This window comes from Erigeron canadensis, chromosome 6 (assembly GCF_010389155.1).
Source record: "Erigeron canadensis isolate Cc75 chromosome 6, C_canadensis_v1, whole genome shotgun sequence".
Taxonomy (NCBI): domain Eukaryota; kingdom Viridiplantae; phylum Streptophyta; class Magnoliopsida; order Asterales; family Asteraceae; genus Erigeron; species Erigeron canadensis.
In genome coordinates, this window is record NC_057766.1 from 18,608,848 (window position 1) to 18,679,130 (window position 70,283).

Sequence of the window (70,283 nt, forward strand, 5' to 3'; positions counted from 1 at the left end):
GACCAACTAAAGGAAGCTTTCATAGGTAAGTTTTACTCACTTAGAACTCATAGAAGGTTGGAAAACTTGATTAGGTCTTTTGTGCAAGAAGAGAATGAGGATGTTGTGGATGCATAGATTCGATTCAAGGAGATGTTAAGGAACTGTCCAGGCCATGATTTGACTAGAGAAAAGTACGTTGAGCTGTTCTTTGATGGTTTGAATAAGCAGTCTAAGAGAGAGCTTGGTTATGCCTTCGGTGGAAGTTTCGTCAAGATTACACCAAATCAAGGATATGACATCTTGGAACAAATGGTGAAGGATTATGCAATCATGGATGATGAGAGGTTTTTGAAGAATGGGAAAAGGATGAACAAAGGCACTAAGGAAGGTAGAGTTGCAAGAGCCGAGGCTAGCAACAATTCCGGGGTAATTGAAGAGATTCAGGCTTTATCTGCACGTATGGATAAGGGATTTGTAGCTCAAGAGTCTAGGTTTGGATATTTTGAACGGGGTGTGAAGGTTCTTGCTGATGGTTGTGACCATTGTGGAGAGACATTACTTTGAGGATTGTCCCAACCGGGGGCCTGAAGATGTCAACTACGTTCAGAATCAGCAACAAGGAGGTTTCCAGCGCAACACCGGGTTTCAAAACCGGTCATCGGGTAATAATTCTTATAACTCTTCTTTTCCTGCTAATACTACTCGTTTTTTAGGTAACAGGTGGCAAAGGAACAACTATCAGAATCAAGCACAGCAGGAGACTCAGCAAGGTCAAGGATCAACTTCTTCTTCTTCTACTACCGATCCTAATGCCAAGTTGAGTGAAATGATGAAGCAGTTGATCAGCATACAAGTTGAGACAAACACTAGCATTCAGAATATCAGGAAGGACACTAAGGACTTGAGTGAGAGGTTGGACAGGATTAATGGTAAAGTGGAGATGAACGCTAAGAATCAGAGTATCAACTTCAAGGATCTTGAGAGTAGGATGGCTGCTATCAGTAGGCCCCAGGGTGCTTTGCCTAGTAACACTCAGTAGAATCCGAAGCAAAATCAAGGTCCTAATAATGGACAGAAGTACACTCCACCTCCAGTTCGTGAGGAGCAAGCAAAGGCCATTACCACCTGAACAAGTAGATCTTATGACCCTCCTCCTATGCCTAATGTTGTTGTTTCAGATGTGCAGGATACAGGTAATAATGATGAAGCTGATGTTGATGAGGAGATTGAGATGGAAGAAAGTCCGACCGTGAAGACTCTGGTTACTCCATCAAAACCGACTGTTGAACCCGAAGCTAAGCCATACAAGCCAAAGGTTCCATTTCCACAGCGGTTCAGGAAGGCAAAGTTGAAGGAACAATATGATAAGTTTGTTAATATGATTAAAAATTTTCACATTAATGTTCCTTTAGTTGATTTGATTTAGGGGATGCCCAATTATGCCAAATTCATTAAGGAACTCGTGACTGATAAAGGAAAGATGGATGAGGTCAAAGCTACTTATCTTAATGCCGAGTGTTCTGCTATCCTGTAGAATCAAATTCCACCTAAGCTTGAAGATCCAGAAAGTTTCCTTATCACTTGTTCTATTCATTCTCTTACTTGTAAGGCACTTGCTGATTTAGGTGCTATCATTAATTTGATGCCTTACTCGGTTTGGAGTAAGTTGGCTTTGGGAGTTTTGAGACCTACCCGCATGAGTATTCGTTTAGCTGACCATTCTTTTCAGTATCCCATTGGGATTGCTGAAAACATGACTGTCTAGGTAGGCCACATTGTGTTCTTAGTTGACTTCATTATCCTCGAAATGGAGGAAGATATGAGGGTACCCCTTATTTTAGGTAGACCATTCCTTAATACCGCGGATGCTATCAGCCGGGTGAAAGATAAGGAAATTTCATTGGGTGTGGGTACGGATAGAATAGTCTTCAATGTTGAAAGGTCTATTAAGCATTGATATTCTACTGATGAATCTTGTTTCAGGATAGATGTTATTGATGATACTTTGGACCAAGAATTTCAGGAATTCATGGAGACGGAGATTGAGAATGAGGAGATCACTTGTTTAGGTTAGGGTGATATTTCTGATGATGATTTGTTTGCAGAGGTTATGGCACTTAGCTTGGATGAGACACCTCTAGAGGATGAGAGTTTTGAGAAGGTTGTTGCTCATGTAAGCTCAAGGGTACCGAATTCTGTTAATGTACCACCAACTGATCTGGAGCTTAAGCCATTGCCTGCCCATTTGGAGTATGCTTACTTGGTAGGTAAATCATCTTTGCCCGTGGTTATCTCGTCCTTACTCTCAAGTGACGAGAAAAGTCTGCTTTTGGCTGTGCTTAAAGCCCATAAGCGGGCTTTTGCTTGGAAGACCACCGATATTCCAGGTATTAGTCCTGATTTTTGCCAACATAAAATTGATTTTGTTGATGATGTTAAGCCCATTGTCCAGAGACAAAAGAGGCTTAATCCTAATATGAAAGAGGTTGTGAAAAAAGAAGTAATTAAGTTGTTAGATGCGTGGATCATTTTCCCTATTGCTGATAGTTAATGGGTAAGTCCAGTCCACTATGTGCCCAAAAAGGGGGGCATGACAGTCATTGAAAATGAAAATAAGGAACTCTTGGCCACTAGGACTGTAACGGGTTGGCGGGTTTGTATTGATTACCATAAGCTTAATGATGCCACCCGTAATGATCATTTTCCCCTTCCATTTATTGATCAAATGTTAGAAAGATTTGCAGGTAATGAGTATTTCTGTTTTTTGGATGGGTTCTCCGGGTACTTTCAAATACCTATCGATCCCAAAGACCAAGAAAAGACTACTTTCACATGCCCATTTGGTACTTTTGCCTACCGGCGAATGCCTTTCGGTTTGTGTAATGCCCCGGCACCTTCCAAAGGTGCATGATTGCTATTTTCCAGGACATGCTTGAAACCTCCATGGAAGTCTTCATGGATGATTTCTCGGTTTTTAGGGACTTTTTTCATACTTGCTTGCATAACTTGGATAAGATGTTAACACGGTGTGAGGGGGCACACTTTGTTTTGAATTGGCAAAAGTGTCACTTCATGGTGACCGAGGGTATTGTGCTAGGTCATAAAGTGTCTAAGGCCGGGATAGAGGTTGATAGGGCTAAGATTGATGTTATAGCCAAACTACTCCTGCCTTCTAATGTGAAAGGGGTAAGAAGTTTTCTTGGACAAGCCGGTTTTTACCGTAGATTTATTAAAGATTTTTCTAAGATAACTCGTCCGATGACCCACTTGTTGGAGAAGGACATCCCTTTTGTGTTTGATGATGCTTGTTTAAGTGCATTTCAGTTTTTGAAGGAGAAGTTGACTAATTCTCCTATTATGGTTGGACCGGATTGGAATTTGCCGTTTGAGTTGATGTGCGATGCAAGTGACTACGTCGTGGGAGCCGTGCTTGGGCAAAGGGTTGATAAGCATTTCAAGCCCGTCTACTTTGCTAGTAAAACCTTGAACCCCGCCCAGCAAAACTACACTACTACAGAGAAGGAGTTGCTTGCGGTAATCTTTTCATTTGATAAGTTTAGGTCTTATTTAGTGTTGAGTAAGACTGTTGTTTTCACTGACCATTCTGCTTTAAAGTATTTGTTTTCTAAGCAAGATGCTAAGCCTAGACTTATCCGTTGGATTTTGTTGTTACAAGAGTTTGATATAGAGATCAAGGATAAGAAAGATGCAGAAAACTTAGCAGCCGACCATTTGAGCCGTTTGGAAGACCCGAACCGGGAGGAACTTCGAGATGGGGAGATCAAGGATCACTTCCCCGATGAATCTTTAAATTTTATTTCTAACTCTGATGAAGGTCCTTGGTTTGCAGATATTGCTAATTATTTGGTTGCAGGCGAGATACCAGATGATTTCTCGAAACAGCAAAAGAGGAAGCTCAAAACGGATGCTAAGCACTACTTTGGGGAAAGTCCATACTTATTCCGTGTCTGTGTAGATGGTATGGTGAGGAGATGTGTTGCTGGAGTTGAGACTCAGAAGATTCTTGATGCTTGTCACTACGGGCCAACTAGAGGTCCCTATAGTCCTTCAGTTACAGGTAAAAAAGTTTTTGATGCAAGTTTCTATTGGCCTAAAATCTTCAAGGAGGCTCAAACTTTGGTAGAGAGTTGTGATATATGCCAACGACAAGGGAGCATCACAAGACGGGATGAAATGCCTCAACAAGGAATTCAGGTTTGTGAAGTGTTTGACATTTGGGGTATAGACTTCATGGGACCATTCCCACCATCTAATAAGTTTCAGTATATTCTTGTTGCTGTTAACTACGTGTCTAAGTGGGCTGAAGCCAAGGCTTTGCCAACTAATGATGCGAGAGTAGTCATTGATTTTTTGAAACAGTTGTTTTGTCGTTTTGGTTGCCCAAAAACCTTAATTAGTGACCGTGGAACACATTTTGCAAACCATCAACTAGCTAAGGTTCTAAAAAGATACGGTGTTTGTCATTACTTTTCTACTTCTTATCACCCACAGACCAGTGGTCAAGTGGAAAACACCAACAGGGCTTTAAAAAGAATTTTGGAGAAAACAGTCGGGGATAACCCCAAGGTTTGGTCTAAGAAGCTAGATGATGCCTTGTGGGCATTTAGGACGGCCTTTAAGACTCCGATTGGCACCACGCCATACCGGTTGCTCTATGGTAAGACTTGTCATTTACCCATTGAATTAGAGCATAAGGTGTATTGGGCGTTGAGAAATTTGAACTTAGATATGATGGAAGCCAGTGAACTTAGAATGTTGCAACTTCATGAGCTCGATGAGCTTAGGTTGGGTGCTTATGAAAATTCAAGGCTTTATAAGGAGAAAACAAAGATTTATCATGACAAAAGGATCCGTAGAAAGGAGTTTAAGGTTGGAGCAAAAGTTTCGTTGTTCTTGTCAAAGTTTGAAATTAAACAACCTAAGTTAACTTCTAGGTGGATAGGACCTTTTGTAATCAAGCATGTTTATCCGTCCGGTTATGTTGAACTGTTTAAAAGAAATGGAGACAGTACTTTCGTTGTCAATGACCATAGATTAAAGTTGTACTTGGAAGAAGATCAAGAGGAGGGGATGGTTGAGGAGATCCCCATTTTTGAACCCGAAACTTAAAAGATGGTCGAGTCTAGCTAAAGATTCATAAATAAATTAAGCGCTTCTCGGGAGGCAACCCGTGTTTAATTTTGTTGAAATTTATTTTTCTTTTTATTAGTTACATTTGACTTTGTTTTGTCAAGAAAGTGCAGGTTTGATTTTGATGTGATGCAGTTCCGGGTAAGTTTGTAGCATTTTGTTGTATATTGATTGTAAAAAAAATTTTCTGGAAAATTCCCCGACTGCGCCGCAGTGGGGGTGGAGAAGTTGATTGCACTGCAGCTTGTTTCCACGTCCAGAATTGGCAATCACCCCACTACACTGCAGTGGGGGTGCGAAGGGCTCATTGCGCCGTAGCCAAATCTCTCGGAACCGAATGCATTAAGCCCCATTGCGGCCCCACTGTGCCACAGTGGGCATATTGACCAGTCAAGGGGAGAGGGGTAATAAGTGAGCCCTTAAAAATTGAAATGTTTTTATCCACAAAATTGAAATCTCCTTTTCTCTCAAACATACAAAACAAACGGTTCTTCTTAAAAAAAACCCAAGGCTCTGAAAAATCACTCTTAATTCACCTTCAATCCTGCAATTTTCTTCTTTTTCTTTCTCTTAAATTATCACTTATCTACAATTATCATGGTAAGAGGAGTAAGTATTCTTGACTTTTCTCTTTTTTTTTTTATTTTCTTTACTTTTTGTTTTTCGATTTTTAGGGTTTAATTTTTGAATTGATTAGTGGGTTTTGTTAGTTATGTGTTAAGTTGAGGATGCTTCACCGTATGATTGTGACATTGGTACAACGGTCCACTCACTGGGACAAGGCGTACCAACTAGACTTGTGGTTGATAAAGCTGTTCTCTGAGGGGGCGCCTAGGAAGTTCGCGTTGCCCCCCATGGTTGTTCTGGATAGGATGTGTAATCATTTCGACTCGGAGTTGGTTTTGGGGCACTTTATTACCCAGATTTATAGGCGGATGGGTATATTTGATACTGATGAGTTCCAGTCCGATCTTTCGCCCAAGATTTTTCAGGAGAGTTTTACTGAGAAGGAATTGATAAGGGGAAAGATTGTGAAGAAAGGTTCGGGGGGCCAGAATGCTAGGTTGATGGATGACACAGGTGTTATTGCTGCACCACCTCCGATTGTAGAGGCTGCTGAGGATGTACAGATGGAGGATGCTCCACAGGAGCAACCCAGGCCACGTGTTCGCACCATTCCTGTCCCGAGTTCATTTGATCTCACACTGTTGGGACAGACGGTGCAGAATATTTATGATGATTAGCAGGCTAGCAGGAGAGCATTTGATGAGTATCAACAACGGATGGACCAGGATATGAAGTGGATAGGGTCACAGCAGACTTATACTAACTATACTGTGGATTATTATCAGCCAATGTGGCATGCACAGTATGAGGGTCGGGAGTTTGTCAGACCCGATCACAGCAGGCTTATCCATGTTCCCACATATCGACAGGGCGGCGGTTCTTTCTTTCCTATGTCTGCCCCGGGGGACATGTCTCCACGGCCCCATGACTTGGGAGGATCTCCTAGAGGGCCGATGCAGTTTGGCACCTTTCAGGGTGGTGTGCAGGGTGTTGGTGCTTCATCTTCTTTGGCTGGTGGTTTTGTTGCAGGTACTAGCTCTGGATTTGCTGATTTTGCTAGTGGTTCTGGAGGATTTGCAGGTGATCAGACAGGTGGTGGCTATGGAGGGTCCGATTCAGGGCAAGAGGACGAGCGAAACTGGGTGACTGACCTCTTTGCTCCACCTAGTTTCCCACATGGATATCACGGTCAGCAGTAGTGATGATGATGATGATTTCCATCCGGTCCCGTGGGATGGAATCGTATGATGGTTGATTGTTATTCATGATTGGTATTCGGATGACTATACTATTACATTATTTCTTATTTTATGTTCTTTATTTTCTGGTATCCACCCTACGGGGTGATGAGACATGGTATTTTCATTTATTTTTCTTTTCTTTAGGTTTTTATTTTTCTGCATGAAACAGTAGGACCTATGATATATTTGAAGTTTTTGTGGTTTGTTATTGATGCAATTGAAGCAGGCTTTTCGTTATTGATGGCTATAGCGTAACACAAGTGTGGGGGGGAACCCATTGGATTCTTTTCTCATCTCTATTCTATGGCATTAATGTGTTGATTGTGTGATGGTGTGCGTATGCTGGCAGTAAGTTCAGCGCATTATTATTGTTGCTATGTTTGATGCACACACAACTCTCGCACCTTCCGTTTTGGTACAAGTTGTTTCTCCCGCCAACCAAAGTGTTCTTCCTTTATAGGAAGCGCAATTTGTGACACGGGGTCGACTAACTTGTTTCAAAACAGAATGTGTCCTTATTCCGGTATGTGCTCTTATTTTGCTATGTTGCTTACCCCTATTTACCTTTGTTTGACCGAATATGGACATTGAGGACATTGTCCATCTTAAGTGTGGGGGGGTGGCAAATAGGTTTAAGCTACCGGGTTTATCGCTTTTGTTGTTTTGCCATTGAGATTTCTACCGGTTTTGTTGATGTGTCCCTCTCGTAGGCCCTTGGATTCTATCTAAGGGTAGGAGTCTCCATTTCTAGCTCTTAACTGTGATGTGCATGTTTAAAACCGGTGCTTTCAATTTGGCGGGATGATAGAAGTTGATATTGTTTTTAAACTTGAGTTGAACTTGTCCTTGTGGTAAATTGCTTTTGTCACTTAAATTATGATAATTTAATAAGCAATTTTACTACAAAATTTTTCCTTGACAAAAAATTTTTAATTGGCGAAATGTGTTCTGAACGGTTATTTGGCTAGTCTTTCGGGATTGATAACATTACTTGCATACTCATATATATCCAAAACACCCAAATGTAAGATTTCATCATTTCATATATAGTTGTGTCAGGTGACGGTTTTGGTTTGATTGCCTCAAAAATACGTCCCTCCCTTAGGCTCTTGGATTTATTCGGGAGTAAGGGTTTCCTTTTCGATGCCCAACACAGGATGCGCGTGTTTGAGGTATATCTATTCCATTTCCAAGTTCTTCTCTCGATAAGAGTATACGGTGATGTGTTGATTCTAGAACTTGGCCAAGTGATCGTGACGAGTACATCGGATGACGAATTGGCATTTAGGTTTGACCATACTTTTTCTTTCTTTCTTTTCATTTTCCTTTTGTATATCCATACCTTTACTATACAAACCCTTATACATATACTTGTATATACATACGTTCTTCCTTTCTTTGTATACCTTAGTGAAATTATAGACTTATACATCTCTTTTAACTTAGCCTTTTCCTTTGTATAAATCCATTCATATTTGTAAACTTTACCTAATTATACCTCACTATACCGATAGTCTAATCTGGGGGGCCATTGATTGTCATTGGTTTGTTTGGATGGTTTGGGAGAGCTTCAGTGGATTATCTAGTGGAATATTCTTGTCTATGAGAATACGTCAATGGGTCAAGTTATTGAGGATTGTCTTGGATTGTTCAAACAAAGAAAGTGTAGTGAAATAGACATGTTTATCATTATAAGAGAGTATCTACTAGTAGAGTACAAAAGGTTTAAAAAGAATAAAAAGATGAAAAACATAAAAAAAGGAAAAAAAAAAAGAAAGAACTTGGGCTACTAGTGGGTATTTCTCATTTTTAAATGTCTAAGAGTTTGTTGTATCTTTACTAATGGAAGACTTGGATGATCATAAGTTGCTTGAAGTTAATACACTACTATGGTGTCGGGTTTTGCTTGGTACTTTGGAGGTGTGTTCGCGGGATAGCATCTTATGGGTTAGTGGTTTGTTGGCAATCAATGGTATGGGTTTGGTTAGACTATTTTGTACATTTTTCTTATATACCTTATACTTTGTATTATTACCTTTCATCTCTAACCCAAATTTCCCATCCTTCATTGTAAATATCCATATATACATAGCCTTAGCATAACTATACAACCACCTTTATGCCTATTTTGACGATGTACTTGATGCCTGCACCATGTTGGTGGAGCTACGATCCTGGTTCAAGCCTATGGTAAAACAGTATACATCACGACTGAGCTATGAGTGATTCTTCATATATTCAACCCTGTTAGACCTAAAAATGGTGTTAAAATGTAATATTTTAGAGATGGAAGGGGCATTAGTAAAATCTTAGATTTATGGTATAAATACCCCCTTCCACACCTAATTTGTAAGACTTTTACCATTTCTTAATTAAAAACACACACATTCCACACATTTTCTCTCTAATCTTCATCCCTAACCTCCATACACACTCAAACACCTTTTCACAAACAAACTCCATAAATTGCACAAATAGAGCTTAAATTTGTTTATAACATTTGGTATCAGAGCAAAATAACTACATGTTAACGATCCAGAGCTCAATTTGTTGCAATTTCTATCAATTTTTCATCAATATTCGAATTTTTATCCAAAACCGTTTTCTTCACTGTTCATCATTTGATCATCTCACAAATCACATGAAATCACAATTATTTGTTCACCAATAAGATTCCTGATAGTTAAAAACATAATCCTATCAAATTTCACGTTTTAATTCAATCCGAATTGCGAGTTTGAATTTTGAGATTTTTTGCTCAAAATTTAGGTTTTGAATCTGTTATGTTTTGAGGTGAATTGTGTTAATCGGATTGTTGCTAAGGTGAAAACAAACAGTTTGCAAGTGGTTTCATGTTCTAATTCCCAGAAAATCAAAAGTTATTGAAGTTTTAAGGTTCATCAATGGAGTTTTATGTTGAAACTGAACTGTTGGAGAAGATGAAGTGAAATTAAAACGATCTAATTTAGATCGTTTCAGTTTTACATACTTCATATTTACTTCAGTCATTGTAGCTTGTAAAACGATTCAATTTAGATCGTTTTGACAAGTGTGGTTGTGTTGTGAAAAATTGATTGTGGCTAACTGATCCTTTGGATTGGTTTTGGTCAATTCAATTTCTTGAAAATTCTGATAAGAAACCAAAACGATCTCTTTTAGATCGTTTCAATTTTGGTGAAACCAAAACGATCTCTTTTAGATCGTTTCAGCTCTTTGATTCCAAAACGATCTAAATTAGATCGTTTCACCTACAAGTTTCCAAAACGATCTCTTTTTAGATCGTTCTACCTTTCATTCCTTTCAAGATCGTTTCACTTCCTAATTCCTTTTAGAGCGTTTCATTTCCAATCCTAAAACGATCTTCATTTAGATCGTTTCAACCAAGATCATTCCAATTCAGAAAATCCAAAATAAAATATAAAAATAAAAATACAAATTTGTTAGCGTTCGAAATAATTTGTTTGGCGGGAAAAATAATTTTTGCCCATGATCTTAAAATGGCATTATTCATGGAGATTTGAAGTTTGTTAGCGTTCGAAAAATTTTCGGTCCATTTTTGTGCGTTTTCGACGCGGTTTCGGCGATATTTTTTTTGAAATTATCAAATTTTTCCTATGATCATGATATCCAAAATTTACATAAAATTCCAAGTTTCATAAGAACATATTTCGACAGCAAAATTTGGAGGGAAACCTGAAATTCAAAAATCTTCAATTCTTAATTCTTCATTTCAATTTAAAACACAATATCATTTCATTTCTTTCCACCTTTGCTCAACAAAATGACAAGTCCAAGTATCTCAAATTCGGTCAAAAATGATTACGTCCTCAATTTTTGGTTAACTTCCTCACCCAAGACACCTACTTCATCTGAAAAAAAAATTCATAAAGGTGGACTGTGCTCATGTTGTACGACTACTTTTTCGCAATCTGAAATAACTCCTTGTCAAGTAATGAAGTTAATGATTCATTCGATTGCAACTGAAAATGTAAAGTTTCAAGAGGAAGTAGTCACGTTACAAGCTGAGAATGTCAAACTGAAAGAACAGATTACCTACTTTCAAGCTGGGAATGTAAGGCTTAGAAGTGAGATAAAAGAACTTCGAGATAAAATTGGAAACATTAAAGTTTGGAATGAAATTGACAAGCAAACTTTGAAGAAGAATGATGAGTTGATGTCACAAGTTTCATCCTTGGAAGCTCGTCTCTTGAAGGAAACAACTATTGCTTCAAAGATAAAGGCTGAAGTGTCAACAATTTCTTTGTCTGATTTGAGTTCTTTGGTTGAAAAACAACTTGAGAAGATTGAAAGTCGAATTGAATCTTTCAAGTCGAAATCTCTTGATACAAAAGTTGAAGCTTTTCTGAAACAATCGAGTAGTTCTCCTGCTTACAAGATTGGTGATGTTCCAAAAACCCCCAACCGTAAAGTGTCTCAGTTTACCAACTATGCCTTGGAAAAGGATAGAAGGTACTCTCAGAAGACAAATATTGATGGAACAAAGACTCTCATTCCATTCTTATCATTTGAAGACAATACCAAGTTCATCTCTCAAGCAAAAGCTCAGTTGACAAAGACTGTGCCAAAGTCATTTTATAAGCCCAAGTCAACTGAGTCAAGGACATTCAAATATTCATTTTGGGAGCTATTTGATCTTGCACCAAAACCATTTGCAGTGCAAAAAGTGAATGTCTTTGCATCTCCACTATGTCCACGAAAACTCAACTTTTCAACGACTTCGAGTTTTCACCCTCCATGGACTGCAGATTCTATTCGTCGAATCGATGACACTTTCCTTTGGAGTTTCAAGACTAAAACCATTGGGTCTACACTAAAATGGGTCCCAAAGGTTGTTGTTAAGTGATTCGATGAATATGGCTTATACACATGTCAGTGTATCACCCGGGCTAAAGATGTTGTTTATTGGACTACTACTTCATAATAGTTGATTCCCCAGCTTCGACTTCAAAGAAACATGATGAACATGTAGCCACACATTCATCATGAGGGGAAGAAAGAGAACAATGAAGTCGAACGACCTTAATGTCTTCTTGAAATTTGATGGGGAGAAACAAGAAAGTTCATCATTTGAGGGGAAGTAAGAAGATATGTTAATAAGGATGGGAAGTAAGAAGATATGTTGATTCTTTGAAGAAAACTATCTCTAACGTGGTGGGTACGCCGCGGGTACACCCTATACATAAGCGTTGGTGGTACGCAAATATGACTGTTTGATCGAGGGGAAGTTTGTGATGAAGAAGAATGTTTATCTAAATGCTTCAAGAGAGAGATTCATTAATCAAGGGGAAGTGTGACAAAGTTAAGATTGTCAAGAAGATGCTTTCATGTTCAAATCTAAAAGAGCCAAGATCAAGCTTCCGCAAAGTGTTTTAAAAACTCAAGAGCCAAATCCATTTTCCGCAGTGCATTTACTCTGAAAAGATTAGTTTGATGGAAGATCTTGAAGACAATGAGAAAGCTTCGAAGACCTTCATCAACAAATTCGTATTTAAAGACGTTGAATTACATTTCAACACCAATGGGAAGAATGTTAGACCTATAAATGGTGTTAAAATGTAATATTTTAGAGATGGAAGGGGCATTAGTGAAATCTTAGATTTATGGTATAAATACCCCCTTCCACACCTAATTTGTAAGACTTTTACCATTTCTTAATTAAAAACACACACATTCCACACATTTTCTCTCTAATCTTCATCCCTAACCTCCATACACACTCAAACACCTTTTCACACACAAACTCCATAAATTGCACAAATAGAGCTTAAATTTGTTTATAACAAACCCCAAAAGTAAGTTTGTTGGAGTAGAATGATATTGATAGGTTCGTTTGTTTCACTTATGCTTAGTTGAGTTATCATGGCTTGCAGATTGTTCAGGTATTGTCAAACATTTCGGGGTTTCATTTAAGATTAAAACTACTTCACCCGCCTTTTGTCATTTAACATGCTTGGTGTTGCTTCTTTTTGATACTCGTAACTTGTTTTGATAGTTTCATTGTCAGGAACGCTATTTCTTAAAATTCCGGGTTTGCTTGAGGACAAGCAATGCTCAAGTGTGGGGGGATTTGATGGCACCAATTTATACCCATCGCCCACATCATTATTGGCCATTTTATTATGTATTTTAAGTCGATTTTATGTGCATTTGGTGCGTTTATGGTGTTTGTTAGTGTTTTCAGGCTCTAAAAAGGTTACGCGTTCATTTAGTACATTTTCGGAAGATTTATAGGCCTAGAAGTTGATTTGTGATATCGAGAGTTGTTTCAAGTGGAAAAGATTGCGAAATTCGGCAAGCATTCAAGATCGAAAGAAAATTTTTGAATGCAGCAGTTGACTGCGCCGCACTGAGAGACACCAAGTCCCAATGCGCCGCAGTCATACCTCAAGAGACAAGAAATAATGCAGAGAGTTTGTACTGGCCGCAGTGAGGGTGCCCAAGCGCCACTGCGCCGCAGTCACCCAAAGGTTAAAATTGGACCTGGGATTTGGCTGTGCCGCAGTGGAGGTATTCATAAGCCACTGTGCCGCAATCTTTAAGAAGTCAAACGAGATCAGTCAAAGGGTCCTCACTGCACCACAATGAGGAGCATCACTTGCCCACTGCGCCGCAGTGGGGAGACGGACCTGAAGGGTTTGAGTCGTTTTCTGCATCAGATTTAAAGGGGGTATAAATACAACCATAACCCTAATTCCGAAAATCATCTAAAGTCTTTCTAGGAGCTGCTCTACAAGGGGTTCTATCAGGTGTCCAAGCAAGATATTTTCTTAGGCGGATCCACTGAAGATTCACGAGCACCCATCTAGATCGTATTACATTACTGTCTTGCTATTTTCTATTTCTTAAACGATTGGTACAATATGTTCTTCTCTTATTTTGATTATTATTGTTCTTCAATCATGAGTGGCCAAACTATTTATCATCCACCTTGATGAAACTAGACGAATGATGTGATTGCAATATTTTTAATTCAAAGGGTTTATTTAATTATCGTCGTTCCGTGATCTTGATGATTTAACTCTTTTTTAATAATTATTATGATATTGGTTGCATATAAATTCTTCGTTGGTGGTACCAGTTGAATGTATATGTGATTTTAAAATGATTGTTTGTCTATGAGCAATTATCACTAGTTCATGGTATGATAGTGAATATCATTTTAAGAAAAGAGTAATTTTATCAACGTAATTTATGACGGTTGGTGGTACCACGTTATTTTTACATAGGAGCAATTGATAATTTGATAGTCAGTAAAACTAATAGTTGGAAGAGTTGTCTTGGCATCGGTGGTACCGGTTTGGGTAATTTAACTAGCAACTTAGGTGATTTGGTAATTTGTTCAAGGTTGGTGGTACTATTTGAGCACCTTAATCTTTTCACGATTATCTTTAAACTCAAATAAATTTGGTCTTCATTAAATACAATCACATTTGAAGTCAAGTGATTTCAAGGTGGATGACTTTTATTAATATTGTCTGAAGTTCTTCTTTACTTTTATGTAATTTGTCTTTCAAATTTATTTCAATTTTATTGTCAAAAGGATTTTCGAAGCAACACCCGTTTTTCCAAACCATTTCATCAAACAACTAGTCAATCCAATCCCTGAGAACGAACACGGTCTTACCCCTTAACTATATTACAAACGGTCAGGTCCACTGCCTATAAATGCGTAGTAGTGAGTTTTTAGGTGATTCTAGTTTATAAATTTTAAAGCACGATTTAGCACACCAGATAAGAAGTACCTGACTGCCGGTTTTGATAACCAGTATTCTGACTGAAGTTTCTCTGTTGCTGATTCTGAACATAGCTAACATCCTGGGCAGGCTGGTCTAGGCAATCTTCAGTATAATGCAACTTTCCACAGTAGTCACAACCATCCGCCATGACCTTCTCATCTCTCTCAAGACTCCTGAACCTGTTATCTTGGTTGTCAAACCTTTCATTGATTTGTTTTGAATGGGCCATGACTTCAACAACTAGCCTTTAATTTTCACTACTTTCTACTTTAGCCACGGTCTTGCTTCCAGATCTCTACCTTGGGTTTCTTCACTGGTTGAGAACTCCTTGGCCATATCATCAAGGATCTTATACCCTTCACTTGGAGTAACATTATTCAAACTACCTCCAAAAGCAATCGCTAGTTCCCTTTTAGTTTTCCTCGGTAATCCATCATAAAAGATCTCAACAATTGCCTCAGTATTCGTGCTATGCCCCGGACAGTTTCGGAGCATCTCCTTGTATCTCTTCCAAGCATCAACAACATCCTCTCTAGTGTCCTGAGTAAATGCCCTGATCTGATTCTCGAGTTGCGTTTGAGTTCTTACATAATAGAACTCATCTATGAAGGCTTCTCTAAGTTCAGCCCAAGTAGAGTACAAGTCATCCGGTAATTCTTTAAACCAAGCTTTTGCTTCTCTGCAAAGAGTAAGGGCAAAAAGCTCTAGTTTCACAATGTCAGCTTGCACTGTACCATACTGATATAACCTACAAATCTTTTCAAACCTATCAAGGTGGGCATATGGATCACTTCTTGTCACTCCATCAAACTTATCTTCTTCAACACTTTTGAGATTGTTACCCTTCAAGGAAAAATCTGTTGCGATTGTCGGCGGGCGAATAGCTGTGCCCCGGTTAGCCGGTATGGTTCTTCTTTTTTCCCCTTAGGGACAGTTATTTGGGTCAACTGGTTGTGCGTCACCCATTGCTTTCTGAGTTTGATTTCTATTACCCTTGGAATTATAAAGCTGTTCGGTTCAGGTGTTCTAAGTTTTTCTTCAAATTTTGGTTCCAAGTCTTCACCTGTTTGAAAATTTTTTGAAGCTTTCTTCAACTGATTAACTAACTGGTCTTTCAAGGGTTCAGTTGATGATGAGGTTTCTGGCTCTATGTTGTTGGTTGAAGAGGGCTCCGTGTTGTTGTTCCGCACCAAGCGACATCTGACCTAACCTGGATTAGACAAAGAATTAAGCAAAGGTTGGGCAGAAGCTCTTGTGTTCATCAACTAACAAGAACCTGCACAATCACCACAAGACAAAACGTTAACCGCACCTGGGACAAATAAGATAAAAAATGAAAACAGAAATAAAACTATTTAATAAAACAATTAACTTTCTCACAAATGAATGCGAGAAAGGATCAAATCACAAAATTAAACTACTTAAAATTTGTCCCCGGCAACAGCGCCAAAAACTTGATGTGTAATTTCAAGTTTTAAAATTTATATCACGAAATACCTAGCTATGGTCTACTACACACTTGCAGGTAGTGTACCCGTTCGTATGGAATATACTAACTTGGTAAGTACGAGGTCGAACACAAGGACTTTGTGGCCGAATTGCCACGGTGCAAAATTAAACTAAGAAAATGATTAAATCCAGTATGACCGGGGAAGGGATCGTCCTAAAACGATAGTAAAAATGATCTTATGACAAAAGAGATTTAAAAGTCATCCATCTTGATCTCGCTCAACGACATGTTCAGATTGCACATAAATGAAGTTCAAATTCAGTTAAGTTGATAAAGATAATCGTGACAAAATAAAGACACAAACTGGTAACACCAATGTTTGTAAAATCATTTAAATCACCTAATTAATCAGTTCCATTGTAAAAGTCGGTACCACCAATGCTTAAAACAACTTCCCTAACCAACTAGTTTATTTGATTATCATATTAATGTGAAGATAACGTGGTACCACCAACCGTTATACAACACGTTGACAAAATAACTTATTTTATTAATATGACATTCACTATCATACCATGAACTAGTGATAACTGTTTATAGACAAACAATTAATTGAAAATCACATACATATTCAACTAGTACCACTAAAGAAGAACACATATGCCACCAATATCAAAATAAAAATTAATAAGGATAAATAAGAATTTAGCTACTCATATTAAAATAATTGAAACAAACAAAGATAGAAGAAATCATGTTATACCAATATATTGAAAAGAATGCGGTAGCAACAATGATTGTAATCCAAGGCTGAAAAGATGAAAACCCTAACAGCTTGTTTGCTCCAAAATACTAAAAACAATAGGTTATACTAAGAAAAACTCTCTCCAAATTCGTACATAATGCAGAACCCTAATCATCTATTCATACAAAAAGGTCGTGTAACGGCCGTTACATCCGTCACACCCGTTACACTTCTACTAAAGCCCTAACGGCCGTTACACGCAAAGAACTTCCTTACGGCAGTTACGTGCCCGTTATAGGGATAATCCAAAGTTCCCATGTAACGGGTGTTACATGCTCCAGTTTCCGTTTTCTTCGTCTTTCACTCGATTTCGACCAAATCCTTATCTCGTTTCTTCCATATATAATCAAAATCAACCAATTCATCCGTATAGTTATTTTTCAACTTGAAAACACTTAATACTACCTCAAAGCATCGAAAGTTGGATATAAACTATTAAAATTATGAATAATTGGTCCTAAAATCATGTGGGAAATGGTATAAAATACGACACATCAATCTAGCTAGTATGATACTTAAAACCTAATTTGATTATGTTTTCAAACTAAAAACGTTGTCCACAATTGTCATCCGGTGTTTCATAGATTTTATTGTCCATCTCTTCCTTCAAGTTATCAAATATTTTGCCAATGAATGATGTCGAATCAACAATGTTTTTCTATAGCTGCAAACAGGCTTATATGGACTCGGAACCAGTGCTAGTTTTGGCGATCTTTGGGACCAATAATGGACGGTACCAGTCTCATGTCCTCCCTAATTCTAAGTATATTTTTTAAAAACATAATTTTAAAAAATTTGCTTCTTCGTTTAATAGAGAAAAACAAAATTTAACATTTTGGATGTTAACAGTTGCACTTTTATGAACAGTTAATAGACTCATGATAAGAAGGTTTTAGGAAATAAACCAGAGGAGTATCCGCGCAATGCGGTGGTGGTGGCGGCTGGGCGGGTGCGACGGCAGTGGCAGTAGCGGTTGGTTATTAAAGTAAAAGTAATTAATATAAAATGGGGAATTTTAAGGGTTGTAGATCGTTTGTAGATAATTTCATTAAGAATATTATAAATGTACTATTACGAAAATTTTAAATTGATTAGTAAAGGAGAGGGAAGTTTGAGTAGATAGATGTTGGGAAATTTTTTTGAAGGTATATTGGGTAGATTTAGTGTGTGAGTTGAGAAAAAGGCAATTTATGTATCTTAAAGTCGAAAAACTGAAAAAGAATGATGGTTTAGTTTATAAAGAAATAAGATAAATTATCACAAATCGTCCCAGTGGTTTGCTCGATTTGCATTTTCGTCCCTGTACTTTTTTTTATCACTAAGTGTCCCTGGGTTTTTTCATTTCATTACCAGACGTCCCTGCCACTAACAACCGTTAGTTTTCATCCGTTAAACCCCTCATGTGCAACATGATGGCATTTTTGTCCAGTTTGCAACCATAGGGACTATTTATGATAAAAACATATTTGAAGGACTATTTGTAACAAAAGAGAAAAACTCATCATCTTCCTCCCTCTCTCACTCCCACCATCAGCCAAACTTCCGGCCATCCTTACAGCCTCTTGTCGCCGCTTTTTTTTACCATAAAAAACTACGACCATCATCCCCAACAACAATTAGGGCTTCATCTTTAATCAGAACCACATCATAATCGTTGTCGCTGCTGCTCTGCCACTTTACTGTAGCTGTTGTTGTTGTTTCGTTTTTCAATCACCATTACACGACTCCATAACATCCCAGGAAAGTATGGAACGTAAGTAACGACCTTATAAACAAACCCATTTCGTCCCTCTCTCTAGAAACCCTAATCTTTTCCTTTTTTTCTTCTCTCTCTCTCTCTATCTCTCTCACACACACACAACCACGCATCACCGGACTACCACCACCTCACGACGGTCTATAAAGAAGAAGAGACGTTCAAGCTTCAATACCAGTCGTTATAGATCTGACTTGCTCGATCATTATGTTTTTCTCTTCGGTTTCGTTTCAAAACCGCCATAGACTACCACTTTTCAACACCTTTTATTACTACCATGAATCATCACTGTTTTGTCAATGTTTTTGAGACTGAAATGGTTGACGTTTGTCAATGTTTTTGTAACCATAGTGGGGTGATGGTTCGGTTTCCGGCGAACTTTTCCGGCGGTGGCGGGTGGTGGTCGACCTTTTAGAAGACGTAGTCGGAGTTTGTGTGGGAGAAGGAATCCAAAGATTTTTTTTAATCCAATGTGTTTATTACAAATAGTCCCCGTGGTTACGAACTTGACGATAATACCCTCATGTGCATTGCACATAAGAGGTTTAATGGGGCAAACTAATGGCTGTTAGTGTTAGGGATGGTTGGCAATGAAAATGAAAAGTACAGGGAGACTTAGTGATAAAAAAAAATACATGATGAAAATACGAATCGAGCAAACCACAGGGACGATTTGTGAAAATTTCTCAAGAAATAAAAATATCCTTGGAGATGAACGTATTATTGCCCATTATAAGATAAAATCCAATGGACTGGGTCTAGCCCATTACATGGAGGCTTTGCCTTTTTCAATCTTTGACACAACATATTTTAGGGCTTTAGGTAGTTATTCACAAGAAATTTGTTGTTCAAAAGAAAAGACAGAATTCAAATGTCTGGAGAAAAATAGTTACTTTAACTTGATATTATCAATTGAAACATTGTGATATTGACGACATTTCATTTGAAGGACAATAAAAGAGTACATGTGTACTTATGTGTTTATGTATGTATGTGCGTAAGGGCGTTGTTTAAAAGCAAGATATGAATGACATGTGAAATTAGGTGATGTTAGTTTGGTGAAGCACAAATTATATTAATACACAAAAAGAGGAACAATTTGAAATCTAAACAAGATTTGAATGTACTTCAAATTTAAAGTCATTTGATGATCACACCATATCAAATGTTATACATAACACCCGGATCAAACTGAATATCAAAAAATAGGGATAAAATCTTCAAAATGTATTCAATTATGTTCAAAAGTTTATATGGTGCATCGACATTTAAACCTATAAAAAGTAAGAGTCAAAGGTGCAGTTCCAAATTTTGGCTTTGTGGTAACTTTTGGCTTTGTTTAAGCCAATAGAAAAGAGCCACGTGGACATGCCAAAATATTGTCAATTTTTGCCAAAAACTAGCCAAAATTGACGGTATAGTGCCAATTTTTGCCAAAAGTTATCACTTTGTTCTTTAAACAATTTTATTATTAAACATTAAACAACTAAACATTACATTTATTTAAAACATAAAACATTACATACTTAAGAAATTCAAAAACGTACTAAATTAAAATTACAAATCGTAAAACTGAAATTACAAGTTAGCGCCAACCAAATTGCGAGTCGTCTGAGTCCACATTACTGTCACCATTATTGTGGTGGATGTATTCATTGTGTTCAGGGGAATTGTCACTGCCCAGAATAACTTATTCCTCTTTCGGGTCTACTTCGCCGACGCTACCTTGCCAAAATTCCGCGTGTTCAAACGTCCTCCATAATGTGGCATTGGCGGCAGTAAGCTGATCAAAGGTTTGGTTCAACTAGGCGACCTTCTCTTGCAGATATGTAACGTACTAGACATCCAGCTCATTATGGTGCGATCATCGTTCATCACTTTCGGTAAGGTGAGCAGACTTTTGAGCTTGTATGTCGTTAATCAAAGACCTAACGTCGGTTTTATGCTTGTCATCGCCAAGCATGTGGTGCTGCATCGAGTTTTTAACGTCGAATAAAGAGGTTGTTGGTCTGTAGTTTGCCATGAATGATATGTTGATAGTTTATTGTATGTTGTATGTAGTTTGTTTGATGAATATGTATGGTGTTTAATGGTTTATATAGAAGTTGAAAAAGAAAAAAAAAAACAAAAAGAAAATGCACGTTGCTTAACGTTAAAAAAAAGGTCACTTTAGCCACGTGGCAATGCCCCAACGTTTACATTCATCAGCCGAATATAGCCGATGGAAGGAGCCGATATAAACTGCTGATGCTTGTCGATTGATAGGCAGGGGCGGATGTACGTTGTTAGTACTGGGGGAGTGGGGGTACTTCCCCATAAACCATTGTGAAAGTTATAATGTTTTCAAGCTAAGTAGTGGCCCAAATGAGTTATACCCCCGCCCAATTTACAAAGTGCCCTCCAAAAAAAAACTAACAATGAAATAAAATAAGGAATTGTCTCATAAATATCTACCAATAAACTAAAACATGATTAATAGGTTCTTCAAATTATACATGGCGAAATCCTTAATTGACAAGTGTTATTTCTAATCTATTTTTAATTATAATTTTATTTTATTCCCTTTATGTTAGTATTAGTATGGAAATCTAATTAGGTTTATGTTTGAGTTTTATATAGAGATATGACCTATATGCTATATGCTTATAAGTACAAACCTAACATATGTACACATTTAGTTTTAGGAAATTATTGTTCTAAATCAAGAGGAATGAATTGAATATCTCATTTAAACGTAGGTATAATTATTTTGTTTAATATTATTAATATTTTTAAGAATTTAAAGGTATGTACGATAGATTGATATCCATGTTAAACACCAGCCATCAACCTCTTTTATTAAGCAGTATTGTTTATTTTTTTAAACTATATATATTTTAACCATTATTCGTCTAGATGTCTTATGATAATGTTTTAGAACTCAATTCTATTGTTTCCCATAAAAGGGCAGGGATATATGTGTTTGTTATTATTAAAATATAAATTAGGATGTTTAGTGAAAACCTATCTATAACTATAACTAACTATAAAGCATTTTGGATTTCTAATTTTGAAATGTCTTAAAAATTCAGACTTTTCATATTACCACTCTTATATATTTATCATATATATCATTTATCTTTTAATATACTTATACTATCACCCTTTACATCATTTATATTTACATTAATCACTTACACTACTCGACGCCGGCACTACCACCACACTACTGTCACCGCCGCATTGCGCGGGGACCCTTCTATTTGAGTTAGTGAAAACCTGTTTGGTAAAAACCTATTGAATTAAAATAAAAAACAAATAATTATTCCAAAATATGTTTAAATTTCATTCTTTATATACAATGTAAACATTATCCATACATATAGGACTAGTACCACTATATAATCTTGTTAAGGTTTTTACGACGTGGCAAAGATAAGACTTCTTTTGTCTTTCCCCAATTTGTGGACCTCAATTTGAATTTCGTTACATATTATATGTTGAGAATTGATATTCGTACCATGATTTATGATTAAGTTATCGCATTGTACAAATGAAACAGTACACTGTACAAGTAAATAATGCATGTATATGATAGATCTATTAAATTAGATGATACTAATATCATCTCCTTATATGTATTTGTGCTTAGTTACTTACATTTTGTTTCACTAATCCATTATGTTAAACATGTTACAACAAGATATAGATCCACGTTTTTCATGTACACGTTAAAAACTATAGTCTACAAATTATCTTTTCCTCGATCAGAGTATATTTCCAGAATCCAGCTGATATCATATACACTAGAAGAACATGGTTATAGATCAACATGAGAGTCATGAAACCAGTTCCAGGATATACCCAAAACAAGAAACTGCCTTTATTTATTGTTCTATAAAACTACATTGCTTGCATAATCATGTCGTAAAACCACACGCCGGCATGGTCAAGTTTATAATCCAGAACAAACTTGATATGTATGACAGTAGAAAAGAAAAAACAGACACATAATTGTTTACGCTTTCCATGATTACAATGGAGGAGTCTCGGAGTCCAGATAAGTTGAAATACCAGCACCAAATCGTGAACCCTTGACTGAATCAGCAGATGCAATGGAATCGAGCTCAGCCATCTCTTCCGGTGTTAGCTTCACAGATAAAGCACCGATGTTCTGTTCAAGGTTTTCCATCTTGGTGGTTCCAGGAATGGGCACCACATCATTTCCCTGGTGGTGAAGCCAAGCCAGTGCTAGCTGTGATGTTGTGCACCCCTTCTTAGCCGCTATCTCATTGACCCTCTCGTAAAAAATCTTGTTGTGGTCAAGATTCTCAGGTTGCAACCTTGGAAGAAAGGCACTCTGTAAAAATGACAATAAAATTAAGTAGAATGTAGCTTTAAAAAACTAGTTTGAATGGGTCAGGCCGAGTGAATGTTCAACGTTTATTATAAATTGCTAATAGATCATTTTAATAAGTATTAAAAAGACAAATAGATCATTTTTTATTACATAAATAAATTAGATAGATTATTTTTGAAATAATATAACTTCTGTAATCATATAGGAACCCAACCCGTTTCAGCTCAATTACCCGTTTTGACTAGTAAGTCTGTAACCCGTTTCCACCCCGCCAGTTGTTTTATCGAATAGGAGGGAGCTAAATGATCATGAAAAATAGAACAAAATGTGTAAGTGGCATACTTTACGCAAATCACCCTCTTCCAACTTCTCCATCAATTTTGGACCAGATGAGAAGAATCCTCGTCCTAGAGGGCTGTATGCAACGATCCCAATCCCGAGTTCTCTAATAAGGTATGATATATAGAATCAAGAAAGTTGAGTTCTAAATCATTAGTTGTTGGTTACATAAAAAAAGAAAAATTAAAGAAAAAGAAAGGCAGCAGATTAATGACAGCAATATATCTAACCTGCAAGTAGGAATGATATCATCTTCGACATCTCTAGCCCACAAGGACCATTCTAGTTGTATAGCTGTTATTGGGTGCACAGCATGGGCTCTTCTGATGGTCGATGCTGATGCCTCCGATAATCCAACATATTTGATTTTTCCTTCTTCCACCAACTTCTTTAATTCTCCCATCTAACAGAGAATAAAGATTTAGTACTTACGAGAGTAATAGTAAATAGATTCAACATTCTTTTTTAAATCACCGAATGGGCAGAGCTTATTACACTGAATACTTACTGAACCAGTAAAATATTTTTTAATAACATTCCAAAAGTTAGCCTCAGCTTTTTTTTCTTTTCTTTTTTTTTTTAAATTTTTATTTGTATTTTTTTTTTTTTTTTTGTCACTTCAAATGGAAGATGGGTCATAAACATAGCTAAAAGAGACCAACAAATATGTATTACAATCAAGGTTGTTAGCTTATCATATATCGTCGTAACACCCTTAAACTTAGTGAAATGATATTCATTGATTTAAGGGCGTTAATGGGTTCGAGTCTAATCTCCCACATTTGTGGGGGGTAGATTACTGAGAAGTCCTGGATTCCATCTGTGTAATTTAGGAATATGATATGAGTAGAATAATATGGCTTTAGAAAAAAAAAAAAGTAATGCAGAAACATAATGAACATCACAAGAAGGATCATCTAAAGAGCAGGAAACTAACCGTGATTTCAATAGGCAAACGAGTGTCAATCCTATGCTGGTAATACAAATCAATACAATCGACTTCAAGTCGCTGCAGGCTAGCTTCACAAGAAGCCCTTACAAACGCTGGATCTCCACAAACTTCCCTAAAAGTACCATCATTTTTAATCCCAAATTTAGTTGCTAGCTCTACTTTCTCCCTTATTCCCCCCTTTAAAGCCTGCACTTAAATTTATTTTTTACTAATCAATTGATACAAGGAGATCACAAAACCTGGTATAAAAATGATTGTCACTTAATATAATTTTGAACCGCAATGTACAACACTTTATTCTAGGGCGGTTAAGTGTGCCATAATATAACAAACTATGCACGAAAAGTTATACTGCCTACGAAACTATCGATCACCATTATTGTATACAAGGACTTAGTAAAAATGTTTCAACCTTCTGAGAAAAGGTAATATATTCCTTAAAACAATTAATAATAACAATAAATTAAAAAAATCTAAAAACAAAAACAAAACATTTGATAAGTTAGCTAGTTAGGTAGTTAAATATATGTCCTTGGACTTTAGCTCAATGGTTAAAAGACCATCCCCTTGCAAGAGGTCTTGAGTTCAAGCATTGGGGAGGACATAGGAATTAAGTCCCTTTATGAGGGCTTGATTTGGGTATACCCAGGTTCAAGTCTGAGAGGGCAGGGTTTACCCCTATTAATCGTCGTGTCTTTGAGCGGATTAGTAGGGGGTTTTCCCCCATTGGGTATTTGAAATAGGCATTTCTACTTCGAGGAAGCTCTCTAGCGCGGACCCGGTTAAGACAACATATGCTAGATATCTCGCTGTCGAATCGCAACACGAAGTTTCCAACGAAATTCACCTTTCAAAAAAAAAATATATATATATATATATACCTTGCCAATGAGGATCTCATTGGTTTTGGGGCCGTAAATATCGGAGGTATCAAGAAAAGTAACTCCGGCATTAACGGCATGATGGATAAGCTGGATCATTTCGGGTTCAGATTTAGGTTGTCCGTACATACCGGACATACTCATACAACCTAAACCCTGAGCTGATACTTCTAAACCTTGTGAACCCAATTTCACCCTTGGAACTCTTGCCATTATTATAAAATGGTAATAAATTTGTGTGTGCTTTTAATTTGTAATAAAATGGATGAAAACTATAGAATACGTACAAGTTGATATGAATGAATGTAAGATGTAAATTTATAGAAATAGCTAGAGCCTGTGTTTGAAGTTTCAGAGGGAGTGAGTATAGTCAAAACAATTTCATAGACCATGTTAAATGGTTGATGTAAGCACCTACGTACGTAACATTCGGAATGTAAACTGGATTGTGTAATTTTGGTTCTGTAAATGCTATAGGAATCTCATAGAATTTCAAAACTTGAAAACAGCCTACCCAGTCGGATACTGCTGGTTTTGATCCGTTACGACAATACGTGGTTTATGTGAAGGATGGTACAGAGTTTTGTTTGATGAATTATAATGCTGTCTTTGTTTCTAGCATTGATGCAAGCGTCTATAAAAACATCAATAATAATGATATGATCTGATTTAGAAAAAGATTACACATGTTCCTTGTCAGGGGATACAAATACTTTTTGTGTTGTTTAAACCTTTGTATTCATGACCACCCTACTTTCATTGCTTTCATGCTTTGTGCTTATTTTATCAATATGTTGGCTGATGATCAAGAGGCAGCTAGCAGAGGCTCTGCCGCTCTGGATTTGGAAACACAAAAACTACAGATAGTTCACTGCATGCTAAGTTCGTTGCCTAAGCTTTGATTGGGACTACTCCGGATAATACTAAAAAAATCAGTACCGTTACGGTACCGTTTCATACTGAACCGAGATCTGTATATGTTTTGGTGATGTTTTGGGACTAGTATCATCATGCATGTTATGGTGATTTTTGAGATAGCTGACCCATTGTATGCTAGGTTGTTGCTTCAATCAAGGTTGTTAATTTTCCACATATTAGATTTTTACAGGGTTGTAAAATTCGGGCAGACTCGGCCGGGAACTCGAAATTGGAATCGGTTTTTTTTCTTTTTTTTTAACGGCATTCTATTCTACTCCTACTGCTAAATGACACGTATGCTTGGAAACCAGGACTCTCGAAAAGCCTCTATTAATCCACCCTCACAAATGTGAGAAGTGGGACTCGAACCCAGGTGGATCCTCCCAAGGTCAAAGACCTTACCAATGGGCCACCAACCCCATGGTTTAACGGGTCAAGTTGGCTAGAACCAGGCGAAAACTCAGTCAACGACTTGGTCGCTTGTAAAACTCGGTCAACCTCGCCTGGATCGGTAAAAATCGGCCGTATCGGTAAAGAATCGGTCGGATTGGGTCAAACCTCGGGTCAACTTTGGTAAAAAAAAAGTTTTTTTTGTTAGTTGTCGCCTAGTTCCATAGTACTGTTGAGCCACCCATGTACCCACACAATGCGGCAGTGGTCATGGCTGTAACGGTGTCATGATGAGGGCGACTCTTGATGGTGGATGCGGCGTCGAGTTGATCATGATTCTAGTTAATCTTAAGTTTAAAACATATATCTACGATACATTCAAGGCTTCACCATTATACGATGAGGTTTCCCTGATATCGCATACCGAGTGAATGTTCAGAAAAAAATATATATTATTATAAACTAAAAATTTATCTACAAAAATGAGATAATGTAAAAAATTACAAATAAAAATTTATTTGTAGTATTATAACTATCTATGACTCAACTATCACGCGTTATACCTTCAACCTTTTAGCTGTATATCCTTACTAAAATATTTTTAAAAAATTTGGTTGTTATGAATGCAATTTCAATAAAATGTTAATGCTAACTAAATACCAAAATAAGAAATACAGTAGAAATTTATCTATATCTATATTACATAATAAAAAGATAGATTGGTACAAAAGTAGACATCGATTGGTAGACAAATCTTGGATGGGCCTTTTCTCTTGAATGAGATCATCGATTGGTACAAAAGTAGGAACAAAAAGTTGATGTTGTTCAAGATAGATTTCGTTAAAGCTTATGAATCGTTATCGTGGGATTACCTTTTTGCTATTCTTAAAGCTATGGGATTTGGGACTATTTGGATAAACCGGATCGAGGCTTGTCTTTCCTCGGCCAGATCATCTATATTGGTTAATGGAAGTCCCACTGAGGAGTTTTCTATTCGTCGAGGATTACGCCAAGGAGACCCAATGGCCCCTTTTCTTTTCATTATTGCTATGGAAGGTCTTCACGTGGCACTTGACAACCTGGTGAAAGGTGGTATGTTCTTGTTTGTACAGCCAATTAGGTTAAAAGATTTGGGGTGTTTTGGTGAATTGATCGGCGATTCCCTGTTGGTAGGAGTTTGGCTCCTCTGTACGCCGGGTTTGATAGTATATTAGTTTTAGGTTTTTTCTTGTGAATCGTGAATGAATCCTCTTTTTATGGGGTTTCCCCTTTTATAATGGTAATCGTGGGGAGTCAGTCTTCACCACGACTATTCTTTTCTAGCAACGCGTTCCTTTATTTAAGGAAGTGATAGGATCGTATCTTTCTCATGTTTATCTTCATTCACCCGAGGTATGTTATACCCAGAGTGGCTTCTTACTCTGCGGACTACCCACGGTAGTATTTGACCCTAGTTGTTACACAAAGTATTATTTAGGAATAAATAAATTTAAAAAGTACATTGATATTTTTTTGTAAATATTTACTTTTATTTTATAAAAGAATACTTTATTTTTATAAAAAAATATTGTAAATATTTAGTTTTTTTGTTAAAAACTATTAATCAATCAAATTATAGATCCATGATGATTTTATTTATTTCATATTTATTTATTTTTTATTTAAAAAAAATAAGTAATCGGAAGCAGCACATTAATTTCATGTAAAACATTGATAAATAAACGTGAAGTCTTGAATGGATACCACCACATGGAGTTGATTAAATCTGTTTTGAGCTGATTCAAACCTTACATAGAAGTTGTAGAGATACTAATGCAATACAAGAAATTATGATATTCTTTCCGGTTCACCCTTTTAAAAGAAAAGATAAATATTTTTTATAAAAATAAAAACTTTGTACTAAAAATGATCTTTTATAAAAGAAAATATTATTTAATTAAAAAAGAAATTTTATAAATAATAGTTTTTGAAATATTAATAGTTATTAATAAGAAATTAAATATTTACAATAAATTTTTTATAAAAATAAAGTATTCTTTTATAAAATAAATATAAATATTTACAAACAAAAATATCAATGTACTTTGTGTAATTAAAAAAACAACAACAACCATAATAATAATAATAATATCAATAATAATAATAATAATAATAATAATAATAATAATTACATAAATGATATCTGGACTATCCACCATATTACTGGTTTCATACCTAAAACTTTAAAATTTACAGTAGTCATACCCAACTTAACGGCCAAACTGACGCCCGTCAAGTCAGCTATCATCCGAGTGACAAATTGATAAGTTGGGGTATGATGAGAGTAATTTTAAAGTTATAGATATGAAACCAGTAATATGGTGGATAGTCCAGGTACCATTTCAGTAAATAACCCTAAAAATAATAAATTTATTTTTTATATATTTTTTTTTAACAATAAAACTTACACAAGTTTGTTGCATTCCACGTCCTGCTGACGGGGTCTCCATCTGGTGTTGAAAGCTTGTAGGCCCCGTTCCCGATGACTGTGTCCACCTTATATGGGCCTTCCCACGTTGGTCCCATTTTACCTTGGTATTCCACTTGGCTTGCGCTATTAAGTCAAAGGACATAATCTCCAACTTTGAAACTGTGGGTGTACTCTCTTATTGTAATATTTCTCAATTCTTTGCTTATACGCAGCCTCCCTTATTGAAGCAATTTCCCTTCTTTCTTCCATCAAGTCTAAGTTGATTCGCATTTCTGTGTCGTTCTCTTCCTCACTCACATTCGTTGTCCGACATGTGGAAATCTGTATTTCTGCGGGCAACACTGCTTCTGATCCAAAAGCTAGGGAGAATGGGGTTTCGCCGTTACTTTGCTTGGGTGTTGTTCGGTGTGCCCATAGTACTAGTGGTAGTTCATCTACCCAACCATTATGGCTACACCCCAGCCTTTTCTCCATTCCTTTCACAATCTGCTTATTTATCGCTTTTACCTGTCCATTGCCTTGTGGGTGATATACTGACATAAATGATTGTTTTATGTCCGATCTTTGGCACATTTCCGTGAAGGTTCCTTCCGCAAATTGCTTCCCGTTATCCGAGACAATCATTTGTGGTAGCCCAAAGCGATATATAATATATTCCCAGACAAAGTTCTCAATTGCTTTTCCATTTATTGTTGCTACTAGCTTGGCTACTACCCACTTTGTGAAATAATCAATAGCCACAATTAAAAATTTTACCTTTCCTGGTGCTTTTGGCAGTGGCCCCACTATGTCAATCCCCCATTTCGTGAATGGCCATGCAGACGTCACTGACGTCATATCTTGCTTTGGTAGTCTGGGGACGTTTGCATGTAGCTGGCATCCTTCGTAGTTTTGCAGAAGCTTTGTTGCGTCTCTGTGCATTGATGGCCAAAAGTACCCCCAGGCGTAGCGCTTTTATTGCGACTTACCTTGGACCTGCGTGTAGTCCGCAGATTCCTTCATGAATTTCAAAAATTATTGTTTCTACCTGTTTGGGTCCTACGCAGCGTAACCATGGGCTTAGAAATGCCTTCTTGTAAAGCTTTCCGTCCATTAACTTATATTGTGGTGCCTTTATTCTTATCTTCCTAGCTTCGTTTTCGTCTTCCGGCAATATTCCACTTATCAAATACTCAATTATTGGGGTCATCCAGTTTTTCCCTTCTTCTTTGACTAAATCATGCACCTGCTTCTCATATATAGATCTTTCTTTCAACACTTGTATCAGCACTTTCTATCCCAGGTGTTCAAATGCAATGAGGCTAACTTACTTAAAGCATCAGCTTTTTTATTCTGATTTCTTCGTATATGTTTGATGTCAAAGCTTTCAAATTGCTCTATCAATTCCTTCGTTTTTCCCAAATATAACTTTATCATTTCTCCTTTGGCCTCGTACTCTCCTTTTACTTGGTTAGCTACTAACTGGGAGTCTACAAATGCTTTAATACTCCGAATCTTCATATCTTCTGCCAAGTTTAATCCTGCTATTAGCGCCTCATATTCTGCCTCATTATTCATTGTTTCGAACTCGAATCTTAGGGCATATGTATATTCTTGTTTGTCTTGGCTTACTAATCTTATTCCTGCTCCGCAGCCTTCTGAACTCGATGCTCCGTCTGTATATAATTCCCAGGTTTCTGAATCCGCCTCCCCCGTAACTACAAGTGTAGTGGAGTGAGTTGTTGAGTTTCCTGTTTCCTTAATTTCAGTGATGAAGTCTGCCAGTATTTGCCCCTTAAGTGCATGTCTTGCTCTGTATTCGATGTCATATGCTCTTAATTCGATTGCCATTTTGCCATCCTTCCCGATTTTTCGGGCTTTGTTAAAATTTTCCGTAGTGGTTTATCTGAAAGAACCACAATTGAGTGCCCCTGAAAATACCTGCACAATCTTCTTGCTGCGTGAACCAGTGCTAGCACAAGCTTCTCAATCTCTGGATAATTTGTTTCTGCCCCCTAAAGTATCCTACCTACAAAGTAAATTGGCATTTTTTTTCTGTCCCTTTCCGTTAACAGAACTGCACTTACACACTCTGTGGAGGCTGAGGTATACGAATAGGGTTTCTTCCTTTCTTGGGGATGTCAAAGTGGGGAGTTCCACTATATGCTTTTTCATTTGTTCGAACGCTTCATCGGCTTCCTTTGTCCATTCAAACCCTTTTTTGACTCCACAGTTCTTCAATGTCTTGAAAAATGGCAATTGCTTATCCGCCCCCTTTGAAAGAAAATGACTTAATGCTGCCATCTTACCATTTAGGCTTTGTATCTCCTTTACTGTTTTTGGTGCTGGCAAGTCAAGTATTTTGTTCACCTTGGATGGATTTGCTTGTATTCCCTTGTCTGATATATAATACCCTAAGAATTTCCCAGCCTCCATTCCGAAAGAGCATTTTTTGGAGTTAAGCTTCATATTAATTCTCCGAAGCGTAGCAAAGGTTTCTTGGATATCCTCAGGCAGTTCCTCTTCTATTCTGCTTTTGATGACCATGTCGTCTACATAGACCTCCAGATTGCGCCCAATTTGTTTATGAAATGCTTTGTCAACGAGTCGTTGATAGGTTGCTCCTGCGTTTTTTAATCCAAATGGCATATTTGTGTAGCAGAATGTTCCTTTGCTTGTGTGGAAGGATGTTTCCTCTTCATCTTCCTTGGCCATTTTATCTGGTGATATCCTTTATATGCATCCAAAAAGCACTTCCATTTGTGATCTGCCAGAGATTCAACTTTCCAATCTATTTCCGGTAACGGGTAATAGTCTTTTGGACTGCCTTGTTTATGTCCGTAAAATCTACGCACATCCTCCAACCTCCATCTCCTTTCTTCACCATTACAGGGTTGGCGATCCATGTAGGGTATGTGGCTTCCCTTATGATTCCTGCTTTTACCAACTCTTTTACCTTTTTACATGCTGCCTCGTCCCTATCTTTTGACAGGCTTCTTTTATTTTGTCTTACAGGTTCCATGTTCTTCCGTTCATTCAGCCTATGTTCCGTGACAAAGTTTTGTTCACCCTAGGTACTCCTATCATATCCGTATATTCCTATGCAAATATATCGATATTTTGTTGCAGTAGTTTTTGTAATTTCTTTTTGAAGTTTTCTGGTAATCCTTTCCCTATGGTGACTAGCTGGTCAGGAAATGTTGGGTTCACGAGTACCTTGTCGTTGTCTTGTCCGTCATCGTTGTGGCTGGGCTTCTTTGTTTCTTCTGTGTCTTCCTTCGACTTCTTAACCTCGCTGATATGTTTTATTTGGTCATAGCATGACTTTATCATTCCAACTCCTGATTTTGTTTGGAATAGTACCATAGCGTGGGCTGTAGAAGGCACCATTTCCATCCGTTGGATTGCCGGTCTTCCTAGGAGTAAGTTGTATGGAGAGGTTGCTCGTACTACTGTAAAGTCTAGGGTTTCCGTTCGTACAAACGGAGGGTCCCCTAGGGTGACGTCAAGATCTATTTCCCCCAGGGGCTATACGCGGTCTCCGGCAAATCCTGCGAGTAAGCCTGTGGGTTCTGTCATCCTTGCCCTTATCGCCTTTGGTAATTGTAGAAAGCAATGTTCGTATATGATGTCACATTCACTTCCATTGTCGATATATACTCTTCGTACCGAAATGTTGAATATATTTGCTCGTATTATTAATCGGTCTTTACTAGCTTTTTTGTCTCCCAATGCGGGAAAGCACAGGTCTCTAGACGGGATCTGTGTGTCCTCTGGGTCCTTTCGTTTCGTCGATGGATTGCTAACTTCTACACCGGCGTACATTATTGGAGTCTAAATATCGTGTCAGGGAATCTGGGCGTTATTGTTTTTAAGAAAAATTTCCTGGGTTTCAACCTTTTCCGGTGTAGTTTGTGGTGATGAGTGGTGGATGTCCCACAGATGGCGCCAATTGTTTGTACAGCCGATTAGGTTAAAAGAATTGGGGTGTTTTGGCATGTGTGCTAAGATTAATCATGTATCTGTTTCTCACCTTTTCTATGCAAATGATGCTATGGTGGTGGGAGAATGGACCGATAGAAATTTAGAAGTCATCATTAATGCCTTTCGGTGCTTTCATTGCATATCGGGCCTCAAAATTAACCTAGCAAAATCTTCCATTATTGGGATTGGTGTGGATAATCAAGAAGTTGTTCGATTGGCCAACTATTCAAGGTGCAAAGCTGAGAGTCTTCCTTTCAAATACCTTGGCATCCCCATCGGTGGTAGTTATGCTAGAATGGCTATTTGGAATCCGATCATTACTAAATTCCAAAAAAGATTATCTTCTTTGAAAGCTAATATGCTATGGATTGCTGGTAGGAGTACTCTTATCTCCTCGGTACTTGGATCCTTGGGCGTTTATTTCTTATCTATTTTCAGGTTACCGAAGAAAGTCAACAGCATTTTGGAGTCACACAGGTCTAAATTTTTCTGAGGCGAGTGTGCCCAGAAGAAGAAAATAGCATGGATTAAATGGGGTTTGGTTTTAGCTGCAAAAGATGATGGGGGAATAGGTATTGGAAGCTTAGATGCCATGAATCAATCACTTCTTTACAAGTGGAAATGGAGAGCGTTTGCAAACCCCAACAACCTTTGGGTTAGAGTTATTGCTGAGATACATGGCAGGGACAGCTTTGTTAGGATGTCTGCCAAAAATAATGGGTTATGGTCAAGGATTGAAAAAACCGCACGTTTAATTCATAACAAAACCTCCATCGGATCTGACTGTATAAAGCATATTGTGGGTGATGGTTGTCAAAGGAAGTTTTGGAAGGATCAATGGTGTTGTGACACTCCTCTTGAAAGTGAATTCCCAAGGTTAGCGGCTCTTGACTCAAACATACACTGTAATGTTAGTGAACGCTGGGAAAATTTTGTGTGGAAATGGAACTGGAGAAGACCTCTTCGATCTAATCGGGAGCTTCTTATGGTTCAAAACCTATTGGACTTTATTCCCAACCAACTGAATTGTGATGTATCCGATAAATGGGAGTGGAATTTCAAAGGTAATAACGTGTTTTCTGTTTCGCTTATTCGAAAACTTATTGAACATGAGTCACTCCCCATTGCTGGTAACATAAAAACATTGTGGAATCCTTTAGTCCCTAAGAAAATCAACTTATTCATTTGGAGACTCAGACGGGCTGCTATCCCGACTAGAATTAATCTATTTGCAAGAGGTGTGGATGTTGATACTTTCAGATGTGTTCATTGTGAGTCCGGTGTGGAGCTCCACGAACATATATTTCAGAAGTGCAACGTGGTGGCTGGTTCTAGGATCTTACTAAGCTCTTGGATTCGTCTAAACATACCTGATGAGTCTAGTGATGATGTGCTCAACTGGTGTGATAATCTCAAACTCCCCACTAAAACTCGGCTTAGAATTCAAGCGATTTTATTCATTTGGTGGTGGTTCATCTGGAAAGCCAGAAACAACAAGCTTCATAGCAATACCGACGAGACATAGTTGGACCGGACACTGGTCAGACCGGTCGGATCGGTCGGACCGGACACTGAACCGGACACTGAAAATCGGACCGGACACTGAACCGGACTCACAAAAATTCACTGGTCAGACCGGTCGGATCGGTCGGACCGTAGTTGGACCGGGTTTTGACGAAACATACATTTTTCCAAGTAATACTATAAGATTTCTAGTTAAAATATAACATAAGTTTAATAATATTAAAGTTCAAGTATTGATTAATAATAAACCAAAGTCTAACACAAAACACATGATTAACAAGTTCTATTATAAGTTTAAACACATTCAAATGTCATCCAACATCAATAATCATTTTCTCTATTTTCTATTTAGTCTTGGCCATATTCAAATTAAGATACGAGTATATATATAAAATTTGACTAATTCTCACATAAGACCACTTTGGAAAATACAAGTTAATTTTCTATAAGAAAGTCCACAAATAAGCTCATTATTCAGCATTCTCATTTTTGCATCAGTAGTAATGACTTCTTGTTACCCCACTCAAAATCAACAATAAAAGTTCCTCTTTTTTTATCCCCCACATTATTTCTTCAATTCATTTTTCAAACATGGATCATCATGGATTTAGTTCTCCTATTTCATTCAATCCATTTTTCCAAATCTCTAACCAAAATCTTCCCCATTTTATAAATTTAAAAAAATTCAGTTTCATCTTCTTCAATCTAATAATAATAACAATAATAATAATAATAATAATAATAATAATAATAATAATAATAATAATAATAATAATAATAATAAGTGACCAAACTCAACAGCCTAGCTTCGCTACAGAACTATGATCTACGACCACCCTCACGAAGGTTGATCTTGCAGTGGATGTTGCGATCTACTCTAAATAGGATGAATTCATTATAAACGTAAGATTTGGATCTTTTTTCCCCCAAAAAAATAGAAGAAAAACAACATAAAAAAGACGTTGACTTTGTTTGACCCGGTTCATAGCGGTTCGATAACGGTCCGGTTCGCACGGTTCAGTCCGGTTCACACTGGTTCAGTCCGGTTCAATTTCCACCATTAAACCGGGGTTGGTTCGACCGGAAGTCTTGAAAAACATTGGTTCAGAGATAGTTGTCTTCGTTTCATTTTCTACATTATAACTGTAATTGTACTTTTTGGCGACTAGTGAATTGCTAGTTTGTCCGTTTTAGTAATATAACTTTTGCCATTCCCAAAAAAAAAAGAATAGCCCCCATATTGAAAATTACATTTGAGAAAATGTCTAAATTGCCCTCCACAAAAGAACTCTCTCCTTTTTATTTGTAGCTATTCACACACATACAACTCTCTCTCAATCTCTCTCTTTCATTCATTTTCACTCGGTTAATAGTATCCGTTGTAACGCGCGGGTATTATGCTATAGAGCGTAATAAACTTGTTTTAAATACATTTATTATTATCACGTAACTAAAGAAACCAACAAAATTCAAAGAAATACAGTCCTTCTAAAAGTAAACAGGAAGTGATCAAGAAATCAAACAATTTGATAGACCATGATTGATGATGGTTAATGTAAGCACTTACGTATGTTCGATTTGCCACTTTTATTTATTTCTAAAGTATTTATTCAAGAGACTTTTAATTTTGATTTTCTAAACATATAAATATATATAGACTAACGTTTGCGTGATGCTGTGGCGACAGGTGATTGTAGCGACGAATTTCGGCGGTGGCAACGGGCACTGGTAACGGCTGCGAGTAGCGTAAGATATTAATGTAAAGGTAATTAATGTAAAATGGATAACTTAGTTATTTTAGGATGAGAGAAAACCTCATATTCACTTTTACCAAATATATATATTGTACTAGTGTTCAAGCCCGTCCAATGGACGGGTAGTCTCAAAATATATTAATCAAAGTTAAAATATTGGGATTCAAATATATTAAATAGATATACCGAAATCAACTTGCAAATTTGCTAGCTGAATAGTCACTCCATCGGTTAAAATACTCCAAAAATTATCCACCCAAAGAAGAAACATACGTAAACTAACTCCATATAAATATTGATTACAGCTTACCCTTTTTTTTTCCAACTTTAGTTAAATAAAATATTTATAGTTTCTTATATTCTAAAAGTGTAAACTATATAAAAGTATAATTAAATATAAATTGGGTTAAAGTGTAAATTGATGATGGAAAATCAAAAAGTATAAATTAATTATTTTAAATTGGGTTAAAGTGTAAATTGGTGATGAAAAACCACAAAGTGTAAATTAATTGTTTTAGATTGGGGTTAAAATGTAAATTGGTGATGAAAAACCAAAAAGTGTAAATTAATTTAGATTAATCTTAAAAAAGTTAGAGGATTAATAAGGAGAGAGAATTAGACTAAGGAGGTGGATTAGGGGTGCCAAATATATACCCCCAACCCCCTCTTTTAGTTATATTATAGATATCCAACCTAAATGAATTACGAGTAATATTATATGATTATTTTTATTTTAACGTTTAGTTTAATTTGCGTTTGGACCTGTAAAGAACCAAACTAAAGAATTCAAGGGTATATATCTAATTATGGACATCTATCAGAAAAGAATTACTAAAACGATCAAGAATTTCTTGTTACCTTAACCATATAGTAAGAAATATCACTAGCCATATAAATAAAGTCAAATGTTCTTTTGCGGGCCACACATGTGGACACCTAATTTAGTTATACACTCTTAAAAATTTGACCGCTCTAAAAATTTGACCCCTCTAATCAAATTTATAAATTTTTTTTTTGTTAAGCAACTTAAGTCTTTATTTATAGATTAAATTTATAATAGATAAACCTTAGAAACTTACTAGATTAAAATACATTTTCTTATTTTCTTATTAAATCCATTAATGTGGTTAGTTTGTTCTATGCATTATAGTATTCAGAAGTGTTTGGAGTTACATTTTCAAAATAAATTATGCATTATGTATAATAATAATTAAAAAAATTATTTGTAATAAAACACGATATAAAATAATAATGTTTGGATTTGATTTTGCTTTTTGATATCATGATAATCAAATAATCAGTTTATTTAGTGTTTGCCAAATGCAAATTTTTTATCATCTAAAGGTGAAATGATTCTAGTATACATTTTTTATGCCATCGAATCATTACATATCTTAACATATGATAATGTGTTTACATTACTTGTTAGGTAATGTATATTTGAACAAGTAGTTTAGTTAATTCAACATGTATGAGAAAGGTCTTCATATAAATTATCTTATACCCTTTTAAGCTAATAATACAAGTTCCAAAACCAAAAAACAAAACTACAATGGTGTATAAGTAGCCGTGAAAAACAATAAGCCATCAATTGATTGAAAATAATTGTTGCGTTCACGTTATACGATACATCTATTTGGTAATAATGAAATCTATTTTTATCATATTTCAAAAAGGATTGTTTTTGGCATTGTTTATTTAAGTTGCTAGTATTTAGCTAGAATTGTTTGGCATTGTTTACGTTACTAGTGGTATTAGATAGAATTGTATCAGGGTATATTCGTAAGAATAAGCAAAAAATGATAATGTGTTTTGCTGCAGCATGGGATGTGCTGCTTTCTAAAAATGAAGTTTTGCAACCATCATAACGCAAATAATTGCTTTTAAATTTTTTTTTTTTGCCAAACAACATTAATCCATTATCTGTGTTATCAAATCACAATAATCTAAAAATCATCTGTATATCGTAATTCCAAGCACCTTCTATGGAAACATTAAAAACTGCTTTAAGGTCTTAGTCGAAAATAAGCACCACCATATATTACTTACCAAAGATACATCATACATGCCATAGCCCAAACTTTTTTTGTGAGAGGTCAAATTTAAAAGTCTCTTATTATATTTATTAGAGTTATTTTTGAAAGAAATGTTTTTTAAAAAAAAAAAATTGGCCCTCACCTGAAAATTAATTTCGTGTGTGTCAGTTATGAGAACATCTATCTTTAACGTGAACATTGGTCTTTATAATTTTGAAACATGTGGTGACGGAAGAGTTACATTATATTAAACAGCATAAAATAAGTACATCAAAATCAATGATATACAATTTAGCCTCTACATAAATTTTCACCTGACTATTATGATTACTATTATATAAAAACTTGAAAAGAAAATAACAGTTTCACATACAACTATATTATCTATCTATGTATGATACATTTATCCAAATAAAACACTTTATTTAACTCACATTTATCCAAATAAAACACTTTATTTAACTTTTCTTTTTCAACCAATCGAGTCTTAAATTTATAAACAAGAACTACCTAATTACTGACTACTACACATTTGCGGGCAGTGTACCCGTTCATATATAGTATAGCTAAAAGGTAAGTCCAAGATCGAACACAAGGACTATTATTTGGGAAAAATGTGAGTTTAATGTAATTCTAGAAGATGGGGGGTTTTGTGACCGAATTGTCACGTTGCAAAAGTTAGTAAAATTAATTAGTAATCCCGCAGGATTAATCGAAAAGAGTTTTGTTGTAAACAAGAATATGAAAAGACGCACCTACATGGATCAACTTACATATCAATCAGAAAGTCTAAATATCACTTGCAATGTTGAACGACTTAAAATGTAATCAAGATGAACTCTCGTTATACTCAAATCTTTAAATGCAAAAAATATAGTTATCACTCTCGTGAATAATTTCTACTATAAGCAATTAAGCATTAAGAAGTTAAGTTGATTTCATGATTTAATCTTGAAAATCTTTCCCTTGAACTGCTTTATTTGGCTAATTAGATCTCTCTATCATAGACGTTTACACACTCAAAATAAATTTATTTGTTTAAATCTCTATTGCTAGTTTCTCTCGAACTCCTACCAGGTAAACTCATATTGGCCAAAGTGAAAAAGAAGAAAATGGTAGAGAAATTCGGCATGGTGCTCACTAAACCTCCGTAATATCTAACAAGTCGAGTCTTATGTCGGTCATATAGAACACCAACACATAGAAAAAGGGACTTTTGATTAATTATAGACCGATCATTTCATAAACCAATTGACAATCACATAGATTTATCTCGAACTTCTAATAACAATTATAAATCAATCTACATAAAAGATACAAACAATTTATAAACTAAAATAAATGCAGATCTTCGATTAAAAATATAAATCATGTTCAACCATTGCAAATGATATCAAACAATACTATGACATATTCACTACTCAAATAAGTGCAAATAAATTTAGCTATTTATAACAATACAAATAAAACTAACGATTGTCAAACAAAGAGAATCCATAATGATAATTGTATGATAATAAAGTCTTACAATTAAGCAACTAATAAGAATAATAAAAGAGAAAAGAGATCGAACAAATTGTTGCGGTTGTTGTCTATGTCGAACGAAGATTGCTGCTGGTTGTTTCGATGGACAAAAGATAAAACCCCAAATAATTAATTTTGTGACTACCCTCTCTCCACGAACTCCAAAGGCAAAAAGCCTTTTTGTGGCTCCAACCTACTGCCGACGTAACCACCTTCAATACCTCGTACAAATGATGATTGTATACGGCCCAAAAAGCAAATAGATAGCCCATAAATGTGGGCATGCATTCAGCCACAACCATAATTTCGACCAACATTTGCCTGTGCAGCTTGAAATCTTCATTTTCCCATAAATAATCTTGATTTGAGACCACTATTGTCATATTTCATTTTATAAACCGGCCTGTAATCCAAACAATCAAAAGTTCACCCATCTATTTATAATATAACTAAAAAAAATGGGATACACTTGGCACCTCAAATCCCTCTCTTTTAGCCTAATACTCTCACCTTATTAATCCTTTATTTTTTTAATATCTATTTAATAAAAAATGACCGACCTTTAATAAAAAAAATCTTTATTATTATTATTATCTATAAATATACCACCTAGAAAAAAACCCTAACATATTCTCAACCCTAATAAAAAAAACATACGGCCAAAAAAAAAGCTATGATGGACTACCAAAAAGGGTTTTTTTTTATCTATATACCTTTTTTCATGGAATGTTTTGGAGTGAAACAATTCAAAAAATTCAAAACGTTCGAGATGATGTTTGTTGATGAATTGATATATATTTTTCAAACTATATATACTCTACACTTTTTGTTTCTCTTTTTATTTACCTAAAGTTGAAAAAAAAATAGTTAAATGAAATCAATATTTATATGGAGTTAATTTTCATATGTTTCTTCTTTAACTTTCGTATTGATTAAGTTGTGATATTAGTCATACACTTTTTGTTTCTCTTTTTATTTAACTAAAATTGAAGAAAAAGATTTAAACTGAAATCAATATTTATATAGAGTCAATTTTCATATGTTTCTTCTTTAACTTTCGTATTCATTAAGTTGTGATATTGGTCATACACTTTTTGTTTCACAATTATTATAAGATTTATTATATATCTTGAGATTACCCGTCCAATGGACGGGCCGGAGCACTAGTTAAATATAAAAGTCTTAAAATGATCACAAATCAAACATAAAAGAAATGATATCGCATAAAATAAATATGTATAAAATATGCGATATTAATAACTCAAAAGTTTTACTTTACCAATAGAAGATTTTATCTCAAAACTAATGCTTCCAACATCAGTAACATACTTCCAAAGAAGAAGCTTATGACAACGATGGTGATATTTGTACGTATATTGTATTTTTTTTGTTTATTTATATTTTTTAGGAACAAAATTACAAATATACTTCTAAAAAATTACATTGTACCACCCCATCGTAGAACCGTCCCTGATACATGCTAGATTGTTAGCTATCTATCATGGTCGAGCTTTAGGGTATGTTTGACAAAAGTAGTTGTAGCTTGTAGCTGTAGCTTTTAGTTGAAGTTGTAAGCTATACCTTTTAGTTGGAGTTGTAAGCTGTAGCTTTTATTTTTTAAAAGTGTTTGGTATGGTAACTGTAGCTGCAACTTTAAGAGGCATTTGTGTAACTTTTAAAGAGTAAAAGCTTCATCGAAAAGCTAAAGCTCCTGAAACGTTACTTCAACTAGCTTTTCATTTTGAAGCTTTTTCTTTCAAATAAAAGCTAAAACTAGTTGCATCCTAACAAAACTTTTAATTTAAAATAAAAAAAAAAAACTAAAGCTCATGAAAAGCTTGTACCAAACATAGCCTTAGTTAGTTTGCGGTTTTCTAGAATACCAATATGTGAATTCACTCATTTCCACATTAAGGACATTGTGATCTTATGTGGGAGGATGATGACCTATCGACATAAGTTTTATGCGTTGTACGCTCTGGGTACGAAAATGGTACATAATACCAGAGGAATCTAACTCATTTATCTTTTTTCTTTTTTACACTAGAAGAAAATGGACATAGATTCACATGAGAATCATTAAACCAGTTCAAGGATACACCCAAAACAAGAAACCGCATTTATTTATTGTTCTCAAAAACTCAAATGCTTGTATCACATCGTAAAACCACACTCCTGATCAAGTTTAAAATTCCACAACAGGAAAACAAAGCTGATGTATGACAGTCACAACAAACAACAGACACATAACTGTTTAAGATTTCCATGATGACAATGGAGGAGTCTCGGAGTCCAGATAAGTTGAAATACCAGCACCATATCGTGAACCCTTGACTGAATCAGCTGACGCAATGGATTCGAGGTCAGCCATCTCTTCTGGTGTTAGCCTCACAGATAAAGCACCGATGTTCTGTTCAAGGTTTTCTATCTTGGTGGTTCCTGGAATGGGAACCACATCATTTCCCTGGTGGTGAACCCAAGCCAGTGCTAGCTGTGAAGGTGTACACCCCTTCTTAGCTGCTATTTCGTTAACCCTCTCGAACAAAATCTTGTTGTGGTCAAGATTTTCAGGTTGGAACCTTGGAAGATACTACATTAAAGAAACGATAGAACATTAAGCTTATGTAAATTTACTTGATCGCGGTAATTTCCTTATGGATGGGTGGATCTAGGTTAAGTTTAATCTCATGATTAAAGTATAAAAAAGCTTTAAAAAACTATGGGTCAGATCGTTTGAAAAGTAGAGTTTATTTTCTAAAGAAAATAAATTCATTTTAAGGAAAAATAAATAAATATATCATTTTATTAATTAAAACATATTATATTTGAAATAATATAACTTCTGTAATCGTATACCAACCCAACCCATTTCAGCCCAATTACCTGTTTTGACTATTAAGTCTATAACCCACCCAGCCTGACCTGCCCAGTTTTCCACCGCTAGTCGGATTATTGGATAGGAGGGAGCTAAATGATCATGAAATATAAAATAAAAGGTGTAACTGGCATACCTTACGGAAATCACCCTCTTCCAACTTCTCCATCATTTTTGGACCAGATGAGAAGAATCCTCGTCCTAGAGGGCTGTATGCAACGATTCCAATCCCGAGTTCTCTGATAGAGTATGATATAAAGAATTAAGAATATTGAGTTTCAAAAAATTAAACATTTTTAGGAAAAAAAGACGGCCAATGGACAACAATAAATGGTATCCAACCTGCAAGTAGGAATGATATCATCTTCAACGTCTCTAGTCCACAAGGACCATTCTAGTTGTATAGCTGTTATTGGGTGCACAGCATGGGCTCTTCTGATGGTGGATGCTGATGCCTCTGATAATCCAACGTATTTAATTTTTCCTTCTTCCACCAACTTCTTTAATTCTCCCATCTAAGAGAGAAAAAAAAAAAGTCACTTAAAATTGATTTATAAAAGTGATTTACTCAGAATCTTAAACCAAAATGAAGAATACAATCCGTGATTTAACTTGACCTAAACATTTTCACAGTGAGGACGGAAATGACTTTTCCAGATATGTGAGAAATGTTCTATCTCGATATGAATTCCAATTACAAACAGGATGAGGCAGTGTGATAAACTATTAAATACATGGAACTATATAATAAGAATCCTTGCTATGACCATAAAAATGTGCAGATTGTTGAACCGTTTATATTTGTGGCTTTGGTTTATCATTACTGCAACAATTACTCACTGTATTATTCATTTATTCACTATCTCAACAATGAGGTTGGATCCATTAGTGCAGCTATGGACATACCGGTCATTCTAGGATTCTTACGTTTCATAAGACTTTACTTTCAGTCAAAACATAGCAAAGTTGGATCTTAAAAATAAAAATCTGATAACAAAGATAAGTAAACAACAATTTTCTTCGAATTCATAACATCTGCAGTAGCATGCTAAAGTTTGATATAAAAGGTGAAATACACTGAATGGGCAGAGCTTATCATTGAAACAGTAAAATGAATTTTAATAGCATTCCTACCGTTGGCCTCGGCTTTATATGTTTTGTCACATCATATAAGGAACATGGGTCATAGACATAGCTATAAGAGACCAACAATATGTACAGCCATTAATGTTGTTAGTGACAAGAAGCCAGACAAAAAAAATTACAAATCCAGATATATAAAGAGGCAGAAGGGAGTGTATGCTAGCTCCTTTAAGATGACACTTAAGCATAACTAAGGACACATTTAATTCATGAACCCCTCCACACCAATCACGCGTTTTTCTGCTTGTCTATCGTATATCGTCATAATGCCCTTAAATGAGCGAAATGAAATTCAAAATCTGGCTTTCAGTAATGCAGAAACATAATGAACATCAAAAGAGTAGGAAACTAACCGTGATTTCGATAGGCAAACGAGTGTCAATCCTATGCTGATAATACAAATCAATACAATCGACTTCAAGTCGCTGCAGGCTAGCTTCACAAGCAGCCCTTACATATGCCGGATCTCCGCAAACCTCCCTCACATTACCATCATATTTAATCCCAAATTTAGTAGCCAACTCTACTTTCTCCCGGATTCCTCCCTTTAAAGCCTGCACTATAAATTATTATTCACCAATCTATTCATACAAGGAAACAAAAGTTAATGGTGCCTTTAGTTACCTACGAAGACAATACGCAGTTTTCGAAAGTTTAGTTATATATTCGAATAATGGTTTTTGTTTATAACTGAAATTTAGCAGCGTAAGGGTATTGTTGATGTGTTTCCTTAAAAGTCCAATTTGAACTCCTTTAAGGTTTATTTTCCTACATTTTTTAGGCCTTCAACATAAACTTTTGTGTCAATTTGGTTAATCATTCTGTACATAAAATTGACCGCCACTACAAAACAATTCTTAACAGCAATATACAACGCTCTATTGTAAGGGCGCAAACTGCTTAGAAAACCGAGTTTTAAATATGAGTTGCCTGAGTGAGGAGTGCCTAGGCGTTCTGCCTAAAAGGTCAAAATACACTTTTGTGCCCATATTGTTAATCATTATGTAAATTGTTGACTTGTTGTACATAAAACTGACTGGCACTTCAAATTAATTTTCAACACAACACTTTATGTTGAGGGCTATGATCAGCACTCAGCAGACTCCTAAAAAACTGACTTTTGAACATGATTTGTGGAATTAATAAAAACTAAACGTTCAACAAACAGTTCATAAAGTGTTGGACAATAACTCTTTATGTTTATTTGCTTTGTAATTGTAGCCTTGAATTTCCGTATACTTGTACATTGATTTATACGTTAAATTTGTGCTCGTTTAGCATCTTAATAAACGAACATAAACGGTTAGGGTTTCATTAAATTAAAGAAATATCAAAAACAACTGAAGATTCCAAGAAAAGGTAATATTACTAAATTTCCTAGTAAGGGATACACAAAATGTTTTAGAACAAAAAAAAGGGTTTAATTATTTCAAAAAAGTAACGTAAATTCAATAGTTATGTAATATTAAAATATATACAATACGTATCCGACATGTTCTTCGAAAAAATAACAACTAATCCAAAAGTTACCAAATATAGCGCTAAAAAGTTAAAAACAGTACCCTTTTTCCTAATTAATAAACTTATGCTTCTTAATTTTTTCAAACATATTTTACATTCCACTCGATTGGACATTTATGCAAATCTTACCGAAGTTACCCTAAAAACAACTAACAAAAGCAATAACAAGATTAAAAAAAAAACAAAAACAAAACATTTGATAAGTGAGTCAAATACCTTGCCAAGAAGGATCTCATTGGTTTTTGGGCCGTAAATATCGGAGGTATCAAGAAAAGTAACGCCGGCATCAACGGCGTGATGGATAAGGTGGATCATATCATCGTCGGGTTTGGGGGGTCCGTAAAAAGCGGACATACCCATACAACCCAAACCCTGAGCTGATACTTCTAAACCTTGTGAACCCAGTTTCACTCTTGGAACTCTTGCCATTATTATTGCTCTTATTATAAATTTGTGTAATGGGTGAAATATATAATATAGATATAGATATAGATACAGAATAATACTGGTATGAATGTAAAATGTAAAGTTAAAAGAAAGAGAGCCTGTGTTAAATGGGAGTGAGAAGTCAAACACTTTGACAGACCATGATTAATGATTGATGTAAGCACCTACGTATGTTTCATTTGTCAATTTTATTTTGTTTTCGAACTTTATTTTACTTTATTTTCTTATTTTTTTAAAAAATGATTAATCTTTTAAAATAATAACGTAAAAATCTTCTTCGTTATTAAATGATGACAGAGGGAAAATTAACAGTAAAATAGAAATGAAAGTTAGTGGACACATGTCATCTTATTATAATATCAGGTTAATTTTTAAAAAAATTTATCATTTTTTTTTTAATCCTTGAAAGTATCTTTAATATACACAATAAGACAATTATGTTGGTACTAGAAAGTTTTCTATATTTTACATTAATGGAAAAAATTTCTCGTGCTATTTATTGTACCATATATTTGTTTTAAATTTTTTATATATTAAAATTTTGGGTTACATAATATATATTTATTTTAAATTTGTTATATCATATCAATATAATGATTTCTCTAGTTCATTGTGATTATAAATAAATAGTCAATACAAATTAAATCTCAGAATATAATTTTGTTCATGTCTTTGTAAAATTAGATGAAAAGTCCTTGCTCAATAAACTTTTCAATGATTTGAAACTCATTTAAAAAGATGTCTATATTGATGGACAAGTGATAAGATGTGTGAGACATATCACATACGAGAGTAAATGAATTTTTACGTAGTTTTTGTTGTAACTAGATGCTTTATTTGTATTAACCAGACATCATTTATATTTATACTCTCTTATAAAGGGAGGGTTTAAGTCGTTAAGAACCTGATACGTCTAAAATGCCCTTCAACTTACTACATCTTCCTATACCCAATGATCTGGTTGGACAAAACTACCCTTACCTATTCTTTACACCCCCAATTCTATTCTATCTTTATCAGACAACCCAAAAAAAGCCCTCTTTCTCAGGCGATCGCCGCTTGCCACCAAAATCAACTCTCCCTCGACCGCTCCTTCATCATTAACAGATTTTCTCCATCATTAACAGGTTTTTTCCATTCTTTCTCAATACTCTACCATTTATATATATATATATAGATAATTATAATTATAATTAATCAATATCAACGCACAGATCACTTTGTTATTCTTATTTTCGCTATATGCAATAAATTTTGTATCTATATATGTTGCAAGATAGAAGTCAGTGAGTCGGTGGTGAGATGGTTGGGCATTTTCGATCCTAATCCCTTTAACAATTGAGAAGAAGTTAATCCATTCGATGTAAGTTACTATTATTATATCTCTATCTATATGTTTTGTTTGAATATACGGTATGCGATTGTGATATACTGTGTTTGACTTCAACTAGGAGTGTCATTACTTTCTGGATCTCAGTAGCCATGGCGGAAACTAGGTACTGTCATTATTTTTTTGTGCAATCGCCTCCCGCTTTAATTTTGAGGGATTTGTGACTACTAGGTATTGTCATTACTTTTGGGATCTCAGTAGCCATGGCGGAAACTAGGTATTGGTTTTTTGTGTGAAAAAAAGGAACTTGATTATGGTTCTGATTGAACTTGATGTGTGATTTCTTGTAAAGGTGTTAGCTACACTCATGATCAAATTAGAAAAATGGAAGAATCAGTGCGAATACGAAGAGAATTTGAACCTATGTAACTCATTGAAATGGAAAATGTCACCATGTCTTGCAACCAATGTTTTAAATTTGGTGTTCCTGCTCATGTGAATTATGTTTATGGATAGGCTATCCAATTTAATTGAGGCATGTCTTTTTTTTACATGTTGTTTAATTCCCTCTATTGGAAGTGTCCTTGTGATGCGGAAATGTCCAGGTTCATTGAACTCAAGGAAGTTTCTGAATTGAAAGAAATTTCTGAAATGAAAGAAATTTCTGAGCTGAAAGAAGTTTCTGAAATAAATAAAATTTCTAAACTGAAAGGATTTTCTGAACCGAAAGAAGTTTCTGAGCTAAAAGGAATTTCTGAACTAAGAGAGGTTTCTAAACTGAAAGAATTTTCTGAGCTAAAGTCTTATGAACTGAAGGAAGGTTCTGAACTGATAACCCCATCTGAACAAACCTCAATGAAACAACTTCAACTAACCATGTTTAGTAAACTGGTCAGCACCAGATGTGATAAGCCACTGCTTAGATCAGAAAGCAAAACACTTCATAAACAAGTCTTCAGTAACTTCATTTCAGAAAGTGCTACTAACCGATGACCAGTTACCAATTCTCAATCATTCACTTCAGTGACCGATTTCAGTTTGAGTTTCAGAAATAACTTGTCTCAGCAAGTACCCATCAGTCATGAAGCATATCAGTCTTGATTCAGCAACCTTCTAGCTAACAACTCCAGTGAAGACTTGTTAGATAAAGCAACAATAACTTGCTCCAGTCACGAGGCTTCAAAAATGGATTTCAGATTTACTTCAGTGAAGTTATCTTAGTCAGACTCCAGTGAACCATTTCAGTGGACAGCTTCAGATGATGACTTCAGTGAGTTGCTTCAGATTCATGCTCCAGATGGGATCCTTCAGATTCATGCTCCAGATGAGCTCCTTTAGATTCATGCTCTAGTAAAGATCCTTCAGATTAGGCCACGAGATCCACTTCAGAATTTTGTCACCTAGCTACTTTCATCCAATAAGAAGCGAACACATCAGAATGTTCTAGAAGCTTATGGATAAGAATGGACATGTAGATGTGACACCTTTTCTAACGGTTTGCATGTGATAATTGTGGGGACCATTTCCAAGGGAATAATTCTAGAAGTTGCACATGCCTTTTTTCTATTGGTTGTCTAAAAGTAGTGGTGGTCCTTGATGTCTATGACAACCTTTTATTTTATTTATTATTGTATTTCTTTAATTTTAGAAAATAACATTAGTGGCTATAAATAGAGGCTTATTTTATCATTATAAGTAGATTATGTTGTTGAATGAAATTAATAGAGCAACCTCTATTTCTTATCCAAAATCTTCATTTACCTTTATAGATCTTTAATCTTGGTGGTTTGGAGTGATCCCTTTATCTATATTTGTGGTGGTTCGTCCTTTATCAAATATAGTGGTGAGATCTTAAATCTTCGATTCCTTTATCTGTGTTTGTGGTGGCTAGATCTTTATCAAACATAGTGGTGGGTTGGAGTGTTTCCTTTATCCTTGATTCCGGTGTCTTGGCCTTTACGAATCTTGGTGGTGGATTCTTTTATCTATCCTTTTATTGATCGTCTTGTTTTGTTGTTTATTTCATAAAATCTAGAAAATACCAAAATAGTAATTTGAGTTGTTGTAAAGTTCCATTGTGCTGAGTTTTTGCATGTTTTACACATCAAATTTGGTATCAGAGCCAGGTTTGTGTTTCACTCGTTAAAATTTGTTTGGATTAAGTTGTCTCAAATTTTCACAGATCCGATTCTTCTTGAATATTATAGTTTAGATTATTTTAGATCTAAATATATTAATCTTGAAATTCGGATTTCGAATCACAGATCTGATTTCTTTTGTTTAGATCTATTTTTGATTATCTTTTCATTTAGATAACAGAAATGGCTTATAATAGAAATCTTGTTTCAGAGAATATTCGAAGAGATAGGCAGCTTAAATCTCTTGAAAAACAAATGGGTGAAATCTTAGATGTGTTAGAAAATCATGTGAGAGAAAGAAAAAAGAAAATTCCCGTAAGAAACTCACTGATTCCAATCCAACTTTCATGGAAGTTAGATCAGTCCCTAATTTTTTTAAAAGGATAAAAGTTGAGGTCGATATTAAGCAAGAGCCTATTTATGATAAAGAAGAAATATTTGATATTGATGATGACTTTTTGCTATTCAAGAGAACCGATCATTCACTTGAAACGAATGAAGTTCAACAAGAAGATGATTTCTTTCAGCCATGTGTTTATGATGACGACGGTGAAGAAGTAAAGGAAGCTCACCTTGATGATTTCTTGATGATTCAGAATGCTAATCATCCTCATGAAGCTGTTGTTGATGAATCTTGGCAAGGAAATATTTTTCAGCCTTGTTTTTGTTATGCTACTGGTAAAGAAAAGTCTATAGAAGCTGCAACTGAAGCTCTAACTGAAGAGCCAACTGACGATTCAACTAAAGATCCAACTAACGATCCAAATGAAGATCCAACTGACAATCCAACTGACGATCCAATTGACAATCCAACTGAAGATACAACGGATGAGTTAACTGAAGTACCAACTAAAGTGTCAACTGAGGATCCATCAGTTAAATTCAACAAGAAAAGGAATCTGGTTGTTATGTGTACTGGAAGTTGAAGTTATATGTGTCTGGTCTTATGAGAGCTAATGAGCAGCAAGTCGACAATGAGTATATGGTTAATTGTAAGATCAATTGTAAAATGAAAAGGAATCTGGTTGTTATGTGAATTGGAAGTTGTTCTAACTTTCCAATTCTGTTTTTCTTACGTTGAGAAGACGTGATTTGTATGTTTGGTTAGAGAAATGTAATCTCATTGTAAACGTACTCATCGTTACAAGTATTAAAGAGAATAATCTGGTCTTTGTTGATGTTTCCAAGTTTGATCGAGTTTCATATCTGTTGATTCTTGAATCTATAATGGATCTCGAACTTTCTCACTCTCTATCAGCAATCTTGGAAGTTGATGTATTGGACTTTCTTTTATTCAAGAAAACTAAATATTCAAGCTTTGTTACCATGTGGGAATTATCAGAAGTTGGCTATGACCTGAAGATGTTCAGAAATGAAAACTCAAGACCTTACTTTAAGGACTTGAGGGAAAGTCCTCAAAAAGATGGAGAGATCGATGCAGAAATGTCCAAGTTCATTAAACTCAAGGAATTTTTTGAACTGAAAGAAATTTCTGAAATGAAAGAAATTTTTGAGCTGAAAGAAGTTTCTGAAATAAATGAAATTTCTGAACTGAAAGGATTTTCTGAACTGAAAGAAGTTTCTGAGCTGAAAGGAATTTTTGAACTAAAAGAAGTTTTTGAACTGAAAGAATTTTCTGAGCTAAAGTCTTCTTATAAGTCCCAACTCAAGAGATGGTACTAACTAAAGACACCTCTATGTCAATGGTGAGATTTCTTTGCAATATAAACACTGAACTGGAGATGACTAGTTACAATGAATGTATACCAAGTCCTTAGTAAGATTACTTAACAGGTGACAATAAGGAAAAGACAATGCAATAAGTAAATAAAACAAAGTAAAAATGGTGAGACCAAGTTGTAATTTTCAAATGTATTTTATTTATTGATGCTAAATAAAATACAAGGTTGTTGCGGAACCAAGATAATACATAAGTGTAAATATCCTAACAACCTATGAAATACAAACGATCTATACTTGGAAATTCTCTTTAACAGTCGAAACACTTAAAGTTGTGAAGTGTTCCCTTTTACGATTGAGAGAATATTGCACAAGTACACCAAGAATATTGCAAAAGTTTGAATATGCAAAGTTATATTCTTGTTGTGCAAAGACCTCTATTTATAGACAAAATTGGCATTGGGATTCCAACTTTGTCGTATAGATATGGTTGACAGCATTTAAGGAAACTAGGTGAGTTCCTTTGAAATGCTTAATAAGGTAAGTCAAGATGTTACTTTATCCAACCTGCTTTATGCACTTTTGTACTTTAATCATAGACAAATGATATTGTCTGTATATAGCTGTATAAAGCAAAAAAGGTCTTCCTCGTAAACAGTGTAAAGCATTATAAAGGCTTTAGACTGATATTCTCCAGTTTCAATCCGTGTATAATGCCAACTGGGCTTCGCTGCCATTGTCATTCTCTATCTTCCATTTGTTGTCTTCGACGTTAATTGGAATGTCTTCAGTTCTAATCAGATCTCAACTGGAGGAAGTCTTCAGTTGCATTAACTGTACGTTGCAAGTAGACTTCAATATATTTCTGGACAAATCTTCTGGTCTCCAAATGCAACTGGAGACTTGCCATTTTTAGTTGAAACTGGTCCTAACAAATTCCTCCTATTTGTCTTGAAATATTGCCAAGTCTGTTCAAGTTCTTGTAACTATACAAGTATGAACTTGAAAGATTTGTATAACTAAATCTAATCTAATTTTCCAAGGCATTTTTATAGATTATCAAATGCCTTGGTTTTTCCTTTTTAGTTTGTTAGATTTAATCTGTTATCTATCTTGTGGTTACAATCTGACAACTTGTATATACATGATAAAATTACAACAGTTACAAGAAAATAAGTAAAATTACAAAATAGATAACTAAAGAAGAACTTAAATAGACGACCCTTCGCCAGTTCTCCTTCGCTTTTCAACTGAAGAGATGGGTTGTCTATCTTCAGGATCAAAGTTCAATCTTTTCTCAACATCTTCCTTGAATTTGATCAGACTTTGAAGTACATAAACCCAACCCTTTTCGATCTTGTTCTTATGTTTCCTTGCCTCCAGCAGATTCAGCATCTCAACCTACTCAGAATGTTCATACTGATGAACATCAGGATTCTCAGTTGTGAGCTGTGGTTCATTGAAGTATTGAATGGTTACCACAAATTGCCTTCCTCCAGGTTTGATTGTAACTTTAATTTCATTAATTTTTCCTAGATGATATCTTCGCTGAAGAACTTCATTTACGTATGCACGTGCATCAGACTCATTGACCAGTTTGATCTGGGCAGTGCTCAGTTTCTGTACAGCAGCTCGGATATCTTCAGTGGATGGCTCATTGGGTTCCACCCAAGTCCTTAAGTTTGCATCCCTTGGCAAGGGTTTAGGCTTTGATTTAATCTTAGATTTTGGTGGGTTCAATACCTGTTTGACTCTTTTCTTTATCTGCTCAGTCCTTTTCAGAATCCCTTCAGCTCTAACTTCCTTGGCCTTCTCCACTGATATGTTTAAGTTTCTGGCATCATTCTTAGTTTCATCATCAGGATAGTCTTTGTCCAGATGGACTTCAATCATATCATTTACCAATCCCACTTTCCTTGGGTCACTCTTGACCTTCCTGTATTGCCCCAGTGAGATGCCCAACAGATTGGCATCATTTACATTTAGTACGCCCAATCCTTGCAGTTGAACCCTTGAGACCATCAAAATGGCTTTCTTTTGTTTCTTTCTTTCATTTATAGCATTTCCAATTCTAGCCAACCTCTTGCTGTCAGATTCGGTCACTAGAGGAAGCTGATTAGGATTTCCAGTTTCCAATAGAGGTATATCAGTGGCCGGTTGGGCAGATTCATCAGTTGCAAGTGCCTTGCCCTTATTCTTCTTCTTCCCCCTATCACCTACATCCTCAAATTCTTCAATTATGTGCATACCAGCATCAGTACTGGCAACAACAACCAACTCTTTCCCAATACTTGAACCTGGAGTTTCAATATGAGTGCTGGGAATATGAACAGATCTTTCCCCCTTGGCAGCATCTAGTCCCTTTCTAATTGCTTCAAAATCTGAATGACTGGAGGGTAAGCGATCTAGAGGCTGCCAAGACCCCATTTTCTTGCACTCCTTGAAGACTCTACAAATCATGCAAACTGTCCTCCAAAGATGATTGACTTCTTGTGACTGGACCAAAACATTTCCATTTGTTTCATTTTGGCCAGCCTGAATTGCTTTAAGTATTGTCAACTCATCTGGAGAGAGCCCAGTTGCACCAACGTCCTTCACATCTTCCTTATCCTTTTCTTTGCCAACTTCAGTTGTCAGATTATGTATAGCAGTGGAGTGTTCAGACACCTTGCTGGCCAGAGTATCTAGACTGCACCTCAACTGATTGATCTCAGATGTAGTTTGAGTGAGATCAACCTGGGGCGCTGCAGTCTTGGTGATCTCAGACATCACCCTTTCCAGAAATTGTTGTTCTCTAGCAGCCAAGGTTTCTTCTATCTTTTAACCAACTGAAGTGGTCAACTGGTTACCAAGCTCGATCACATCCAGACCAGGTCTTTCAATAAGCAACTTAACCTGTCTTTCATGCTCCTTCAAATCAACCTCTGAAGATCGGACAGTTGTGTTCAGCAGGTTGGTAATTGAGGATGTGACCCAGTTTGAGTAGATTGTAGGAATTGATTGTAGGAATTGATCAACTCATTGAGCTTGTGATACCAAGTCCTTATTTGCAGAGAACTTATTGATCCCCAGGTCAACTACTTTGACGTTTGTAATGTGTTCTTTCTGGTACCTGGAGAGGGACTTGGTATTCTTATCAAGTATCTTTTGAATATCCTCCATCCTTGTAAGAAGGTTTTGGATATTGGATTGAAAAGATACAAACTGGCTATCCAGTGACGGAAAGGAAGGTGTCACTGGACCAGTTCGAAAAGCTACAGGTACAACTGGAGGAGGTGTTACAAGTGTTGGTCTCCAAATATAGTAGCACCAGTTGAGACAAAAGGAGTTGTTGAAGAAAGAAGGGGAAAAGATTCAAGTTGACGTACAAACTGAGAATGCTCAGGTGTGTACGCCAACGACGGTGGTGTTAGAATGTGTCTATTTCTAGGCACATTCATAGAAGAGAGTAGTTGTCTGGAGGCGAATTGTGGAATTTCATGAAGTGTGGAGAAGTCAGGAGGTGAAACTGAAACTGGTTGAACTAGGGGTTGATCAGAAAAGGAAGGGAGTTGATCATGTGTAGATGCATCAGCCATTTCCTGATCAGAATGTGTCTCATCTGAATCCGAGGATTCAAACTGAAACTCACCCACACTCATGCCTAGATCCATGAATGATAGGGGTGGTTGAACAAGTTGTTCAAACTCCTGATGACCAGTTCCAGTTGCCTAGATGGTTTCACCAGTTCGGGGATCCATTGCCGAAGCATCTACACCCTGGAAAGAGGTCACTGGTGCCTCAACCACAACTGCTCAATCCTCAGCTGTAGTATCATGGGCCGTAGAGTCTGGAACTTCGATCTCTGGCTGTGACTGACCAGAAACTTCGTCAGTTCGTGCTTCAATAGTGTCAGAAGTATGGCTTTTCAAGTTAAGTGCTGAAATGGACTCTAAGTTGGGCTGGGATGACCCATTAATATCTTCACCACATCCTCCTACAGCAAATTTGGAAGTGGTTTCCTGCTATTCATCCCTTTGACCATCTCCAGCATCTTATTGGGAAGAAACTAGAGGGCTGGCTATGGTACTAACGTTAGTGGCAAGATCTGACTGTTTCCTAAGGTGCTTCTTCATTGTACGTTTTGCCTTTGGAACTACCTGGATACCTGTTGGGAGGTCTCCAGGGTGAGATAGTGGAAGAACTGACAAGCTGGAGATGGTGGGTACAAACTGCTGCCCAGGTTCAGCAACCGTCACAGTACCAGCAGACAAACTGGTGGGTCCCTCATTATTTTGAGGCCCGCCCAGTAGTCTTTGTGATTCACCTTGGATTGGTGCATCAGTTTTAGAGAATGTCAGTTGCATTCTACTTGGAATCTGGACCTCTCCTGGTGATGAGCTAAGAGAGTCCAAATTCCTCAGCATCTCTGGGACAGTGTTAAGAGACTAAGTGTTGTGATAAGCATCACTGCCCAGGATCTGAAGGAAACATAATGACAAGAATCTGGAAAAAGGTATACATAATCCCCTGTTACCCTTCAGTTTTTGCACAAAACTTCAAAAAATAATCTCAGCAAAGTCCACTCTAAGGCCATTCCATAAACAGTAAGCCATCTCTACTTGTGTAGAGTTAATCTGGTCGAGTCCACCAGAGCTTCCTCCCATACTCTCCACAAGATGAATGAAAAAGTATCTCCATGAGGGTGTGAGTCCCTTCAACGTCATGGCACCTTTTGTTTTCAGCACCCCATTTTCCAAACATTCCCTGTTTCCCATGTCGAGGAGCACCTGGCGATAGTTTATATTCTGGGAAATGACTACTGGAGTCTCACCTTCTCTCCAGTAGTTAAGATGCAGGGCATCTCTCACAGTATCTGCTGTGATGGTACAATCAACTGTTCCATCCTTGAGAGAGAAGGAGATGGATGAACAGTCATCAGAGAGTTGTGCAGTGTACCAGAATTCACATAAGTAGTCATGGTACAACTTGTGTAGATTAAGAGAAAAAGTCACACCAATAGGAGAATCCAGAAGGAAATGTTGGATTCTTTCGATGAGAGAATTGGCGGCTTGAACCCCTTTCAAACTAGCCATGGGGTTATTAGGGTTTAATTTAATTAATTTTGCCTCAGGGGCTGTAACACCCCGACTAAGGCGGAAACACGAGATGCCACAGAACGACATGGTACAAAAGATTTGAGTATAAAACATCAACACAAGTTTTCAAATGACATTCAAAATCCAAAATATTACAAATTTAAGATGACGTTCAAATCCATTACATAACCAAATTCATAATTAAAATGATCAAATGTTTGCAATACTTGTCCAACCATACAAGCATTATAGGGTCCAAAAGAGCGGTCCAAGCTACGCACCTAAATCTTTAACCTGAAAAGCATGAAGAAGAAGAAGTGTCAACTACGAGAGTTGAGTGAGTTCATAGGTTTTTAACTAACAACGTAAAGTATATATATATACATCATAATCAAAAATTTGAGAGTCATCAAAATTTCCATGTATACCTCCAATATAACATTAGAAAAGCGTATGTTCCGCTTACTATAATCAACCGAAATAAAATCATTATCATATAACCACAAGGGTATAATTCAGTTAACTTAGATGAGTAAATGGTTGAGCCACTACTACTACCATTTTTTTTCAAAGTCCGATAGTAAATAAAAGAATCTTGCACAAGCTGTCAATCAAGTGCCGTAATAATAATAATATAAAAGGGGTCGTGCCATGGAGACGACCTAAGTAAGGTAGCTAGAACACCCGTGGTTGGACTGGAAGAGGAAGTCGTCACAAAGGCAACCAACCTTCCACCGTTACACAAATGGGTGGGTGGACGAAACCTAGTTGCGCAACTAACTAACTACAGGCCTCCTTAATCGGAGTAAATAGTAGTGAACCGAAGAAAGCGGTTTGACAGAACTCTAGCTCATCATATAAATCATTTATCATAATAAACATACGAAACAAATTTCATTTCATAATCATAGTATCAAGAATCATTTCATGTATATGTAATAATAAAAGCAATTTAGCTTATATATCATGCTTTTCACCCCGATAGTTAAAACACATAAAATAGTTTGAAAGGAGGCTATGACTCACTTGAATTGAGAGTGAAAGAGGGCTGATCAAAAGTGAGATCTCCGGCTAGTGGTGTCTTTCCTCAAGCAAGTTGTTAGGTCCAGTTTAAGCTAAACTGGAGCTCTCCAGCAACATATGGAGAGCATACGGAATTGTCCGAAATATTAGAAGTCCAGTTGCATTGTACAGGTTTAGCAACTGATGACTTCCTCCAGTTGAGATCAGAAGACTAGAATCTGAAGACCTTCCAGTTGAAATCAAAGACAACAAATGGAAGACAGAGATTGGCAATGGCAGCGAATTCCAGTTGACAATCTACCAGATCAATCAACTGGAGAATCCTCCAGTGTAAATGCTCTTACAAAGCTTTACACTGATTACGAGGAGGACCTTTTTACTCTACATCCTTTTAACCGGACAATGATATTGTCTTTGGATAAAGGTGCAAATATGTAGAGTGGTTGAATAAAGTAACCTTTTGTCTTACTTTATTTAGCACACACAAAGGATTATTTAAACAATACTTTTGTGTGTTGTCAACCATATTTGTACGTCGAAGTTGAGATCCCCATGCTCAATCTTCGACTATAAATAGAGGTCCTTGCACAAGCATTTTCAACAACTTTGCAAATACATATATTCTGCAATATTGGTGAACTTGTGCAATATTCTCTCAATCGCAAAAAGGAACATTTCACAACTCTAAGTGTTTCGATTGTTTAGGAGAATTTCCAAGTTTAGATCAATTGTAATTCATGGGTTGTTAGGATATTTACATTCATGTATTATCTTGGTTCCGCAACAACCTTGTATTTTATTTTGTAACAACCGTACTTTTAATATTATATATGTGCTAGTTAGGTTGTCTACGTTCCCGCAAGCCATAGTTATACTTGAAGCTAGTAGGTAATGCCCCAAATTAGTAATCTAAAAGCTAATGATATGTATAAGAATTTCCTAATGAAAATACCTCGGAACAAAAATTTTGAGAGCTGATCAATCGATACGATAATAATAACTTAAGACTCCCAAATTGAGATACCAATCAAAATTCCTATGGAATGCCCAACAAATCAAAAATAAAACCAAATCAAGAGGATATGATCATGATAAATAAAATTTTCAACTAAAAATATAATTGGAAGTATTATGTACGTAAAAGCGTCGAAAACTTAATAAGTAAGCATATAAGCTTAAAAATTAATACAAATTTACAACCAATGACCTATGCAACCAACTAAGAATACAAAAATCTATCCATACACATAAATATACATGACTTATGCATACATTGATATATTCCTAACTAAAACAACCATTTTCTTACATTTAACTAACAAAACACTTACAAAAACAAATACCCACTAAACTTATACATACACTAATATACTTACACTATAATTTAACAAAAAAAAATACTCCTAACCCCTCCAAATACCCCCCATGGGCGGCCCCCCTTCCCCCCTTCACACTTCACTTTTAAATTTTATTTCTTCCAAAATCTCTCTTGAAACTCACACAAAACACACTCCTCACATTTTACACACACTAGTCATTATTCACTCTCCAAAAACTCTTCTCCCTCTCTCTTTTCTTCATCATTTTCGGCAGCCCAAAAGGAGTGCAAGAACAAGGCAAAATCCAACTTAAACTCATACTAATAATAAGGGTTTAGGCTAGATTAACAAAGGGTTTGATTAAGCTATATATTAAGGGTTGTTGCAAGGTTTGAACAAGGGTTTTTGGAGCAAGTTTAGTCACGATTTTCTGCCATCTTTTCTTCATCTCAAACTGTTCTTCAAGGGTATATATCTTCATCTCTTTATTAGATTAATCTTATTCTTGTTCATATTAAAAAGGTTTTATCAAAAGTCCATGTTTTCTTCATGTTTCTCTTGAATATACACTTGATGAGGGCAAAGTTGATAGGATCTTTCTTTCCATGCTCATGCATGTTGAATCCATGAAGAAAGATCCAAGGATTCAACTAGTTTAAGACCCAAAAGTGTGGATATATGTTTAATAGTCTTTGATATGATTTTTCCTTTGAAAGATGATTATATTCATACATATTATGAAGGTAATATTTCTGGAAATATTTATAAAAATATAGATTTTATTGGTAAAGTGTTGGATCTATGAATGTTAGCATCAAAAAGGTGGATATGTGTTGATTAGTTGTAAAGTAACTTTTTATATAAAAAGATGAACATATTTTATATAATATTTATGTATATATTTCTGGAAAATTTCATAAAAATACATTTTTTTTTTTATGTTGATGGATTTTTGTTGGATAAAGATTTGTTGTTAAAAATGATGAGATGATTACATGCATGCTAGATTTAAGAAAGTTGGATTGTTGTTTGGATTATGAGATGAAGCTAGGCTTGTCATAAGTGAAAAAAATGTGTTAATATCAAGGTTAATATTCTGGAAAAATTATGGTAATGACAAAAATATGATTATGGAACCAAACAAGGCAAAATAGGCTTGAAATCGAAAACCGAAAGCTTGTTAAAATGTATTTTGAGCACACACATGCACCATGACTTTATGACCATGAAAATGTGATGAACATACTGGAAATATGACATATTAAAAGTATAAAACTCAAGTCATTTGATGCATGGCAAGAATAAGCTCAAAAATCGTCTTTTCGGGTCAAATAATCACCAACAGAAAGCACAAAATTGCACATAGCACACCACCACCACAATCAAGACTTAGGACATCAAAATATGATGGACATTCTGGAAAAAATGAAATAAGAACAAAAATCCCTTTTGAAGCACTTAATTTGGTTGAGAAATGAGGCAAAAATCACTATTTCGGTAAACGATTTTCATATTTAAAAGTCCTCAAATTATAAGGACACAAGAGAGGTTGAATGGTTACAGATTTTCATTGATAAAAGGTTCCTAGAAAGGCCTGTGATTTTTGGACAAAAACTCTTGTGATGATTTCTAAGTGTTTTTATGATTTAGTGAATTTAAAAGGGATTTTAAAGAATAATTAAATCAATAATAAATTATATAAATTATGAACTTGGACAAAATCATATAACTAATGTTAAAATAACTTAAACCTACTGGAGAAAAATAATTTCAAGGAAAGAACCAAGTTTTACATAATTTAAGAATAAATAACTAAGTTAAAAATCACTAATTAATCACTATTATTAAATAAATAATAATAAAGCTTAAATAAATAAATAATATTACAAGTTTAAAAGCATAATACTCAGTTGATAATCAAAATATAATTATCTATAAATTTTAAAGGCAATTTAAGAACCTAGGAATAATTATAAGGAATTATTTAATTAATTAATGAATAAATGGAATAAATAATTAATTAAATAATAATAAATCAAGGAAATTAATATAAATCAGAAACTATATTTTAAAACCCATAATATTACAGTACCAATATCAAATAATAATACAAAGCAAAGTGTACAAAAGAAATCTCGCGAATCAAAGCCAAAGTACCGAAATTCCACCAAACGCCCAAAAACGCATAACGCAAAAACTACTCTTATCACCAATTCTAAGTTAACCAAACATTTTGAACATCATAATGCACCTTGATTCCATAATTAAGTAACAACCAAAGATAGGCAGGCCAACTAGCATACATCTCATGATCTAGTTTACTAGTTCATGTAACCCACATTTACGTTGTGTATGTTTGAATACCATGGTTTAGGCTTGCTTGAGGGACGGCACCACTAAGCACACTTCTCATATTTGATCAGCCCCCATTACTCTCAAATCAAGTGAGTCATAGCCCCCTTTCAAACTATTTTATGTGTTTAACTTTTGGGGTGAAAAGCATGATAAGTAAAGTTATTTTATACATATATATGAAGTGTTTCTTGAAAGAAAGTTTGATATATGAAATGACTCTTGATAAGTATGATTATGATATGAAGTTATAACGTATGTTCCAAGTGATAATTGTTATATGATGAACTTGAGTTCTGTCAACCCGTTTTCTTTTCGGTACACTACTATTTACTCCTAAGGGAGGCCTGTAGTTAGATAGTTGCGCAAATAGGAGTCGTCCACCCATCCAGAGTGTAACGGTGGAAGGTTGGTTGCCTTCGTGACGACCATCACTTCCAGTCCGACCATTAGGGTGTTCTAGCTACGTAAGTTTAGTCGGTCGTCCTCATGACAAGGCCCCAAGTATAAGTAAGACACTTGATTGACAGCTTGTGCAAAGATAAGAAGTATTATAAAGCTTGGACTTGAAAATGGTAGTAGTAGTGGCTCAAGTATTCATTCATCAAAAAGCTATTTAAGTTTTGCCCTCGTGGTTAAAAGAAATTGAAGTTGAAATGATTGGATATTAAGATTTGAACATACGTTTTGGAAAAGAATATTCATAAAGATACTTGAAGGTCCTTCTTGATGGTTCTTTATTTTTGATCATAATTGGTATATTAATTTGTATATGTTGCTAGTTAAAAACCTATGAACTCACTCAACTCTCGTAGTTGACACTTTTTGTTCATGCTTTTCAGGTTTAGAGCAGTAGGTTTGCTAATGGACCGCCTCTGGATGTTTGTATTTGTTTGATGTTTGAAGGATTGTGATGCAAACAAGTATCTTTTTAATTCGGATTTGGAATTATGTAATGGTTTTAAACAATTGAATTTGAACTATGTAACCGGTTATTTTGGGATGATTTTAAGACTTTAATTATGATGTTTTCCATTAAATCTTTTGTATCATGTCGTTCTGTGGCATCTCGTGTTTCCGCCGTAGTCGGGGTGTTACATATTTGAACAATAAATAAATAAAATACACTTGAAAATTACATATTGTCTCACCAGTTTACATACTTGTCATTTATATTATTGCAGTGTATTAATTTACATATTCTGTCACCTTAATACTTTATCTCCAATTAACTTGGTACTCGATCAATCTAAACTGGTCAAATCCAGATTAATTGATCGTGTTGCAAAGTTCACTCACCATCGACATAGAGGTGTCTTCAGCACCCATCTAGTAATAGTTGGGACTTACAAGTGGTATCAGAGCAGGCAGGTTGAATTGTTTCAATTCTATAACCTAGGTCTGCTTCGATGGCTGCTGAATGTGAGAATGGTTCTGGTCCAAATGAATCTAATCCTAATATTGCTACTCCTTTAAATACTAACCCTCCTCCTCCTCCTCCAACACGTTCATGTACATTACTCCAACTCTCCTGTTCCCAAATTCGATGGGAATGGCGAGACATTTGGTACATGGAAGGCTAGAATGCTCTTGCATTTTGGTGGGATAGAGAGATATATGTTGAAAATCCTTAAGGATGGACCATATATACCCATGTCCAGTGGTGTTAGCCCTCTTCTCGACCCCACTGGGAGAAGAGGCACCAGGGAAAAATCTGAGGAACATTGGTCAGATGAGGATCGCAGATTGGTTGATCTTGATACCAAACTGAAAAACATGATTCTTTCTGCTATACCTGAGGAACTAATTCCTACCCTTGTGCTATTTCCTTGTGCAAAATCTATGTGGGATGAATTAGTTCTCCAGTTTGAAGGAGGAAATGACACCATTGTCACTAGAAAGGTTGCTCTCAACAAGAAGTATGAATCCTTCTTTGCTCTTCCCAATGAAAGTTTGACTGGTACTTATACCAGATTTACTGGCCTAATTAATCAACTTAGAGGCTTGGGAGTGGAGAAGGATAAGGATATTCTTCTTGAAAAATTCTGTGATGTTTTGCTATCCAAATGGGCACACATGGTTCTTGTCTTAAGACAAGGAAAGACCTTGCATAGCCATACTCTTGCTTCCCTTTATGGAGCCTTCAGATTCACTGAAGATAACGATGCTGCAAGATTACTAGCTGAGCAAGATGCTTTAAACCATGCTCAGAGTTCCAAGGCTGCCAACTTTTCTGGGCAACCTTGTGCTGCTTTAATGTCAACTGAGAATGTCCAGCCACATTCTATGAAGGAAATGTTAAACAACTTTCTGAACTCTGGCCTGACCACTAATCTCAGTGATGGTTGTGAGGAAACTGACGATGATGATCTGGTAGCCATGATTGCTAAAACTTTTAATAGGTTTAAGCATAAATCTAATCGATTTAATGGGTCCAATAATGCTTCCAGTTCGATCTCTATGGATAAGGCTAATCTTACCTGCTACAAATGTGGTAAGAAAGGCCATTTCATGAAGGAATGCAGATCTAGTCAGATGAACAACCAAACTGGTCCTATTGTCTCAAATTTTGTTAAAACTGATGATTATAAGGCCAAATACAAGAAACTTAAGGCCCAGATTGCTCTCATGTCACTTGAACAACATAACGAGAAAGAAAAGAACAAGTGCATGATGGCTCAAACTGAAGGGAAATGGGAACTCTCTGATGATTCATCTGATGATGAAGAAGAGATTAGAGATGTGTGTTTCATGGCATTGGAGAGTCAACAACTAGTGGTGAAAGATGATGTTGTGTCAGGAAGATGGGTTGACATCATTTTAAAGAAGGTAAGGGATTATGATGTCAAAATTGATTCAGAAATGAAACTGGATATTACTGAATCATTGAATGATGATTTGTTATTTGTTGAAACCATGAGAACTGACTGTGAAAGATACTTAGAAACAGTTTTGGTTGAATTTAACAACATGAAAAGTCAAATAAATGATTTGCAAAGTGTCCAGTTGGCTCTTAAAGAGTCAGATTTGAAAAATGAGGCATTGGAAAGAGATAACCAAAAACTGAAATTTGATCTTGAAAAGGAACACATGGTTATCAATTCATGGGTACAAGCATTTGGTAAAAATTATGACGCTTTTTCTAAAACTATTGATGCTCAAAAAACTGCCTGGAAATCTGGTGATCTTCAGATGGCAGCTGTTTTACCCACAATTCACCAATTGCCAGAATCTGTTAGAGTTGAAACACCTTATGATTCCTTTGACACTATCAAATCTGAATCCACTAAGACCAACCCTGTTGAGGTCAAAACTGGAGCAAAGAAGGCTAAAGCTCCAGTTAAAAAGGAATCTGGTGACAATCCTTTACCTCATAAGTCAAATGAGTCCTCAACTCAAAAGACTAAAACCCCCGCTGAGCCTAAGTCCATTGGCCAGCAGCCTGATGAAAAAAACATTCTATTAAAAATGGAGAATCAGCTCCAAAATTTGTCAAGGCAGGTACAAAGTTGTACTGCCAGAATTAAAAATTTGGAAGGAGGTGCATCCTCTTCAGTTGAAAAACAAAATGTCAAAACCCCTCCTCAAAAACAAAAGATAAAACAATCTGCTCAGAAAGGAGCAAACATCGAAAAGAAAAAGGAGGTCAATGTTCCACTAAAACCAATTGTTTTTACTCCAGAAACTGGAAAGAACCCTCCAGTTTCTTCATCCAGTTCTACACCATGTCAAGCACCCAGGACTTCTCAGAAGAAGTCCAGTGGACCCATCAAGAAAAGATGGGTTCACAAAAATAACTGATCACTTACTTGGGTGTGTAAGGCGATCGAAAGAAGAATATTTGGTATCTGGACAGCGTAGCTGGCCGGACTATGACCGGATGTAAGCCCCTGCTAGAAGAGTTCACTGTTTGCGATGGACCAGCGGTGACATTTGGTAATCATGAAAGTGGGAAAACTGAAGGATATGGTGTTGTTGACAATGGGCAGATTCAGTTCACTAAAGTTGCATTTGTCAATGGTTTGAAATATAACCTGATAAGTGTCAGTCAACTTTGTGATGATGGATATAGGGTACTGTTCGACATTGCTCAAGGCACTGTTTTTAACAAGGATTGGAAGGTAGTTATGATTGCACCAAGAAAAGGGAATGTGTACATCATGGACATGGAGCCTACTCCAAAAGAGCATTGTTTCTATGTCAAGGCTAATGAGGACACCAACTGGCTGTGGCATAAACGGTTATCCCATCTTAACTTCAAAAATATCAACAAGTTGTCAAAGAAGCAACTGGTTGATGGGATACCTTTGTTCTCCTTTAAAAAGGAGAAGCCATGTCCAGGGTGTGAAATGGGCAAAAAGAAAAGAGCCAGTTTCAAGACCAGGCAGAATTTCAGTATCACTGAACCTCTTCACATGCTTCATATGGATCTCTTTGGTCCAGTGAATGTTCAAACTAAAGCGGGTAAGAGATACACTTTAGTTGTGGTCGATGAATACACCAGATTTTGTTGGGTGGTATTTATCAGATCAAAGAGTGATGCACCTGGTGAAATTATCTCTCTCATCAAGCGAATTGAACTCAAGTATACCAAGAAAGTGTGTCAGGTGCGAAGTGATAACGGTACAGAATTCATGAATAAAGAATTGGAGACATTTTGCACTGACACTGGCGTTTCTTAAAACTTTTCGTCAGCTCGTTCTCCAGAACAAAATGGTGTGGTTGAAAGGAAGAATCGCACATTGATTGAAGCTGCTAGAAGTATGTTATCTGAATCTGGTCATCCCACCTGCTTTTGGGCTGAAGCTGTGGCAACTGCATGTCACACCCAAAACCGGTCAGTTTATGTCAAGAGACACAGGAAGACTGCCTATGAAGTCCTCAAGAATCGTAAACCAAATATTGGATACTTCCATGTATTTGGTTGTCTAGTTTACATTTTAAACGATTCCATTCAGTTGGGAAAATTTGATGCAAAAGCTGACGAAGGTGTCTTTGTGGGGTATTCAGATATTAGAAAAGCCTATAGAGTTTATAATTATAGACTCCAAAAGGTACATGAGACAATTCATGTCACATTCGATGAATCAAATGAAGCAATCAACAAAAGACCAACCCTTGATTTATCTTCAGTTGTCCTAGTTGATTTTGGTGTATCTGATCAGGTTCATCAATCAGTTAGTACACCAGAAAATGTTTCCAGACATCAAGTCTTGGAACCAGTTAAGGAAAAGAAGAACTTCAGTGACACCTCATTTTATCGTTCTATCAGTTTTAACCTACCTGAAAAACTGGTAATTGGATCTGATGTACGTGCCACAACAACATCAGAACCAGTTCAAGCTTCTCCAGTTCTTCAAGATATACCTTTGTTTGAAGATAATCATGTTAACTCTTCAGTTGACACTGATGATGAAGTTGAAGTAGTTTGGACTGATCCTCCTCCAGTTGCTGCATCTGTTGGAGATCGTCAGGTGTCTTGCACTGATGTTGTAATAAACCAACCTAGTCAATACACTAAATGGACTGCTGCTCATCCCATTGATCAGATTATTGGCAATCCAGATAGTGGGGTTCAGACTAGAAGAGCCACAAGTGATCAATGCTTGAACGTCACCTTCTTATCACTGATTGAACCGAAGAAGATTGACGAAGCTATGGCAGATCCAAGCTGGGTTGAAGCTATGCAAGAAGAACTCAACCAGTTCGAAAGGAACAACGTTTGAGAGCTTGTTCCTTGTCCTCCAGGGTTAAAGAGAGAACCCATTGGAACGAGGTGGGTCTACCGGAACAAGATGAATGAAGATGGCAACGTTATCAGGAACAAAGCTAGATTGGTTGCCAAGGGTTATTGTCAAGCAGAAGGTGTTGATTTCGATGAAACTTTTGCTCCAGTTGCAAGACTTGAAGCCATCAGAATTTTCTTGGCTTATGCTGCTCACTTGCAAATCAAGGTCTTCCAGATGGATGTAAAAAGTGCGTTTCTGAATGGCATTGGAAGAAGAAGTGTATGTTACGCAGACTCCAGGCTTCATAAATGAAAAGCATCCACATTGGGTATATAGACTGAACAAAGCTTTGTATGGTCTTCGACAAGCCCAAGAGCTGGTATGATACTCTAACTAAACATCTTCTCAAAAATGGTTTTCAAAGAGGTGCAATAGATAATACCTTGTTCATCTTGAAAGAAAAAGGTAATATTTTGCTGGTACAAATTTATGTTGATGATATTATATTTGGGTCAACTGATGATGGAATGTGTAAAAGTTTTTCGAAAATTATGTCTCAAGAATATGAGATGAGTTTAATGGGTGAATTAACATTTTTCTTAGGTTTACAAATCAAACAAACCATGGATGGTATTTTTATTAACCAAGAAAAATATGTCAGAGATTTGTTAAGAAAATACAAATATGATTCAATCCCATCAAAAACCACACCTATTTCAGCTCCATTAAATTTGGACTCTGACCCAAATGGCAAACCAGTGGACCAAAAAGAATGTAGTGGAATGGTTGGTTCACTGATGTATTTAACTGCCAGTCGACCAGATATAATGTTTGCAACATGTTTATGTGCCAGATTTCAGGCAAATCCAAAAGAATCACACTTGCATGCTGTTAAACGCATTTTCAAGTACCTGAAAGGGTGCCCTAGCCTTGGTCTTTGGTATCCCAAAGGCTCAGGGTTAGATCTAATGGGTTATTCAGATCCAGATCATGCAGGTTGTAAGATTGATATAAAATCCACAACTGGTGGATGTCACTTCCTAGGGGGAAAACTGGTGAGTTGGACCAGTAAGAAGCAGACTTCGGTCTCAATGTCTACTGCTGAGGCAGAATACATTTCTGCGGCCAGTTGCTGTGCCCAGATTCTTTGGATCAAAAACCAGTTACTTGATTATGGTATGAAATTCACAAAAACCCCAATCTTTTGTGACAACACTAGTGCAATTGCTATATCTCACAACCCAGTGATGCACTCAAAGACAAAGCATATTGATATCAGGTATCACTTCATTCATGATCATGTTATGAAAGGAGATATTGAAATACATTTCATCCCACTGATAAACAGTTAGCTGATGTTTTTACAAAACCTCTTGATGAGAAAACTTTAAACATCTCATCAGTGGAACTGGGTATGTTAAATCCTCATTAAACTGGAGAGGCCCTTCAGTTGAGGATGGTCCAGGTGATCCTTGATTGGTTGGAGATTGAACGCCTTGATGTACTCAAAAACTAGTCATTGATCAAATGGATCACATTTTTAGGGGGAAAAAGACTCAAAATATTTTTCAAAATAAAAATTGTTTTTTATTGAAAAATGCAACTGAAAGTCATCAGTTGAAACTGGCATCTAAATTTTTTTCCAGTTTGCTAGTATGGTCTTGTATCAAAATGGTGGTCAGCCAGATTTCATAACGTTGTGTTTTACTTGGTGGATACTTGTGACACGTGATGTTACTCGAGTGCTAACCTCGCACTCACAAACGTCACCTGACATGTCTTACGTGTCAAGACTTTTTGCTGAAATGTACTGCACTTTTTATGGGTATTGATGAAGTTAGTGGGTGAGTGGGAATACCAGCCGTTGTAGCATTAAATGCTTGATGGGAGGTATTAATATTTTTGAATTCTCAAAATTTTGGAAATAACTTTTTACAAATTATTTCAAACTTTGGGGACTAAAAATATCTTTTCGTATATATCTTGGCAATATTTTACTGCCTATATATACCCCCACCAAAATATCCGTCTCATTTACTTCACTCAAATTCCTTCATTTACTCTTCCAATCATTCACAATTCGAGATCCCTTTCTCTCTTTCTTTTAAGTCTAAAACCCTAAATCAAATTTCACAAATGGCTCCTAAATCATCTTCTTCTTCATCTCGTTCTCGTGATGTGAATCTACTCACCGCTGAGTACAATCCATCACAAAATGTTATTCGTGCCACTGGTGCTCCCATAAGTTCTAAACTTATAAAATTAAATCCTAATAATCCAATGGCATCTCTTCAAGGGCTCCAGGCGCTGACTCTCTTATAGGGAGAATCCAACCTTTCTCTGATTCTCCCCTCAGCGATGCCTTCTCTTGAATCCACACAAGCTGTTTCATGATACTTGTGTGAGTTCTGGTACACTACCTCTCTTTCTGAGGATGCTCATCCATCTCCTTTTCTCTAAAGGATGGGTCAGTCCCGTGTACCATCACCACTGAAACGTTGAGGGAAGCCCTTAACCTCAACTACTGGAGAAAAATGAAAATCCAGTGGTGATTCCTCCAACTATAAATTTCCGCCAGGTCTTCCTTGACATGGGAAATAAGGAGATGGTGGAGGGGGATGTTTGAAGACCAAGGGGTCCATTACAATGAAAGGGCTTTCACCATCCTGGAAGTTCTTTATGGTCCACTTGTGGAAAGTTTGGGAGATAGTTCTGGTGGATTGGACCAGATAAACTCCTTCCAGGCAGAGATGGCTTACTGCCTCTGGAATGGACTGAGGGTGGACTTTGCTGGTATTTGTTCAGAAGCCTGGTGTTTAAGCTGAAGGCAACAGGGGTCCTTGTATCCCTTTTCAAGATTCTTGTCCCTTTGTTTCATTCAAGTTCTGGGCAGAGAAGAGTACAACAAACACCAATCCTTGTTCTCTGTGCCAGAACTGTTAAGGAATCTGGACAACCTGGTGTCCACTTCTGATGAAGTCCAGATGTCCCGAGAATGATCTTTGCATTCTCTAGAACTGATGCACCACAATCTGGTGAGTCAGAAAGGCAACTGGGCGGGCCTCAAAATAATGAGGGACCCACCGGTCGTCTCTGGAGCGGTAACTGTGGCAGAAGCGGGAGTCCAGGCGATTCCAAAGCAAGAAGATCTTCCAAAAGCAGAAGGAGATCAGATCTGGACTTGCTGCACTGACCAGTCACAATCTGTGACTGTGGTCTCTGAAGCCGCTGCCGGTGATACTGCAACTGAGGATAGAGCAGTTGTAGTTGAGGCACCAGTCACCTCTGTCCAGGGAGAAGATGCTTCGGCAACGGATCCTAGAACTGATGATACCATTGAGGCAACTCAAACTGGTCATCAGGAGTCTGAACAACTTGTTCAGCCACCCCCAACATTTATGGATCTTGGCATAAATGAGGTGTTTCAGCTTGAGTCTTCGGACTCATCTGAGACGGAATCTGACCAGGAGATGGCTGATGCAACTGTACTTGATCAGCCCCTTCTTCTTGGTCAACCCAAGAACCACATGTTTCAGTTTCCACAAACAAATGTAGATATACCTCCATATTCGCCTCTCGCCAACTACTTTCTCTATGGGTGTGCTAGAAATAGACAATCCTAAACCACCGTCGCCGTCGTTCACACCTGAGCATTCTCAGCATGAACGACAATTGAATCTCTTCCCTTCATTCACAACCCCTCCTCTTCTATCAACTGATGCTACTGCAACTGAGAACCAAATATGTCATACCTCGTCAGTTGCACCTGTAGCTTTTAGCTGGCAGTGAACCTTCTCCTCCGTCATTGGAAAGCCAATTTGTGTCTTTTCAAGCCGATCTCTCGAACCT

General features: G+C 36.2%; 2 protein-coding genes and 1 pseudogene across 2 annotated transcripts; all 3 read right to left on the reverse strand.

Annotated features, from left to right (window-relative positions):
• Positions 1-22,526: 22,526 nt before the first annotated feature.
• LOC122605111 lies at positions 22,527-25,448 on the reverse strand (annotated as a pseudogene).
• A 3,676-nt stretch (positions 25,449-29,124) lies between these two features.
• Positions 29,125-30,828, reverse strand: LOC122604400 (uncharacterized protein K02A2.6-like). Its single transcript, XM_043777295.1, has 3 exons — positions 30,309-30,828; positions 29,967-30,210; positions 29,125-29,911 (listed from the first exon to the last, which is right to left on the reverse strand). The coding sequence occupies exons 1-3, from the start codon at positions 30,826-30,828 to the stop codon at positions 29,125-29,127; spliced, it is 1,551 nt and encodes a 516-aa protein (XP_043633230.1).
• An 11,067-nt stretch (positions 30,829-41,895) lies between these two features.
• Positions 41,896-45,856, reverse strand: LOC122605110 (probable aldo-keto reductase 4). Its single transcript, XM_043777990.1, has 5 exons — positions 45,555-45,856; positions 44,171-44,371; positions 43,017-43,189; positions 42,811-42,913; positions 41,896-42,389 (listed from the first exon to the last, which is right to left on the reverse strand). Exons 1-5 carry the CDS (start codon positions 45,765-45,767, stop codon positions 42,054-42,056), a joined length of 1,026 nt encoding a protein of 341 aa, XP_043633925.1. The 5' UTR covers positions 45,768-45,856; the 3' UTR covers positions 41,896-42,053.
• Between the last annotated feature and the right edge of the window lie 24,427 nt (positions 45,857-70,283).

Coding starts and splice junctions, on each gene's coding strand:
- LOC122604400 (XM_043777295.1), bottom strand. CDS start 30,828: ATGGCAATCGAATTAAGAGCATATGACATCGAATACAGAGCAAGACAT. Junction 30,211..30,308: donor TAAAAAAGCTGATGCTTTAA/GTAAGTTAGCCT, acceptor TGCATGATTTAG/TCAAAGAAGAAGGGAAAAAC. Junction 29,912..29,966: donor GGACTACACGCAGGTCCAAG/GTAAGTCGCAAT, acceptor ATCAATGCACAG/AGACGCAACAAAGCTTCTGC.
- LOC122605110 (XM_043777990.1), bottom strand. CDS start 45,767: ATGGCAAGAGTTCCAAGAGTGAAACTGGGTTCACAAGGTTTAGAAGTA. Junction 42,914..43,016: donor GATATCATTCCTACTTGCAG/GTTGGATACCAT, acceptor ATACTCTATCAG/AGAACTCGGGATTGGAATCG. Junction 42,390..42,810: donor AAGAGGGTGATTTCCGTAAG/GTATGCCAGTTA, acceptor TCTTTAATGTAG/TATCTTCCAAGGTTCCAACC.